Raw genomic sequence first — 63,843 nt, 5'->3', positions numbered from 1 at the left:
TGTTGCATATAGACCTGAGTTTAGGAACCACTGTCGTTAGTCATATGGCGACGCTGCTATTTTTAAATACCTTTTGTAAAAATATAGAAACTTAGTTTACCACATAAAGTTAGTTGAGTAAAACAGAAATTTAATTGCAGTTACTGTGTATAGTGGCAGATTTAACTCCAAAAACTACACGAAGAGATTATATCTAAAAACACAACATGTATAAAATAGTAAAATATATATACTGTATTTACAGGATTAAATATATTTGCTTTATTGTACATGTTTAGGACTAAATTCATCAGTTTAATTGTTTCATAAGTAAAGTAGGAATACTTTAAATCGACTTAGGACAATAATATGAAGGTCATTTTTGCTGGTTTTTGCAAAACTGGAACCAAGTCCATGGCAGCAGCCTTAAGAGAATTAGGTTACAGTGTGTACGACTGGCCTGAACAAAATGAATATCACGGTTCCGATTGGACAAGAATTTTGACAGATGGTGGTACCACTAAAGATTTTCGTCGAATGTACGAGAATGTTGAAGCGGTCACAGACATTCCTGCAAGTTATTTTTGGGATGAAATTCACAAGGCATTTCCTGACGCCAAGGTAGTGAAGGGCACTGTAAAAATGTTCAATCAATATTATTAAAATGACAATGGGATATACATATACTGCTTACAGTTATATTGTACACTTACCAAACTGTATAACTCCATTTTAATGAAATATATACATATAACTTGATCGCTACATTTTAAGATGATAATATATACAGAAATTCTTAATTGAGTCTATTGGATGAAGGTTGTAGTTCGATATGAATTAAATTTTAAAGCCCATACAGAAGTAGGTAGCATATTTTGAAAGTTTTGGATAATTCTTTATTCATTTCTATATAAATAAATAATTATTGAAACGTTTAAAACAGGGATGTCCAACATTTTATTATAGTGGGCCGCATTGACACTTGAAATAATTTAATGGGCCGCTGAACCTATTAAGTTTCAAGAAGTATTGCTCTTTAGAGACGGGCCTTTAGAGTTACATATATATATATTTTTTATCTATATTATACTATTAGTGCGCCCCTAAAAGCTGACTGGTACATTTTAATTAGGCCAATATTGAATGTTTAAAATACTACTTGGGAGTGAAAATGACAAGCAGGGCCGCACAAAAATTTCAGGCGGGCCGCAATGTGGCCCGCGGGCCGCAGGTTGGACATCCCTGGTTTAAAATATGCTATCTACCTCTGTGTGGGCTTGGAGATTTTCATATTATTTAGCTCCACATGTGTATGTTAAAAGTGGTTTGTGAGTATTTTGTTTTGCAAGCTTAAGTTAAAAAAAATAGCCCCAGTCAAGTGATTTGAAAAACAACCCAAGTCCAAGTCAAGTATAATGTTAAAATAACTAAAGTCGAAGTTATCAGTGAAAAAAATTAAGGGCAGCATAGGTGCTAAGTTCTTTGCTAAATGGTCAATATTCGAGGATTCGGGTCCTGTAGATAATTCACCTTCTTAAATAGTTTTTGCTCTTGCAAACAAACTAAAAAACTTATTGAATCTATATTATCGGCTAGCACAACTGGTATCACAACCCATTAAGATTATATTCTCCATGAGGAAAGACGAGGATACTTGGATGGAAAGCATGCGAAGACAATGGGATGCAGAGGATCAGTGGTACTTCCGATTGTTTCCTTACCTCTCGCCAACTAACTACCGGAGGGTTAAAACTTCCAATATTGTTAGTAAGTATTGGTATGGTTTATTTGTGACTTAATTCAGGGTTGAGATTCTGAACTCGTCTGTTCGCCAATGCGAGTGTGTTTTACTCCAGACGAGTTCTGTATGATGCCCACTTGATTTAAGTAAAAATTTTTGTTGTTTTTATTGGATCACTTGAACATAACATTATTAAAATGCGACAAGTCATGTTTAACGCCGAAAACTAAAGGTTAACTATTTCGTTATATCGAGTGCTGATTGAGATCCAACTGGCGAACTCGTGCAAATTTTAGTTTAATATTAACCCCCCAATGTGACTATCCCGCTTGTCCGAACTATTGCACTCAATAGAAAACCTGTAGTTTTTAATTTATTTTGACTAAAAAACTTTTTGGCTTTAAAATTCGTAAAATATTTCACCTTTTTCAATTTTTACATCCAGTAAGGGCAGTTTTGGGCTGCGAGGCAAAGCAAAACCTGTTCAAAATGCAGCCGTTTCCAGAGATTCTTGTGCGAATGACCTACAGAAGACACAACGCAAACGTAATGCAGGTATAAATATATAGCTTTAAACCTTTTTTTAAACTTCGTAGTGTTCAACTTGGAATAAAGTTGTCTGATAATATAATATCGGAACTGATCACCGATGGCAAGTGGCAGTATCAGTAGTTGTCCAATACTAGGGTTGGATCAGTGCACTGCTGGCCCGATACTAAATTAGTAAGTATTTCAGCCATAATTGACACAACTTACCCATTTTCACTTCAAGAGGTTGTTTTTTAGAAAACAGAATTTTCAAGTAACTGATATCCCTTCTCAAAAGCAGTGATTTGTCAGCAACCGGAAAAGCATCACATTTGCACGTTTAAATTCGACCAAGTTTGCGTACTTCACCATAGTAATAAGTTAATAACGTAGTGTGGTACCGAATCAGATCGGCGGTACTTTGCCTAAAATATCGGGTATCGTGAGTGGAATAAACCACTTAGTAATATTATTACGTCGAGTTTTCTCAGAACGCACCGAAAGACAAGCTGCTGATTCACTCGCCAAAGGACGGATGGGAAAGTCTGTGCAAGTTCTTAGGCAAAGAAGTTCCCGACAAACCGTATCCGCACAAAAACGTCGGCGGAAACATAATGGAAGAAACTTACAACACAGATCCAATCTTTCAGCGGATAAAACGCGAATCGCTTGCCACAATTAGCATTGTTACACTACTGCTGGCTTACGGCGGCTACAAACTCGCAACAGGATCGAACCCGATAGCATACGCAAAGCACTGTTTTATTACTTTGACAAGCCGTTATAGTGAGGTGCAGTGATCTGAGGGCAATACTTTGAAAATCAAAATAAAATTTATATCGAAACTAGGGAATGATGTTCATATTTTTGCCAGAAGTTCGCCTCGTTTTATTAAGTTGTAAAACTCGGGGATTTGGTTCATATAGCGCCAAACGGAAGACCCAGAAAATATCGCGATATAGTAAACCCCCAAACACCCTAAAATAAAAAGTCTAGCTTAACAAACTCACGTAATAAAAAAATAGTTAAACTTTCTGTGAGACCCTGAAATCCGAAAAAATCATCACACAAAAAAATTGTTTTCTAGTGTGTCGTCTCGAAAAGCAAGCCCAATTTGTGTAAAACTAATTGTTTTGTTAAATTTTACGCTGCGCTTTTGGTTTATTCGCACCTTTTTTTTAAATCAAAGTTTATCGTGCTATTTTATCTGACCGTTAAATGTATTGCACCTTGTGATGTGGTCAATTATTATCTCATATAATATGTCAAAGTACTGTTTTATGCGCCTATAAGTCTGGTGGCGAGCTTACAAAACTACGTACTAGTTTTATGTGTTCGCCAAATAAACCACTTAAATGGTTGATTCGTGTTACTATACTAGGGCAGCGGTTCTCAACCAGTGGGCCATGGAAACTTTTTATGTGGGCCACAGACCCATTTGCCAAGCTGGATTTGTTGAAGAATTTAGTTTAATTTGTGTCACTATCACTACACCTAATTTTAAAAGAATAATGGATGAGGGAGGATTTGAGAGGGAATGTAAATTAACGTAAATTTATTGGTCAAAAACAAGTACCTCACTAATGCACGGTTGAATAAATTACCTGGTTTGATATATGATCCGCTTTTTTTTGTTCTAAACCTTTTTTATAGTTTGTTCTTTCATAAAAAATTATTGGGCCACAGAATTTTCGCCAAAAATCGCCAAAGCGCTTATTTTTCAATTAAACATTATTCGATTTTATAAATTACACACTTTCTTTACAAATGTGTTTTTGTCCAATCAGATTTATATTTTCGTTGGTAAGAACGATTTAAAAATACGTTTGTTTAAAGTATTGCAAAGTTACTTTAATTAAGCTAATTTGAACGACTTAACAAGTTTAGTCTACATTCAATACGGAAAAACGTAACCAATTGTTAAATTTACTACGTTTTTCCATATTGTTTGAGGTAAATGGTAAAGTAAGGCGATAGTGTGTTGTTCCTAAAATACTTAGTCACGAGATTCGAAAAAAGGCAAAAGTTCGGCATCACCTATAAAATAAATCTATGCCCGTTAAATACAAGGGTAGGCCTAATCCTAAACTAATCGCTTTTGTTAAATTACTGTGTCGGTGTCGTAACAACTTATTTTCTGTTCCTATTACCATATATTGAGCCTGTGAATCGTTTTTGCTATGATGTATAACAGCGGTTCCCAAACTGGGGTCCGCGGGCCAGGGCTGCGGAGTCGGTTAAAAACAACGAGTCCGACTCCGGCCAAAAAATACACCCGAGTCCCTTATCCGACTCCGGCCAAATGTAAGATTTTGAGTCCCGAGTCCAGCTGTGACTCTACAGCCTGTATTTTACCCATTTACGCCACTAAATCAAGGTGAATTTTCTGCAATCCACTCATATTGGTGTCATAATTGATCCACCCGCATTACATAGTTTAAAAATATTTCACTATTTGCTATTACACTTTTTAAAATTTGATACTGCGCGTGCGCACGTCGGACTCTGGACTCGGGTAGTTTTACGCGGTCTTACTCGAGTCCCGAGTCCGACTCCGCAGCCCTGCCGCGGACCAACTAGGGTGGGGACTGGGGTACAGCACTTTCAGAGGGTCCGCAATGAGAATTAGTCTTTAGCGAATGTTTTTAAACATTAGACTTAGACTATGTTTTAAACATTCTGTCATCATTAATTAGTCTTTAGGTATGCTTTATTATTCCATAATATAGCGTGTTTTATGACGTGTCTTGTGACACCATAAATAATATATTAATTATGCTGTACTACCTGTTATCAGTGAATCGTTCGCATTGGTTAGAAATTTGTTACATTAGAAGCAATTATGACTGCAGTAGTGTACTACAAGAAACATTGGTCAACTGACCATTGAAAGTTGTTTTTGAGAGCAAGAGAGTGTATTGTGGTAAACATTATTTACCGGTGTGAGCGCGTAATATTTCGTGACTGTTCGTTCAAACTCTAATCCACCCTAAGCAATACACCAGGTAAAGAGCAACTTAGGTTGCATTGTTAGGAATAAATTTATTTAAGGCCAGTTTACAATTAAAATAAATCGACTGTAGGCTACTTTAGTTTGTGAACCTACCAATTATATCACCACGAGTACCATTTTTAATATTATAGTTATTTCACCATGGAATTGTTTTTTTTAAAATGAAGGCAGTGGGCATTGCCCTTATTTACAACACTCTAACAGCATCTCGAATTCTTGTTCGTTTCTGTGTTAATCTCTGGTTAAATGAAAAATAAAGCGAGTGCAATGGCAGCAATATAAAGTAAAAACAAGCTCTTCAGGCCAACAAGCAGTGCTCAGCCGAACAATATCACCACGCGAAAACGCTCGCTGGGTTCATTTAAGTCGATTCACACCTATACAACAGCTTTACAGGGCAACTTAAAATCTCAACTCAAAAAGACAAGGTTTATGAGGATACTGCTACTTCGCTTTTTTCTGGACAAAAGGCAAAAGCCGTAGGGAGGTGTCCTTGTCGAAGATGCATCGCTTCATTAGTTCCAGGTATGTGAGGTTCTCGTTAGTGTTGGGATCGAAGAAACCCTTAGTATCGTCCGACGGATCCTCCAAGATATCGTGCAGCCGCTTATCGAATAACCCGCGCTCGAAGGCGACGTCCACCGGTAACCGATGGTTCGCCTTGGGGTCGATGATGCCTCCAGTGGCTATCTGTGCCTCGAGCAGCCTTATGCCGTGACTCTCCACCACCAGATTGCGCTTCATGGCGTCGAACAGAGACAGCGGCTCAGGGCTGAGACGCGTATTGTACCCGAACACGGCGCGTTCGGCTCGCACCAGAACAGCCTCGAATTGCCGATCGATCAATCCTTCCCTCGTCGCCTCCTCCACTGTCATCTTGCTGCCGTTGTACGGGTTTATAATGCTACCGGTCGCAGCCTGCGCCTCCAGCAAACTGACGGCTGTACCGCGTCGGATGATTTTCTGCTTTGTGGCATCGTACAGTGACATCTTCTCACCGCTGTCCTCAAAAACGAGCCCGGCTATCGGCTCCTCTCCGCTCAAGTACTGCTGCAAGTCCTTGGCAACCTCACTCTCCTCAATCTCGCCGAACTCCAGCTTCTTCATGGTGTCCTCCGACACGAGGCGAGCTTTGGCGAGGTCCAGGAGCCTGACAGCTCGTCTCCAGCCCGAGACAAAGACAATGTCGTCGCGAGCTTTGTCCGGCTTCGCTTTCGGCGTCTCGATTTCGGGAGCCGTTTCCAGATCAGCGGAGGAGGACTGCACGAGAACAACTTCCTCCACAACGGGAGAGGGTACTTTTTCCTCCACTACCACATTGTCGCTTCCAGAAGAAGAGGAAGACGATCTCCTTTCATCGCCAACCTGTGCCAATTTGGCTTCTTCTATAACATCAAGCAGCTTCTCGCTTTCGAAAGATGACGACGAAGACGTGGATCCTGATCTCTTCCTGTCCTCCTCATCTCCACCAAAATGTGATTGTTCCGGTTGCTCTATTGTTTGATCCGCAACCTCCACCTGATGGTAGCTCCCACCGTCGCTGCTCTTGCCGTCTCCGTGGTCGGAGGACTTGGACGCTGTTTCCTCTTGGTTTACTTTCGGGACCTCCAGTTCGGTGACTTCATCCACGGACATCTCGGAAGAAGATGAAGAGGAATTGGACGACGAGTCGTCGTTGTTATGCGATTCTGGCTTCTCGTTCTGGGACTCGTCAGCCACAATAAGCGGCGTTTCCAAAGGCGTTTCCACCTGTTTTTCACCCTTTGGCTGCGCAATAAATATCTCTTACTATGTAAGAAATAAACAATACGTGCAAAAATAACACCGGGGCATAAAAACAAACCTTTACGATAGATGTAAACTCTAAAAAGTTAATATGGGAAAAATAATAAAGTCTTAGCTGGCTTTTATACTGTACACTTCAGTCCCATATTTTTCATTTAGGCAACAGCACTAAATTTGAATACCTTTCTAGTCGCCGTAATCGCAACTTTGTATGGCGCGGAATAGCTCAAAATGTTAAGGGCGTCCTCGTATTTTATGTCGTCAAAGAAAACCGTGACGCTATCGATGACGTCACCTATAAAACATCACGTAGCCGTGGCGGCGCCAACACAAACACAAACGCACTAAAAGGATGCTATACCTTCTTTCAATTTTTCATCAGCAGGCCCTGACCTTCTCACGGCCGAAACCGTGACGTCACCATCTTGGTCTGTCGTGACGTCAAAACCGTTGGTGGGGGGCGTTTTTTGGTTTAGCAGAACGGTGAAAATCTTTGGAACGATAAAAGGGGAGCTTAACAAGTCTCTTAGTAAAACGTAATTCGATGGAATGCGTGAAAAATGGCTAGGCGGCTATGTGATGTTTTAACGTGACATGAGGCCTACTGTGTGAATACGGGAGACGACATTGAACATTCCGCGACTGGCAGCCTATAAGCATTGTTACTTTGTGATTTGATTTACAAACCTCTCCGTCTTCTAACACAGATGCATCTTGCGTGGCTGTACGATCTTCAGGCGAGTGGCTTCCATTCTGCAAATTACAAGACAAAATGTTTCCAAACCGAAGTTCAATGACTGTGCCTTGACGTGTGTATTGCTTGCTGAATAGATAGGTTCTTCACGTGGGTTAAACACGTAGTACGACAAAATCCAGTATGAAGTATAGCCAGGGGTGAAAGCAGAGTAACTTTATTTCCGGAACAATAAAACATTTTCAACCGAGTCGCTTAAAAATTATCAGATAATGATGTTACAACGTAAAAAACATTTAAACGTTGAAATAAGAAGTTATAGCTCGATGTCCTATACAATATGCGACTAAAACCTTAGTTTTATTTAAGGAGAAGGTGGGATGGCCTGGCAAAGCATAACATTATTTTCCGGTGTGGCGTATCTGCAAAAATTATTTTACCGTAACGCCGTTAGAACATTTCGGCTTTCTTTCACCAGTAACTATAGATATGGGAGTCTGTGGCTATACATTAAGTTGTGCTGTTTAAGAATAAGTTTCTAAAAGGATCAGTTGCCTGAAACAAGGTTTAAAGTGACGAGAAAGTGAAAATAATTGAGTTTTGAGCTTAAAATATCTCTAATGGGTACTCTGTTAGACCCAGCAATTTACACCCACGAGCTAGACGTTACAATTTTAAGGTGAAATACACTGTAGCAAGCTTAACCAAGAGAAAACGACATGTAACCATACTGGTGAATTACACGGTCCAGCACATTTCTATAAAGGGCGTCAACCTATTATTTGTAGGGCTACTGTGAATCGAACGAGCTTTAGAAAAGATAACTCACAGTTGCTGCTTTCTGTGTGCTGCCATCCGGGACCACCACTTCTTTCAACTCTTCGGCAACGTCGTCTGAAAACGAAAGGTCAATCGCGCGTGAGTGCTCCGCAATACACTTTAATCTTTAAACAGCGACCACTCTGCGTAGCTTTATGATGACTGTGTAACGTGTATACTAGGCTTTTCAGCCCAATTGAAGCCACGCTGACCATGAGTGTTTAAAGAGAAAAGGCTCGGAGGGTTACGCTCGCCGCAAAAAGATCAATATACACACAAATTTTAGGTGGACTTCGGACAGTAGGCTAGAGATTTTCCACCTAGGGTTTGCGAAATCTCAATCTATCACGGGGAAATTTCATGACTGCTTGGATGACAGTTTAGTTTTCATATAAAGTCATTAAATTTTGTTTAAACCATTTAGAGATACAATAATATTTGTATTTAGTGACTAACTGCATTCATGATATAACCATTTTTTGGTGTCAGTTTACTGGGGGTGCGCGGAGATTTGTTGTTTGACTCACGGGGTGTTTTTTAGAAGTTGTTCAACGTTTTCGTTGAGTCGAAGTCGTAATCATTTCCATTAATGACCATTTGTTGTTTTTCCAAAGGCGGTCCGCGATAAAATTTTAGTTTTAAACCGTTCCGCAGTGCAAAAAAGGTTTATGACCGGTGATCTAGAGATACAATACTATTTATATTCAGTGGAGAACTGTTAGTCATGAGTGATATAATCACTTCGTAATTTTTCTTGTTTAACTTAAGGGTTGTTAACTGTAAAAACGTCAACAACCAGCTTCAGACTAACAAGTTAATATTTTGACCCTTTAATACATTCTAAACGCCCTTTACGCGTTATTACACTTACATGCTCTATGAATAGGGCGTTTTTGGCTTGCGCGGTGGAAAATCGGACTTTTGCGCCTTTGCTGCATTGTTTACAACTGTTTCCTGTTTGCACATTCCAGCCTGCCGTAGGCTACCACGGCGCGTATCTTCGCCAATCTGTTTCGTGCCGAAGCAAGGCTGACCAATGGCAAAGCGCCCGTGGGTGTGCCTGGATTGCTCGCTGCCGTTAACAAACGCCGCTAAGCATTACATGCTCGTCGGCACGAATCAATTCCAGCATCTAGTTTTCACGACAGCATTTCGCGTCGACGTTTACCGTTTTTACATACCACAAAAGTTTGGGCAAATATTTGCGCGTTGCGCTGTGCTGCGACGCCCAAACTAGCGAATGCGTCATAACTGTAGATTCCAGGCCCCGCCAACGAGTTATCTCTCTCCCTTTGGGTTTGTTTTTTTAAATCCGTCTCATCTCGGCAAACATCGACGTGCCGTGACAACACGTCGACACCCAACCGGGACCAACCGCAAGATTTTTAAAGGGGGGTAAAAACGTAAGAAACTCGCGGGTATAATTATACACAAAATAGAAAGAGTTTTTGTTAGTGGCAACGTCAAAACGGCGTAAATAAATTTAAATCGTTTTTTCTTCGTCTCCCAAACAGCGATTTCACTCATTCACAATAAGTAGGCCAAGCGTGAAATATAACTGGAAAAGTGGTATAATTAGCGTAAAGGAACTCGCGGATCGAATAATACCAAAGATAAAAAGTTTTTGTTAGGGGAAACGCAGAAACGGCGTAGAAAATAACTTTAAATCGATTTTTCTTCGTCTCCAAATAGCGTTTCACGTATTCACAATAAGTAAGCGTGATACATAACTGAAAAAGTGGTATAATTAGAACTGAAAAACCGCCCCTCTTATTTGACCTAATAAGGAACACTTAATAATTGCACAACTCGTTGACATTAGTTGCTATAAGTTCAACGAAAATTTCACACATTACTTACCCGTGCTGCCGTAAGCCATGGTCGACACGGGGTTGTCGAATCCTTTCAGCGGTTGCTTTGGTTCTTCTGAAAGGCAAAATATAAAGTTTTATGAGGCCACTGAACACATACGGGACTTGCGGTTGTAGAGTTAGACGAGTTTATAAAACTACAAAATGCCTGGAAGTTTCCTCTGAATGGCTACCTGAGACTGGAGAATATGTTATTTCCCCAGCAAACGACAAAACATTTAACATCAACCATTCCCGACAGGTTTGGATTCCGTTGTTCGCTGATTTAAAAAAAAACTGGTTTGGTGTTGCTATAAAAAAAGAGAGATCGGCAATCTGTATTTTGAACAATGAATATAGAAAGCCCAATTTCATATGTTTGTACCATGTATCTAATGTGGTATTACAATAGTAAGAAGCAATGCAGAAAACAAATCTCACCTCGGGTATAACGTATAGCTATAACGTATACCAAAATCCTAATACAGAACCATACCATTGGATTTGCGACGAGTGTATAGTTTAAAATAAACTTATACGGTTCAAGTTATAACGTGGGTAAGCTAACAAGCCTTACATACTTAACGTCAAAATATATGACGCCCCTTCTTAGAAAGCAAATTGCTGCCTTTATGTGTGCGTTATACTTGGGGAAAGGTCGCGATTTCCCAAAAGAGATAAACAGCCGTCAGCTGGTGTGAGGTGGGTGCATTACACAGGCCCGGATGCGAATTACATAATTGCAACCGTCTCATTACGACCAAACCAATGTACTGTGAGACGGGCTGGCATAATTACGGCTACGCAACGAATAACAATCCAAGGTGTATGTATTATTAATAGCCCTTGTTCAGCGTCGTTGAACTGCAGGTGAAGTCGCCTCACGCTCGAAAATCTAACGCTAACACCCTGTTTCATCCCACCGCAACACCATTTGGCAAGGCGAAACGAAAGTGGCGTGTTCGCAAGTTAACCAACAAGCATCCTGTTGCCAAGCGATCAAAAAGGTGATTTAAAGGGACGGTAATTTTGGAAATGACACCACACAAGCTTATTTGAGTGTAACGAAGATAGAGATTGCGGTTCACTGCGCTTAAATCGTATCCTACACTTAGATCGTAGGGAATGGGGCAGAGCTAAAAGCTTAGTCGGGGAATGGCACCGTCTGGGGAAAATCGTTATATTTACGTTTACCGTTTTTGTACTTTCACTACGATTTATCATAAATGAATACATAACAGCCATCAGTAATTGATTGGTACCTAACAAACAAATGTACAGCCTTCCGGAACTCTAAAAAACTTTTTTTCTCCCAACAATATATTTAAATTTTCAGTGAGAAAACCCAGTCATTTCAAAATACATAAGTACTAGTCATTTATAAAACGACTTAATGCCCAGTCAAGTGATTTAAAAAATTACTCAAGTCCAGGTCAAGTCATTTAAAAAAAATAGCAAGTTAAGTCAAGTCTTAAGTCATTACAACACTGTCAATTTTCCTCATTTTGACGGATCTTGACCATTGGATACGTTAATATTTTAAATCCTTTTTCACGGATTGATCAAGTTTAAATATCGAGCCGAATATATCGTGTTGAATATTTTTTCATTTAAAAAAGATAAAACTTCCAAGGGAAATGACTGATTTAGCTTGAATATATGGCAGCTGCTAGCTTATCTCGCACTACATGCGTCTGAAGTGTTGAAGTGATTGTAACACAGGCGAGTCCACTAAGTGCGGTCATCTATTTCGTTAGGGAAGCGAAACGCAGTTGTAGTAGCGGCGAAACACGTTAAAAGTTAGGCGGCGCAAAGTGTAAGGAACGCATGCACAAGCGAAAAACGAATGTTAGAACTGGGGTGGGTACAGAGGGAAAACACGAGAAACGATGAGCAAATGTATAAAAAAAGTACAGGAAAACGATTATTCTGGCGGGAAATAACATTGGAATAGAGCTACATATTTAACTCTCGATATTTTTTCCGGAAATAGCTGGTGATAGTATCAGCCAAAATTAACAAAATCTTTGGGTAATTATAATTTTTTTTGTTAGTTTTCCCTATGTCATTATTTCGATTTATAGTAGCGCCAAAAAGTCAGGAAATTAGAACTGAAACCAAAGAATGCTGGACTTTAAGCGATCAAAGACCGGTAAATGTGACCAAACGAAAGAAAAAAAGGAAACCAAGTAAAAAGAAGAATCAGGAAATCAAGTATAATAGAGAATCAGGAAATGGAATGCGCCCGACTTACTTTTGCGGCAGCAGAAGCGGTAGACAATGTAGGCGATAATTCCGATGGCCAAAATGCCGCCAATGGTCGCAAAAATGCTCGCCACCACCACGCTGGTAACCGACAGCTGCTGAGCGTTGGCGCCTCTGACCAAAAACAACAGCATAAGCAGCGCCAGGAAATTCAGCATCGCCATCTTTCAGTTAACCTACCCTAAGCACTAGAACAATGCCTTCCGGGCCGCAGCTTTTCCGCTGCTAAATTTTCAACACACGAGTTAACTCGAACGCTGAAATCTCTGCACAAGTACCGAATATTGAGTACCGAAACTAGCTGCCAAAATTCGAAAAATCTCTGCGAAGTTTTAGATTATGAAATATAAACTATTATGGAAATCTTTGCAAGATTTCAAGTACAAAATGTAAATCATTTTCGAAATCTTTGCAGAATTTTCGAGCTTACGAAATGTAAATTATTTCCGAAATCTCTGCACGAATACGGAGCTTACAAATTACAAAGTTTTTCGACAATCTCTGCAAACTAATCGACCTAACAAAATAACGAAATGTTAACTATTTAGGAAGCCTGGAAACAATCGCGCCTACAAATCTAAATGTTTTGGAAATCTTTGCTCTTGTGTAGCGATACAAAACATAAACTATTTCGTAAAAATAACTACCGAGCTTCCAGAATAATAATTATTTCACAAATCTCTACGCAGGTATCGCACTTACAAATCTAATTGTTTCGGAAATCTTTGCTACTTGTATCGCCATACAAGACAATAAGTATTTCGGTAATATCTTATAATCTCTGCACAAGGTATCGCGCTTACAAATCGCGAAATAATGCGAAAACTCGGCGCTGTAAACAGTCGCTAAAGGCACGTTTCTAAGCAAAGGCGCTCTCTTAATCTCCCAGCTGTCTCCAGGCCACTCCTAGAAGAAAACAAGCCCAAGGTGGGAGCGATCTTTGCGCGCGGCAGAAAACCATCAGCGAGCGAGTGCGCATTCCTTGCACGCGCGACGCCCTCCGTGACGTCACAATGCCGAGGCGTCGCGCCCGAGCGCGCGCGGGAGTGTCCTACGCGGCGAAGCGAAGCGGAAAATTGCTTCTGCTGCTTCAGATGGTCTTAAGGTCGAATTTTCAGCCGGGTTTGGGGTTTGCGCAGCGACTTTTCGAAGGCGACGAGGCGTGTATATGCGTGAAGGTGGCGAGGGGGGCGAACTAAAAGGTTGACGGCGTGGCGGGATGACAACAAATACAAGCGACGTAAATGCGACAAACGGTCGGAGTTTGGAGTTTCGAATTTCCAAATACCAAGACAAAATACCACAGTTCAAGGTTGTGTTTTGAATCGGTGTATAAAGCAAAAGCTCGAGAGTTAAAGAAAAGGCCCTAAAAGTAGGACAAAGCAAAAAGCCTTGAAAGTAGTAGGGCAAATGCTATGCTGTAAGGATGTGGCGCACGGATCAGACATTTGTTGGTCCCAATATGTTTAAGCCGACATCGTTATTTCCTTTTTGATGTGTTTTCTAGGTTGTCACATATATGATAAGTTGTAAGGTTAGCGCAAGCCAAATTTGGAGGAATGCCCTGCCATGTGCAAATTTTAACTTACTCAAGCATTGAGATTTCAATCAGGACAGAGCAAAAACTAAACGGGACAGAAATGCAGTTCCACTTGGGCGGGTCCTATGCGGTTTCCAAAAAGGCAACAAGTGCGACAGAGAAGCGTATTTACAATGCGAGCGAACAAGCGACTAAGGAACGGGCGCAAAAATCAACTATACAGAGCACCCGGGAACTGGGACTTACTAAGTGCGTGTAAACTGGGAAGGGCAAAACAAGAAAATAGCGGCGTATGTGGAATTGTACAGCGACGGGTGTTACTTGTAGGTTACACAAAACGCGAGAACAATGTGACTGTTTGTTAAGAACAACGTTAAGCCATTGCGAAAAAGCTGCGGTAATTTTCATGCAACGAGTTTCTACCGTTTAAAGATGTTACTGCCACTCGAATGTTGGACAATGACTATCAACTTTTTCCGAATATAAACTTTACAAAGCATCAAGAAACGCAAGGAAACAACAACAAAAAATAGCCCAAAAAATGTAAGTTTTCACAAGGAAACAGCAAAGATACAGAAGCTCAACTTTCTATAGTCATTGTTTGTTTCTAAATTCGCCCAAACGCTAGTTCCTCCTCCTCTTATTCTTCTTCCTCTTCTTCACTCATCCTCCACGAAGTCTCCTTCCTGCGCGAGGAGCTGATTGGCGGTCTCGCGGTCGATCAGCTTTCCCTTAAGCGCCTCCCGGACCGTGAGTTCTTCCCCAGTGTTGGGATCCACGATGACCACGCGACGACTTAGGATCGCCGGAGGACTGCTCGGGATCGAAGAGGTGGAGGACGATTCTGCAATCGGAGGAGTAGACATGGTCAAGAATAGGTTAACTCAGCGGTTCCCAAACTTTTCTAAAAATTTTGCCTGGTGGACCCGTTGCAATTATTTTAATATATTTTGCTGCCCGATAAAAAATTAAGGGTCAGTTAACCCATGTTTCTTGTAGTACACTAGTGCAGTCACGATTCTTTCTAATGTAACAACTTTCTAACTTATGCGAACGATTCGCTGATAGCAGGTAGTACAGCATAATAGATGCTTTATGATGTCACAAGAAACTTCATAAAACACTCTTTATTATCGAATAATAAAGCATAACTAAAGACAATAGTGATGACAGATAATATAATGTATAAAACATAGACTAACGTTTAAAAACATTCGCTAAAGCATACTGTTGAAAAACTTAAAGACTAATCCTCCTTGCGAAACCTTTGAAACTGCTGAACGGACCCCAGTTTTGGAACCGCTGAGTTAACTCTTTAAGCAAGCGTACACGGCGTAACAAATATTTATTGTATTATGCTAAACTTAACTAAATTTTTTCCAAAAATACGATGTTTTTATAAAAATCGACTTTTGTTCTTAGAAAAAAAGTGTAATTCAATACGCCGTGTTGCGTATTACTTTTGACACCGCGTATGCAATATGTGACCTCCGAGCAATGGAAGGAGGAGGATCTTAAGCTTAACGGAGGTTGTCAGGTCTGCCATGGTTGGAACAGACACGGTCAAGAATGTGTTAACTCTGCGCGCTTTTTTCTGATGTAGTGTTTCAGAAACTCCAAGGTAGGTCTGCCTTTCTCGTTGGGAAAACAATTCGACTTGAATCACAGAGGACGGTAGATTGGACGTGGAATCGTATTATAGTTAAGTTACATTTATGGTTAAACACTTCTGAGGCCGTGATTGGTAGTGTTTAGCAAACTCCCGAGAGATAAGCTTTTTTAAATGGCTAGTCTAAAATCTTTGGGATAAATGGCTCGGCTTAGGGAGGACAAAGTTATTCATTTTTGTAGTTTAATTGTTTTATTGAACTTTTAGTACACAATTTAGCTCGTTTAGGACACCTCAGTCCATAACAAAGTGCAGATTGTTTTTTTTTTAAGTTTAGTATAGGTTTAGTTGGAATTATTTGTGTTTTAATATGTTTCTATACCATTCAACAGATATAAGAAAAAATGTTTCCAAAGTTAAATATATTTGTTTCGTTGTGATAACAACAACAAAAGTTAGTCGTAATTCACTTCTGATATGTTCCAGCAAACAACGTGCCAAAGAGCTAAACTTAATTGAATGTTCATGAAAAGAAATAACTTAACTACTTTAAGTATTTTAAGTTATTTTAATTAAAAATCCGTCAAATTACTGCTTGTAAATGACTCTACCCGACGTAATCAGAAAAAAACGACCTGACTTCGATGTAGATTCATTTACGATTACCGATTTTGGAACAGCACTGAATATTATATGAAAAATATAGTAAAGTCTTACCAGACTCTCTCTCTTTCTTTACTTTTTTGCTCTTTCTCTTTCTTCGTTTCGTCTCAACGACCTGTATGTAAACAAAGCGTGTATCAACTGCCATAGCATCACAAACACAAAGCAACAGTAATCTCAACTATAAATCGACACAATGTTTAACAGTGAAAAGCTTTCACTTACCTCAGTCGTCAACTTAGCTGCCGCTTTTTCCCTGATCCGCTTTGACTCCGGCTCCGGTTCGAAGGGTCGGACGTTCTGCGTCACTGTTCCTCCCTCCACCATCAGGAAGAGGAGGTTGGTGTCTTTGTCCAGCACGCACCTAACGCCGCAAATATTTACTGTTGTTGATCCCGTTTTTGTTTATAAGTCGATACGTTTAAAGGACTTATTAAGATTTTCTTCCTATAACTTTTATGCTATACACCATGGAACTTTTTTCCTTCCATTTTTTAGGTTTATAAAACTTTATGGTCGTGCAATCAACGCAAATAGGTTTTAAACACTCTAACTTTTTATTTGCGATTTTCAGGTGTTTCGGTCCATTGTTAAGCATTTCGGTTCATTTTTTAAGCTATCAATCAAATGACTGGACTGAGTACCCTTCAGATTTCGGAACATAATTTGGGCACAACCAAAATTTATGCAGCGGTTTGTTTGTTTTTGGTTGTATTTTTTAACTTTCTAAAATACTTTTCCATATTCCAAGAAAAAATCACTTCAGGAAAAGTTTTTACCAACTTAGTTTGGTAAAATACTTCTAATTGGATTGTGTGGATGTGTCGAATATGGCTATGCTATTATTCAGGACAAGTTTGAACTATGCTGTGTAGCCGAAAAACATTTTTGCCTGTAACACATTTGTATAGCAAACTTGCAAGGAAAAGTGTTTTGCAAAGTTACGAATATAGTTGGGTTATTCTCTTACGAAAATACTAGGCACGGTAAGTAAATATTCTTCAATAAATGATTAGACGCGTCCGTTCTTTGACGAGTAGACGACCACACAGACCTGCCCATAAGCTCCGAGTAATTCAGGTTCTCGCCGGTCATCGGATCGAAGTAGCTTTTTGTTTCTCTCTTTTCGAGTTTGCGAGCCAAAGAAGATTCCAGCATTCCTCTCTTAAGCGCCACAGGCACACTGATGCGCACCGGGCTCTTGATGTCAACCATGCCACCCGTCGCGATCTGTGCCTCCAGCAAACTGTGTATAAACCGGATCTTTGATGTTTATTTAAGTTAACGTTTGGTTTATTAAAAATGTATTCTTCGTTAGCGGTGCCAGGATATGTTGGTTTTCATTTTAGCAATTCTCTTTGTACAGTTTGCTTTTTATTTATTTTGTTCGATATGGCAGTGTTAAATCTAAGTTTTTGTTAACTGCTTAATGTTTTAAATTTCGTAAATTAATTAAAAACCGAAATCGGGTTGGCGGTAATGTGTCTGCCGCATCTCACTAACTTTAATTAATATTATAGTAAACATTATACGATGGTAATTACAGCCTTTTTGTTACAGATTTGCGCTTTATTTATTTTAGGTATAGCTCCAAAATAGCTAACTGCTGTTATCTTATTTTTTAGATTACGACAATTGATATTCCTAGGCGGTCACAAAGATACAATAAACATGAGAGAACTCTTCCATTAAATTTACTTAGCCGTAGCAACATAGAATCGCACAAACTGTTTCCAAGCATGTTTTCGTCTACTCACCGTATCGCGTGTCGTTCCACCACCAGGTGTCGCGCCATGGCATCGCACAGGGAGAGCACGTCACGCTTGAACGGTTCCCGGTACCCGACCACAGCCCGGTGAGCTCGCGTCACCACATCTTCGAACTCGCTGAAGCGTTCAAAATATGCAAATTAGGTTAAGTATGTTGGAGGTGCAAAGTGCGTTCTACAGAGACTTAATGCTCGGAGTGTAGCAACCTGTAGGCTGCGAACAGTTAAAAAGATTTGTTGAATAACGACCAAACACCGATGCAACAAAGACGTGTTACTGGAGACACAAGAGCAGCCAATGTATTTCTTTGAGATTTTTATAGATGACTAAAATTCATAACAGATGTTGTTCTTTGATTAGAGTATATATACAACATTTCTCTTTGCAAACAACAACAATGAAAATTTCAATGCTATTTCTATGCTCTTGTTAAAAACATAACCATGAAATAAAACAGTTTATTATGAAGGTTTGTGATTCGGTTTCTACTGAAAAGAATGTAACTTTTTAACGCAAATTTAAAAAAAATTGAAATTGCTGCCAATCCCTATTTTACTCGGCTGAAATGGTACAATCATGCACGTTTGAAATTAAGTGCATTCCGTCAACAGAAAAACAAATGTGCTCATAAACATAGAATGTACCAAAACTAGTTTAATGAACCAAGCACGTTTATAAACCAATCGCTACTATATGCGTACTAAACTATTTTTTGCCCATCTTATAAAAAAATGTTTTGTGTTATTCATACACAATCTTGTTGTAGTCTGCTAAGTATTTACTAATAATATATATTAAAACATAGCGAACCTGTCAATGACGCCGGTGCTCAGTGCAGTCTCAATGGTTACACTCTTGCCGTTTTGACAGTCGATCAACTTGCCACAAGCCGCTTGCGCCTCCAGAAGCTCGAAGGCAGTTCCCTTGCGGATCAGGGCGCCACGGCTCGCCTCAACTATACTCATCTTCTCGCCTAAAACAAATAGTGGTTGAACTCTTTTGAATTTAACACCTAGCAATGCCATTTGACTAATAGTGGAAAAATTATTCGGATGCCTATGGCTTTCAAGTGATCGCAAAAATTTACACGCATTTATAACAACCCAGTGCTTACGATTTTTAGTGTAGCATTTGGGGAAAGGTTTGCACGCCAATTAGTTTTTTGGTACATTTATACTAACTAGGTAGCGCCTATTCTCTTTTAAGACAGGGTTCGCCAACATTTACCTCTATATTAAACACAAATTATGTTTAGAAATTATTATTTGCCAAAATATTGTCCCCTGATTAGGCATGTACTATAATATCGGATCACATCCAATATCCCAATGTTTCGAAACGCCACTGCCACAACCTAATAATAACATATCGGAAAAAACTCAGAAGGCAACAGTTAGCTTCGAAACGGACACGTTGCATCCATCGGGACTCTCTTAAATGTAGTGTTAGACTGAACAGATCATTCGCCGTTCGGTTCAAGGCAAAAGACGGCCACAACGACAAATAGACACAACCAAACATCCCGAAAACTGAATTTCTATAGATTTCACGAACCGGTTGTGGCGCTTATTATCCCAGCGATTGGCATAGTTCCGTCCACATAAACCTTCAGCTTCGCCACCATCGCGGTCACCTCTTCTGACGTCATAAGGCCTTCGTCGAACTTTTGGGCGGTCGTTTGGTCTAGCAGGTCGGCGGCAAGCAGATCCTCCAACATAACCTGCCGCTTGGTGGCAGACTCGAACACAACCTACGTCACAAAGGCGCGGTTTTAAAGAATGCATTTTTTTGTTTTTTATGTTTCGAATGTCGATTTGAGCTTTTTCTTCCTGTGTCGTGTTATTTTAAAGAATAAGTTTTAACTTAAATGCCGTTGTGACTTCCTAAATTCGCTTGAGATTTAATGCACAGCATTCCAATCAAGGGACAAAAAGTTAAGTAAAGCTAATTGTCTAGCCTGCTCTGTTAAGATTAAACTAAATAAAAACGTGTTGGCATAGTGCATATGCTAAACAATATCGATACAAATGGTTATTTCGGTCCTACATGACGTCCAACGAAACCAGACAAATGTTCAACAAAGCTAGATGCCAGATTGTTGAAGTCATAATATTCGGTAAAATCGACAGTCGCTGACTTATTGCTACAAGCTATCTCTTTCATCTTCACTTAATTTTTACCCTAAAAATGGCATGAGGTATTACCAGAACGTTGGTTACCAGCTAAGTGTTTATTTTATCGAATACTATCGCAAATTGCTAAACAGACGTTTATTGGCTCAAAAATCTGTTTCAATATTAATTGATATACAAGTTTTGTTTTTCTTATAAGAAACAATGCTGCATATATACCTTGGCGTGTTTGGATGGTGATCTCTTACGACCAACTCGTAGTGGTAGAAGTCGCAGGCCGGTGTCTTTGTCAATCACGCACCTGATGATGATAAGAAAAGAAAAAATTAAGATTTTAATAAAACGATTTAGTAGAGAACATTGATGTAGATTTTAAATAGTAGTGCACACGTTTAGACAGTCACTTCAATTTGAGGCTGAACGCTTTACCATAGCCTAACCTAAGAAATATTGGTTGCCAAAGCAAAGAAACGTTAAAGTTTTAGATTAACGAGCTAGTATAAACAATAATGTAGTTTGATTTAATTATTACTGGACAAGTTTAGATAGTCACATCAATTTGAGGCCGCCCCACCGTAACCTAACAAATATTGGTTGGGCCAACTAAGAAAAAAAGTTTTACTAAAACGAGCTAGTTTAGAAATATAATGTAGTTTTATTTGATTTTAGCGGTCAATTTTAGATGGCCTCTTAAATTTTGGGCCCAAAAAAACTTGTCTACACAAAAAATCTTATAGAGCGGCCGAAATCCCTATTAAAGCTGATAATAAATTACGTATACCTTTCCATAAGCTCCAGGTAAGTGAGGTTTTCTTCTGTGTTGGGATCGAAGAATCCCCTGGTGTCATCCGACGGGTCTTCCAGGATTTGATGAAGTCGCTCGTCAAATAAACCACGCTCGAAAGCGACCTCTACCGGTAGCCGATGGTTTGCTCTCGGATCGATTATTCCTGACCAAAAATAGAAAAGTTTAATCCAACTGCAGTTAATTGTTTGGTTTGAGGGTTCTTTAAGGCGTGGTAAGGGGTTGCGAAAGCCCGAAATATTGTTTTTCATCCATTTAATATCAAGTTTAAAAACACAGCTATATGTTTTAAACCACCTTTTTCCGTTACTGACACATACTATTTTATCTTTGTATATGGCCGTATTTGTCTAATTCTAATTAGAGGAATCAGGTGGCACTGTATAAAGACAAATTGTATTAGGTTCTCGACAAGCTTACGATTCTCGACAAGTATACTTTGACCTGATGAAGCACGGTTGTGCGAAAGCTTGTCGAGAATCTAATACAATTTGTCTTTATACAGTGCCACCTGATACTATTTTATGCCAATCACTTCATAATTCTTCTCAGTGATATGAAATTGTTTTTCCCTTTTTGTAGATTCAATTAAAGTAGCTTATATACTTACTATTGATAATACTTACTATTTTTATAGATACTTACTATTTATAGCGACTGTTAGTTTTTTGCAAACGTGTTAAGTTGTAAAACAGGACCCTTTCGGTAATTTCAAGCCAAAACATGCGCTAGTTGGTCGTGAAGTGGTATTAAATTACTACTTAGAACACTAACTATTGTTTTGTTCTTCCGTTTTTAGTGGACATTGAGGCCACAATAGCAACCTTTGATTACTATATGTGAAAATGCGTCGATGCATATTGCGTATGTATGAATAAGCAGATAATACTTCTAGAATATTATGATTTAGCGATTTTCCACACGATTACGCACACAGCTATCTTTACATTTAAATATAAACATTGATAAATTTGGAAAAATACCCCAAAAAGTTTTAGGAAATAATGTTCCAATAGTTCCAGGGTGCAAATGGATGAAGTTGGTATATGGAGGGAGCATTTTAAACCTAAGCTGAGAATTTCACAAAACGGGGGTAAGATGTGACTTTCCGTATATGTATTTCATTAGTTTACATAAATTAAACTTCCTATAAATCTACCTCCAGTGGCGATCTGTGCTTCCAGCAACCTCACTCCGTGATTCTCAACGACCAAGCCTCGCTTCATGGCAGCGAACAGCGAGATGGTTTCCTTGCTGAGTCGGGTCGTGTAGCCGTACACCGCACGTTCGGCCCTGTGAGGAATTATAAAACAACTGGTAAGCAGAGCAAAAGGTATACTTAAGGCCCGCATTTCCGGGGTTCAGTAAGTATTTAATACTTGCAATAAGGGAAAAAGCGAGGTTCTTCGTCAAAGACTAACCTATAGAAATGAATGTAACGACTTTAAAAGTCCGAATGCCATTCGTTTCTTTGTTTTGTTTCTCAACTAAGGGTGTAAGAACTAAGTGTACACATGAAGTTTGAAAACATTTTTTTGATGACAGCTGCGACAAACGCGAACTTATGCACATGACTTAACCTCAGAAATATAGACAATGTACAAGTGCTGTATACTTAGGATGGGGAAGAAGAATCTTCTCAGACCAAAATGTTAAATGGCGTATGTTTTCTTCTACCCCCTGTAAAAAGGTAAACTAGACTCCTTTAAAATATAGTGCGTCATTTCAGTACGGCCCAAGACCAACCGTGTTCCTCAAATCTCTATGGCGCATTTGGCATTCTAAGAAAACCAAAAAAGCAAATACAGCAAAAAGGCTGCCCACCTGGTGAGCACAGCTTCAAACTGCCTGTCAATTACACGCTTTTGTGAGGCCTCAGACACCGACATTCTCTCAGCAGTCTTGGGGTCAATGATGCGCCCTGTGGCCGCCTGGGCCTCGAGCAGGCTGATCGAGGTTCCACGTCTTATCAAGCCCTTCTTCCACGCGTCGTAAATCGAGATCTTGTCTCCGTTGTTCGACATTAGAAGGCCAGCGATGGGCTCGGCTCCGACGAGGTACTGCTCTAGGGATTGTGCCACCACAGACTCCTCAATTTTGCCTAGTGGAGAGTTTAAAGCGAATTTGTTTAGTGTTGAATCTTTCACCGACTTGGCATAAGTTTACTCGAGGTAGTGTTCTTAGATAGCTTTATTGAATAAAGTCTTTCAGGCCAAATATTGTAACTAGCTTACAAAAAGTATATTGGATCAACGAATCGGATAAGGTTATTTGGACAGGCACCTTTGAAATATTGAAGGCAATTTAAAAAAAAAGGTCACGTAAAAAGGTCATGATGTCTAATTGACAGACTTTAGGCATTTAAGTATGTCAGTTGGACTTATTGCTGCTAACGTGGAAAAATGGCTTGCCTAACAAAATGAATTGCCCTGAATGATTTCCAATAGGTTGCAAATGTAAAACGTATATACAAACACCATATAAACAACTAACCGGACGAACACTTTAAATATATCTACGTTGAGGCTTTACCTTCTTCCAGCTGCTCAATGGTCTCCTCTGCAAGGACACCGGCCTTGAAAAGGTCATCCAAGGTCACACGTCGCTTCCAGCCGGACAAGAAATGAATGTCGTGACGTGATTTCCTTAAAAATAAGGAAGGAAATATCGTTTATCAATCTGAATATTTGTACCCATTTAAGTTCTTCCATGAGCTAAGAAAAACGGAACTATAGCAGGGTAGGATAAGTTGGCCTAAGGAAACCACAAGATGCCAACAGATTTGATTTGGCGGTCTCACACTTTGGAAGGAGCGCCAAGCAAACTTTGCACTTGTTATTAGTATCGAAAAATAGGTCTGTTACATAAAAATGGCCTATACTCTATAGAAAATCTGACGTGGTCTAATTGATAATCCTCGGCAGACAAACGCCACAAAAATTTTAACCATATGGCTTGACGATGCGAGTTCAAAACATAAAAACCCAATGATCAGATTTCTAACTTGTTTTAAGAAGACACAACTTACTTTCGCTTTTGGCTTTGCTCGGTGGTGACGAGCTCTTCCGTGGTAACGATTGTTGTCGTTGAGGTCAGTCGTCCACTTCGTGATCGCTCCGACGTCTACATAAGGTTCATTCAAGTAAAGGAAAAATCAATATATTTTAATTTTCAAATAAAAATATTTAGTAGAAATAACAAGTGGAAACATCGAAAATGTTACCTCTAAAGTGACGACCTGTGTATCTTCACCGATCGAAGCCAAAGAGCCTTCATTGCGGTTTAATGTCTTTTCTGTAAAATAAGAAAGCACGTCATTGTATTTGGATAAATAAATCAAACCAAGTATAATATTTTAATGGTAATATGCTACGGCGTCTTGGACTGAACTCAGCAAGAATACAAGAAATCATCAATAAAATAATGACGATACCGTTCAACGGGAATATGAAAATTTCTAAAATAAACATATTTTTCTAGTTGATTTCACGCAAACGGATATTATTGTTTTTCTTTTCTATGGAACCTCTTCTTTGTAATGGGAACTTGGCTTTAGTAAAGCAGTTGTACTTTTATAATACTTTGCAATTATTTAATAACTTTATTACCTTTTATACAAGATGCACGTTTTTACTAAAATATTGCTCATATGGCTTTAAATAGTTCATTAGAAAGCCCCACTCCCTCACAGTTCGTGACGTCACTTGCGAGGCAATTAGTGTAATCAAATACACGCAACAATCTAAACAACCAAACTATAACCTGTTTAGGTTGTGTATCCAGGACGTTACCTAATAAAATACAGCGATAAGCTTGTGTCTTCCTTACCTGTTTGTACGACGACCGCTGTATCGGATGCCACTGATTCCTCCACTGGAACTTGGACCACGTCAGCTTCCTCCTGTTTCTTCTTCTTCAACGGAAGCAGGAGAAGACCAGTGTCCTTGTCTGTAACACACCTGGAAGGAGAAAGCATTTGTTGTTTGTACGTAAGAAAAAACAACACCAAGTGCCTCAGAAATACTCGATGTACACGGAAAAGACATAACAATATGAATAGTGGTTTACCATTATTGAGCATTTAAACTATTTAGAAAGACGCATATTTTAATCCTGCCACTATTTAATATCATTGATCTACATTACAAGGGCAAGGCTAGAATACTTTAGTAGGTAAAATTAAGTATGGTAAATGTTTAATTGGTTGTTTATCAAGATGTACTACATCTAACTACCTGAAAAATACCCATTTTTTTAATTTTACAGGCCATTGTTTCAAGCGGCCAAATGACACTTACGAACAGATTCAGCATCTTAAAAAAGTCTAGGTGGGCCTACAATGCACACAACGTTATATGAGTCAATCTACCTCTGCATAAGCTCCATGTAAGTGAGGTTTTCTTCAGTGTTGGGGTCGAAGAAGCCTCTGGTGTCATCCGATGGGTCTTCCAGGATTTCGTGAAGGTTTTCGTCGAAGAGTCCTCGATCGTAAGCGACCTCGACCGGGAGACGATGGTTTGCTTGTGGGTCGATGACGCCTTTGGGAAAGAAAAAAATATCGGTAAACCACTTTGCATTCAAAACAGCGTGATGTAATGCTACCTATTTAAAATGTTTGGCCCGTACAATCTAGATCTAGAAGCACGATAAGGCTGAGCCCAGGTAAGTTATGCTTTAAAGAGACACACACTTACATACACTTTGGCAAACGACCGTACAGGTTACACGTGTGCGAAATTTGGTGGGTTGTACCATGTTTAGTCTGAGCCAGGGGTTCTTAACCAGGGGTACGTGTATCGCTCGGTGGTACGAAGCACGAAAGCAGGGGGTATGGCATTCAGCTTGAAAGTATGCGCTGTTTAGGTAGATTTGTAAAGTATGCGTTTATACTAAAAGCAACAACAAAAAAGCCATTAGTAAAATGACTGATTGTTCGTGTTTTGTAAATATTGTTGAACTTACAAGACTGTTTTTAATGCATACATTTAACACTTACGGTATAAATACACTGAGTTTAATTCCTATTATTGCAATTTTATTTACTACCCTCGGCTATTGTAGACAGGGGTACGAGAAAATTTCATGTCAGCTCAAAGAGCGCTAAAAGGTTAAGAAACACTGCTCTGAGCGTTACTGTTAACCAGCAGTTCGAACGTGAGGCTGCGACTCAATAACAATATTTCCCATCATCAGTTAAGTTTTATAGAAACAAGAGTAAGCCAATTGCCCGTCGCTAATTCTGATCAAAAAAGCTTTCTTTATATCAAACTGATCATTCCACTGCTGGGGCATAACTGTTGTATTTTTTTTTATATATATTGTTGTTTTAAATCGCTCCAAACAAAAAAGTCAAAAACATACAAAAGCAGTATGGATTGGGTAAAAAGTTTAAAAACCAAACAGGCTGTCAGAAGAAAACTTTGGCAAGCGTGACCGACAAGTAGAAACCTGCTACCAATAGTCTGGGGTTTCATAAAAATACGCCCTTTTATATTATTTAAACAACTAAGATTGTTGTAACAAGTATCCTAAAATGATAAACATTCATAATACCATACAATTTTTATCGATAGCAATGGCAAACACACGTTTTTGAAAATGGTTTTACCTCCGGTTGCAATTTGAGCTTCAAGCAAACGGATCCCGTGGTTTTGAACGACGATTCCCTGGTTCATGGCCTCGAACAATGACAAGTTGTGGTCGCTGCCTCGCGACTTGTAACCGAACACAGCTTTTTCGGCCCTGGTAATGGCAGTTATATAGTCACACAAAGTGAAGGTCAGTAAAAGTGCATTACAGCTAAAAATGGGAGCCAACCTAATTCCTTGGTGATGGTTGCTAGGTTTGAGGCTTTTACTTGAGATGTTAGATGCTTTGTATTTTGTAAGTGATAGAACATTTTGTTAATTCCTGATCAGTAATAGCAGAATACTCTAGCAATGGTAATAATTGTTACTAGCTTTGCTAGAGTATTCTGATAAGGTGTTTAAATTGGAGCTGGCGCAAGGGTTAAAAAAGCTATAAAAAAATCTTCCTTGAATTATTCAACTTTTTTAGCTATTAGATTAGCTTACCCAGTAAAGTTAAATCTGGCAACGTCGATTAAAATCAGAGCAAAAATAGCGCTGCCAACAAATGTAGTCATAACGACCCTTGGGGTCAGGGGCGGACCCAGGGTCATCAGTCAGGTGAATACAAAAAGGTTCGTACTTCTCGCGAACTCCAATCAATTTTTAATACGTTATTGTGCGTACGAGTTCAATAGAGAACAACAAGTTTTTTAAGATTAATTATTTAATGACAGCACGTCATGACGTAATATTGCGACGTCATCCCTAAAAAAAGTTCTGACCCCCAAACAAAAATGCTACACCGGCCCTGCTCTAGGTTATTTATACAAAAGCTGACAAAAACATGCCAAAATCATCAATTGTTTTGTTCAGTTTTCTTTTAATTAAGAATTTTTTAAAGAATGATGTCTTTATTTATGCTTTTACAGAAATTTATAATAATAAAAATTGAATCTTCGCAGGAGAAAACGTAAACATTTGTAAGATTTCGCGAGATGAGCTAGATTGATTTTAAGTTTGCGAATTTCTTTCATTCAAGACCGGACGATGCGTTAAACTTGGCTCATGTAAATAAACGGAACCTCGCGAGCGATTAACAGGTCACATTGGGCGATGTTACTCACTAGCACCAGGTGACACTTCGAAAGTGAAATTCGGTAACGGAAATGGCCGGTTGGACATCGGAGGTCAAGTAAGCTCGACCTATCCTGCTTGACCTTGAAAATCACGGGCCAAGGTCAAGCGAGACAACTTCGCTGAAACTTTTATTCGTTTGTTTATCTTTGGTACGGTACGTCAGGCGAGCAATTCTGGTTTGTCACATTGAATGTGATGGGTTGGTTTAAAAATGTATTTCATACATTTATTATGGTGCAATCGTGTAACGGCTATTATTTAAATTTTGTAATCAATTCTAAATAGTGCCACTGTGGTGGCCACAATTGTTCATAAGATAACAACATTGCTCGTTTGTTATTTTTGTGTAAATCTATATTGTAATACATATGTTTTATTTAGTTTTCTGTTTTTTGTGTATTTATTATGTTTGGCAACTTTCCAATTTAGGATTAGGTCATTAAACATTATCTAAATTAATCTCCTTATATAACAATTGAGGATATTTTATTAAGACGATATTAACTATATTTTATTAAGACGAATTTTGATGTGCAAAAAGTTGTCCAACGATTGCTTATATGCACTGTACCTTGTCAGAACTGCTTCGAACTGCCGGTCGATTATTTTCTCCTGCTTTGCCTCTTTTACGGACATCTTGTTTGCGGTTGTCGGGTCAATGATGCGTCCCGTTGCCGCTTGGGCCTCAAGAAGACTGATAGAAGTGCCTTTGTTGTGAGCACAAAGAATATTAGTTGACACTACAGTCGTACAGTTCGTAGAATGAAATAACTTTGATTAGGGGTACCGATTAGCTATATTCTATGAAAATTGTCCACGATTAGATGTTTAATTGTCTCTGAATTTATAGGTTAGCTACTGCAGCCCGTTAGATGATTTTGAAAACAGTTTAGTTTTAGGTTTACCTTTACTTGCACTTCATATTCTCTATTAACACAATACAAATGAATTATTTTATGTAAAACACTAGATATAAGTTAAATGAAAGTATATTACGCTAAGGTTGGTAAAGGTGCTGATAGACAGAGTTCCCTTGTACAGAGTAAACCAAATAACTATCAATAAGAATTGTCAGGACATGACAACGTTAAATCACCTCTTCTGATTAATCCCTGTTTGAAAGCTTCGAATATTGACATCCTCTCTCCAGTTTCCTCAATCAGCAACCCGGCGATCGGGTCGTTTCCAACCAGATACCTCTGTAGCGTTTTCTCAACGTCTGCTTCCTCAATCGTTCCTACGTAAAAGTATAATTGATGTATGTCACAAACTGTATTTGTAAAAAAAAAAGAAATCTCCTCGCCCTGCAGGTAAGTGACGACAATGGGTACAAGTTGAAGTAAATGCTCTTTATACTTTCCTGTCTTAAACTTAGTCATTTATTTAAGTTCTTAAATATATTTTGCCACAAAATAAGGCATCATCAATCTCTTAATTCAAATGAATGACCGTGTTCAAGTTTTTCATTCATTAGAAATAAAAGATAGTGCCTTTTTTGTGGCGTAATATATTTCTCTTAAGAACTTATTAAAAAATGGCTTTGATTAGGACAGGTGAAGTATAAAGAATTTTTGATCTATTGATTTAGAATGTAGTCGTTTGCTATACCTAGTGAATCAACGTTTGTATTACGCGGAAAGCGGAAACAGCTATCAATGCAAAAACTGTTGGAAACTATATTTCCAAAACTCATATAGCTTATTTTGTGATTGCTTTGATGTCATGCCTAAATCGTGACGTCCTATATTGTTATTGCACCTATGACCCTTGACCTTAAATATAGTAGCCCACTAATGTACGTAAGTAATAAAAAGGTTTTGTTTGTGTCGACGAGACGAATCAGCAGGCGTTACGCAGAACACGAAAAAAACAAGAAAAAACTGCTGATGTTTTTAAGTTGCGATCCTCAGAAGATGTTTAGTCATACAGCATAACGTGAAGATTGCAAAAATAGCCGCCGGCGATCGCAGGGATTTCGCCGTGGCTTATTCACGAAAACAGATAGACGGGTATTGGCTTACCAAATTACCGTAGCCTATATATTCGCTATGGACGAAAATATTTTCTTCGTTCTTAGGAATTGTGCCTATTCGAATTATATATACACAGGTAACCTGACATCAACAAAAGGTGAGTAATTCAAAACTAATTCGAGAGAACGGCGAAATTTGTCAATTTTTCTTTTTGGCGGTTTATGTACTTTTTACAGTTATCTATTGCTGCGCACCCATCTTGTTTATTTTTTAAAGAAATAAAATAAAAAGTTAGTTTTAATCAATCAATCGATTTGTCAAATCGATTTAATGAACTGCATAATGTTAAACAAAAGTGAACATACCGAACGTTGTCAATTGACAAAGTGTAAGAGCTATAGTAAAAGAAAGGAGTTAAACCATATCATATGATTTTTAAATAGCACTTCTTACCATGTTCGAGTTTTTCAACCGTGGACTCGGTAACGACTCCCGCTTCGAGAAGGTCGTCCAAGGTCACCTGGCGCTGCCAGCCGGAAGTGAACTTGATATCCTTGCGCGATTTTCTGAATAGTAAAACAAAAAAGGCCGGCTTTAAGTATTACACGTTTAAATAAGGCTGAATGTCGGTGTTGAACAGAATAAGTAATAAGACAATAATCTATACTTTTAAATAAATCTTAGCTAAATGTTCATATAAAAGCTGTAACCCTGGCAGTGATTTAGGCCTTCAAGCAGTTATACTTTTAACTGAACTGAAACCAAACTAAACTTCGTCTTTTACGATAAAGTACTAAAAGAAATAGATTTTACTCGGAATTGAAATGAGTTTTGCGATTTCAAGTGGCGAAAATGTCTAGTTTTGGACATTCAACTCATACTCGCAAATATTACTGAAAATCGACTCTTTCCTGAGATCAATTATTTAAGCCAGTAAAGTTTCAGTCTTTAAATTTTTTTTCAAGTGTTAACTTACAAGATCGGTTCTTCGACGATTATCTCTTCCACGTGATCCCTGGTCAAGGTCGAGGTAGCGGTCGAAATTGCGCGTTCCGTTGACGAATCGTCATCCAAGTCAATATCCCTGTCCAAGTCTTTGTACATCGACGACACTGAAGTCTCCTGGAAGTCGGCAACCTTTGAACAAGTTATCAGAAATTAACGGAAATCGCAAAGGCTCCTAGCCTAGGTTTAAGTGATTCTAGCGACTTGCTAAAAAAGTTCAGGATAAAAAGGAAAATAATCCCAACGCAAACTATTTTTTTTTCTCTAAAGGCAGATTTCCTTTGAAACAAACGAACAGATTTCCTTTGAAACAAACGGGTCTACACGTTGTTCTAATCCACGGTATCTGATAAAATAGTTTACCGAATGAATTTATCTTTTAGGAGAAAAACTATCAATTAATAGTTTCAGAGAAAACTCTTCACATTTATTCGTACGTTTTTAAACCATCCACAAACCCAAGTACCTCTAATTTAAGGAGTTTAACTTGCTGTAGGGTCTAATTTCAGTTATATGAAGTAAGATATTGTTAAAACTATATAGGTACCGTGATAAATTAAATAAAGATGCATATCGGTTTCTGTATAAAAGCAGCAAAAATGGCAACGCCAGTATTTTGGATCAAATTATTTCGAGAGTCAGAGGAATTAAACCTAACAAACAATTGGCTACGTGTGGCGCCTGCCTAAAAACAAACGTCGCGTTTTACCGCTGCATCAACCACTTCTTCTCTTTCTTCGACAACCAACTCCTTCTCGTCATCCGAAGAAGGCGACAATGCTTCTGCCTTATCTGCAAGAATTAGGTAAACGCAATTAAAAACCGTGATTTCGCGCACGGTTGTTAGATTTATTTGTTAGATCTGAAGGATCTATCAAAAAAACTTTTTTTAGCCTGTTTTTTTAACAAGGCCTTCAGTTTTAGTAAGCCGACCCTAAGTATTGTACCATTACTTTGTTTGGCGTTATCCAGTGTTGTATTGACTCAAGTCAATGACTTAATCTAAGTGCACTTAATTAACTGTTTTAAAATGCCTCACTTCACTCAAGTCTTTTGGACAAACGACTTTGGTTCAAAAAGTTGGTTATTTATCCTCCTTTTTGCACATAAACAAGTTGCCTTCTATATATTACGTTTGTGTTATTTTGAGTTCAGTCGTTACTCATAACCTGGCCATTTTACCAATTTTAAACTTTTTATTTCATGACAAAGACTTGACTTGGAATTGACTTGCGACTTGACTTGGACAACTGATGGCTTGTGCTGGGATTTGACTTGGACTCAAGTTATTTTACAAAGGACTTGGCTGGGTCTTTCAAAATGACTTTTTACAACACCGTCGTATTCATTGGCCCTTAGTACAAACTTTGAAGCTATAGTGGCCACTCAAGTCTAACTACATAGAGTCAACGCATTAACTTCTGCTCATTTAAAAAAAGAAAACAGGTTACCTTCAGAAACTTCAAATTCAAATTGTTTCTCTTTAAACTTGGGCGACAAAACCACGTTCATCGTCGAAAATTTTGTTTCGTGCTCAGGGGCACTGTGCTCAAACTCGCTTGTTTCAATCGTTGGTTCTTTAAAGTATAAGACGTAATAATATATTAGCACATTCGCCAAGACTCGGGACTCGGGACTCGGGACTCGAGGAGTCGAGTAAGGTCACGTAAAACATGCGCATGCGCAGTACCAAGTTTTAAAACTGATATGGCCGCCAATTAAAAATTGTAAAAGTGAAATAGCAAAGGGTGTAATATTTTCCAACCATGTATTATACGTCACCCCTATAAGTGGATTGCCGAATATCCACTTATTTCAGTTACGTAAATTGGCGGAATACAGGCTGAAGAGTCAAGGCCGGACTCGGGACACGACAAAATCGCACATTTGACCGGAGTCGGACTCGGGATTAGGGAGTCGGACTCGGGTTTATTTTTTTTGCCGGAGTCGGACTCGGGTATTATTTTTAACCTACTCCGCAGCCCTGGTCTAAACGCTTCGTCGATGGGCATGTTTACAATGAAACTGCAGTAGCCTAACATGTTATTTTTTGCAAAATTTACTCGTGCATTTTATCACAAAAGTGTATAGCCTTCAACGGTACGTTGGTATGCACACTATTGCATATACTATCTTGATTTATTGTTTTGTTAAGCATCTAACCTTCTTCTAATTTGAGTTCAACTACTTCCTCCTTAGGCCTGGGTGACAAAACGACTTCCATGGACGAAAGTATGTGTTCTGGTTCTGGCGCGGAATGTTCCAACGTATTTATTTCCATCGTTGATACTAAAAGTAAGCAGTTTAACACACAGGGAGTAGAAAACATCTCATACAGGCTATTATGTGTTTCAGTTTTACCATTTACGGTAATTTTTAGCTAGTGTGAAAATGTGTATATATTTTATGGGGTATACGAATAAGGCTATACGTTATCGCTAATTGTTTTCTTAACGCTGTTTGCGCTTTTTCTTCCATTTTCCCCCTATGTGGTTTCTACATATTATACTACTAGCGTTCGGTGTCACTCACTGTGAAGAAGGCGATTTGAATAAGTTGCTGAAACGTTGGTTAACAATTACAATTACCAGATGAGCTGCTTTTTATTATTATTAAATGGGGGTGTATATTAATAAAATCTGAAACAAATGACTGTAGATTTCTGTAAATTGATCACTGCTACACTAACCTAAATTTGTTATGTTTATTTAACAAAACATTGGCCTATTTGTGTTAGGTTTTTTATAGGTTCTGATGTTCTACCGACAAAATATTCATTTTACTAAATATCTGAACCAGAAGTGTTTACTATAGTGTTAAGAACTTTGCGTTTTAGGCGGTAGCCTATGTATGCAAAACCCATATTGAGTACCGGCAAAAAGTGTGTAATGTTAAGTTTTAATGTGCATTATATCTTAATTCCACAAAACAAGCTACTTACCTTCGTGAACTTCGACTTCCGCCTCGACCACCGAGAGATCTTTAGTTTCTGGTAAGGAGTGTTCCAATGTTGAAACTGGATAAGATAAACATTAAGCACAAGTAGCACATTAGAGTTAATATAGACCTTTACTGCTGATATATTTTGTTGTTTGCTTTTAGTTTTCAGAGTAAACTGTTTTAAGAAGCGGTTCTATTAGTCGACAGTGCATCAAAAACATAAGAGGGGTTGTTGCAACAAAGACAAAGCTTTTAGAATTTGCCACGCATGTCAAATTTGCCAAGAAATTATAGATCAAAGACGTTTAGGAAACTTAAATCTTGTTAATTTATTAACCAAACAATGATGGAACGGTTGTTGTTAAACCAAAGAAGTTAATGCAAGCAGTTTAATCATAAATGCATCGGTAGCACGATAAAGCCTGTAAGCGATGTAATAGCAGAACTTTAAAGTTTCCATTCAACGATCTTTCACAAATCAGGAAATCAGTATATTTTATATAACTATTGTAACAAGCTAAATGCGTACTTTCATGTATTGGTTCAATCTCTTCGTCTTTGTAATTCGGCTGCAGAGTTACCTCCATCATGGACATATCGTTGTTGGGGGTGGGAATTTCCATTGTTGTTACTGGTGAAAATAAGTGTTAGATATAGCCTTGTTAGAACACGTTCAGCGATTTTCAACTAAGATACCGTATATATAAATCAAATTTCGAAAATACCTTGTTAAAATTAAATTTCGTGTTTGGCATCTTTAACAATTATGACTGAGGAAGAACAAGAGTTAGATAGCTGTGTTCGACAGCGTTCAGAAGGTATAAAGGTTTTGATCTTAAACTTAGTTAATAAATTGTTATCATAGAACGTTCCACAGGTTTTTGTTCACATTGTACTCTAAACACTTTTTATACATAGAAAGAATATTTTTTTTCAACACTAAAAGCAATATATAAAATATCGAACCCGAAGTGGTGGGACTTTCCCGAATCTCCCTGACCACGTGGTGATGTGTGACGTCACGCGTGGGCGACATGGTCCGCTCGATGAGGGTCTTGGTGACGTGGGTCTTCTGCTGCTTGCTGGTGACGTCATAGTAGTACTCGGTGGAGAAGGTCTTGTCTTCTTCCTGCTTCTGATGATGTGTGTGGGAAGCGAGAGTGACGTACCTCCTCCTTGTCTCCTCCGAGGCGCTGGAGGAGGACCTGGATGCTTGAGTCTCCTTGTCGGTTACGGATCTCGTTCTTGGGAAGACCTCGCTGTAGGAGGAACTGCTCGACATGATGCGACGGTCGGTCTTCTCGATGGAGAGCAGCTCTACTCTTCGGTCCTCCTCGTCAGAGCTGGATGTGAACGGCGACTTGGTTGCCTGGATCTGCTTATCGGAGGACTCCTTCTTCTTCTTCGCGATCTTTTCCTCTTCCGACGAACTGGAAGAGCTGCTCGGAGGACGCGAAGTCTGGTTCTGCTTGTCCCAGGTGGTCTTCGTCAACTCCCACACCTCCACGTCTTCCGGGGCTTGCATCTCGATGCGTCTCTCCGACCTCTCGACATCCTGAATCACAATCTCGGATTTCTTCTCGAAAGAGATGTCAGCTCTTTCTTCGTAGGACTTAGCCGGGGTCACTTGGATGTCGACATCTCGTACGCTCACGGGATCTCGCTTCACTATCGCGATCTTAGTCTCGTCATCAGAAGAACTGGACGATGAAGAAACCGTTGCTTGTACCTCCATATGCCTGACTGTTTTGATCTCGACGACCTTTTCGTCTTCAGACGAGCTGGAACTTGAAGACGAAAGCTTGGAGGTTTGTACCTCGATGTGCCTCAAAGATGTTTCTTTTCTTTCAATCTTTTCGACTATTTTTTCGTCTTCCGAAGAACTCGAGCTGGATGATGGGGCCTTTGTTTGTACTTCCATGCTCCTCATTGTAATTTTCTTGCTCTCTGTTTGTTCGACGGTTAGCTCTTTCTTGAAGGACCTCGAGCGCTGCGCAGGAACGCCCGATGTTGGATGCAGATCCATTTGGCGGTAGGTGGTTTCCAATATCGGCATCGGCTCGACTTTGATCTCGTCTTCTGTGGAACTGGAAATCGGCGTCGGACCTTTGGAGGTCTGCACCTCCATGTGTCGCAGATCCTTTTCGACCTTTTTATCTTTGAAGTCGTCTTCCGAGGAGCTGGATGGCGGAGACTTGGAGGTCTGCACTTCCATGTGACGCAAACTTTTCTGGCGTCTCTCCTTAAAAACTTTGGTTTCTTCCTCGGAAGAACTGCAACTTGTTGACGCAACAGTCGCTTGAATTCTCTTGTGCTTGGATTTCTTGATCTTTTTCACCTTTACGACTGCTTCATCCGTAGATGAAGTAGGCACCTGCATCGTTTGGACCTCCATGTGCCTCGAAGACTTTTTCTTTTTCGGGTTCTCTTCGACCTCAATTTCATCCTCAGAAGAAGAGGCTTCTGATGAGGAAGAAGAAGACTCCGACACCTGGATCTTCTTTCTCTTTACCTTCTTCTTTTTCTTCTTCTTTACTTTCAACTCCTCCTGTTCCTCTTCTGAGGACGAAGAGCTCGACGTCTCCTGGCGAGTGACGTTGGACACTTTCTTGTGCTTCTTGATCACGATGTTCTCCTCCTCGATGTACTCGATGATCTCTTTGTTCCGGATGACTCTCCTCCGAACCCTGCTCCTGTGCTTGTCGACCACCGTGTTGTCGTCCCCGGAGGTGAGAGCCACGGGCCCGTCCTCCAGGATTTCAACCTCCTCCATAGAGCTGTGATCTGACCTCTTCTTGATAACTGCAACTTCCGAAGATGTGGAAGAGGAAAGGCGGGTTTGCTTTGTGTGCGTTTCCTTGACTACAGAAGAGTGGAGGATTTCCTCTTCATTTGGAGCGCGAGAGTCGCTTATCGGAAGCTCCTCCACCGGGATAAGAGGCTTCTCGTGGTCGTCGTCCGAGTGCTCTGCAGAGGAAGAAGACGAAGAAGAAGTTGAGTCTTTACGCTCGTGCTGTTTATCTCCCGTAAGCCGAGGGGCGATTTGCGGAGGGGCGGTTTCGTTCAATACGTTGTCTACAAAATATAGCACACGCTCAGTGAGTGTTGAAGCAACTATGTGCGTTTCACTATAGCTAGTGATAATGATAAAATGATTCCACAAAGTCATTTAATATTAATTTAAGTGTTGAGTTTACGAGAAACTTCATCTGCTAGGTTTTATTTGTTTAATTTTTGTGTTGTTTTCAATAATGTGCAACTGTCATCGGTGCAAGTACCAAAACGAAAAACATACCTCAGGAAAAAAATAAACCTTAAAACATTATTTAACTTCTGTTATTCAACACGGTATGCCAGAACAATCGATAAAATCGACCAATGAAAACAGAAAACATACAAAAACATATGTCGATGTATCATACTATCTATAGCTTTCATTGTAAATGTGCAAAGATTTTTAATGAACAACAAGGTAAAACAGAAATGTTCTTTAGAAACAAATACTTGTTGGGGCACTAAATAGGTGACTTTCAAGTTTCCTTTCCACAGTTGAGCGACTTACCATGAACTATTTCCTCGTCAGGTTGATGAGCCACAATTTCCGGTCTTCTCTTTTCCTCCGTGAGGCTCTCAGGGGATGGAGAAGACGCTCGGCGGTAGAGAGGAGACGGGACACGCTCCTCGTCACCCTGGCGTTCGATCGGGATCACAACATCTTCATCTACAGCTTTACAAGGAACAGATTGGTTGCTGCAGGCATCGGAAGAGTCGATGTCCTTGGCGAGATGCTCCTCTATTTCTCGTGGTTGGCGCGGTCTGGGAGTCGGATGCTCCTCTTGCGAGCGAATGTTGGTGGGGACGATTTCCTCCTCAAATGCCGACCTGTCCATCTGCGAAAGGAGTATAAACGATAAAATATTGTTTCTATACAAAATATCGCAAATGAAAGATATTTGAATAATATCCCGTAAAAAAACTAACGAAAAACCAACGATACTAACGATATATAAGAACTGTAAAGCGGTACAATTTGACGTTTCAACAAGGACCACATTTCTATATATTTTCAGATTGTTATACCCAGGGGAACGTCTTTACTTAACCAAAGGCTTGCGACCGAGCTACATTTAAATGCGATAATATAACTTACGACAGCCGCAATAATACTACATGCTAGCAACCGACTGTGCACAGCAATATGAAAAACATATGGATAATAAAAGCGTTTACACCATATCTAATAACAAAAACATTCATGAATCCTGTTAAAAAATAGTTGGTTTTTACATCAAATAAAACGTTTCTTAATTTCTTGTAAATGTATATGCAACCTCTTCGTCACTGTGACAAGGACCCCTTTAATATCAGTCTTTTCCAAACTTAGAGAAATATGATTGTTGTAATAACTTTTATCCATTGGACTTAAATGCACTTGAGTCACTGTTTTTAAATGACTTGACTTGACTTAAGTCTTTTAGACAAATGTCCTGACTTGAACTTCAGTGTTTTTCATTAAAATTTATCTCAAGTTTTGTACGTTGAACAACTTTAACGCTGTATATTGCGCTTGTGTTCTTTTTTCGTTGAATTATTGCTCATAATCGGACAATTTAACCAACTTTTATAGTTTAACGCTTTACTTTTATGTCAATGACATGACTTGAAATTAGCTTGCTCTTATATTGAACTGACTGGGACTAGACTTGAGCAATCCATGACTTGAACTGGGACTTGACTTGGTACTTTTGCAAAATACTTGATTTGGACTCAAGTTACTTTCCAAATGACTTGACTGGGACTTGTGCCACAGAATGACTGGTTACAACACTGGTAAATATCCGATTGGACTTACAGGAACAATAGTATGAGGTGGTGAATAGGGAGGCACCTCTTCCTCCTCCTCTACAATGGGATGCGGGGGAGCGGATGGTTCGATCTCGATCTTTACGTCGCTGTCGCTATCCAGAAGCTTCTTTTTCGGATCTAAAATGATGGAACAATAGGTCACAGCTATGTAAGCGAACGCCTGTATTTGAAAGTAAACAAATAATTAGTGACGATGGTGTTATGTTGGAAAGCTTACATTAGGCAAATCCGTGCTAGAAGTAAGCCGGAACGGTCCGGAAAGGCGTTACGGTAAAATAAGTTTTGCAGGTACCCCTTTCCGGTAAAATGTTCTTTTTGTCTCTTTTTTACCGGTCATCCCGTTGTATGTATTTAAACTAAGATTTTAGTTTCATATTTGCGCACTACGTCGAACGATAACCGTGTTCAGTTATGACGTAACTTTGTGACGTCTCCGTCTGGATTTTTTTCGGCAATTTTTTTCTGCTTTTGGGTATTGTTATTTCATCGCCAAGTAAAACCGAGTAAAACTATAAAAACAAGTGAAATGCTATGGTGTTTATTTATGTTATAAAGACCTTTGTGACTTCCAACGCCCGGAAATTAGTTTTTTTTTAATCAGTAAATGCAATTCCCAAGCGCTTTAATAAGGCGTCGATAAAAATGACTGGTAATTATATTGGCAGCTTGGATAACAGCTAGGTAAAAAATGGAGTTTGTTTTTTAATGTGCGTTGACAGGCTATTAATAGGTGTGTCTGTTAAACTACTCGCTAAGGTGCAGTTTATTGGCTACTATTCAACACGTTACATTTAGCAATAGTTAAAGATGCTTTAACTACTAATTTAGAAATCCTAACGATAAAAACTCAAGGATATTTTCAACGACTTGCTTCACCTAGCATTACGAATGCATAATTTAGGTTTAGGAAATGACTTTTTTCAAGTTTTATTTTTCCTTTAACAGGTGATTTCCGTGAAAGCGTGGTATTGCGTTGTCAACACAGGGAAAGATTAATTGGTCATTCGATACAATTGGTGGAAATCAGCAAAAGGAGAGCTGTAGAAATTCTGACAAAAAGGCATGTCAGGTCGTGAGTTAATCTCTTGTATAGCGATATGCTTGATATTCGAAGCAGTGTATGCGTGGCTTCAGCCTTAGCGCGCGAAACCGCGCAGAGGCCCCGAGGCTTGTGCAAAAGCAAATCGCTCGGTCTAAGCAAAGGCCGCAAGACTTGCCTGTTCACGGCGTAAACATTCGCCTTCCTAAAACCTATAGTCTGGATTTGTTCACGGTGAACATTTTTAATGTTTAATAAAAATTAGGTTAATCGACATTAACTGACGTTCGTATCTTAACGTTTTAATCAAGATGATGTCGATCTACGTGACCTTTGTGGCTTTGCAATTCATCATTAAGCTACATTGCAGATCCGTACATAGTGTACCCAAATTCAATTAACTTATTATCATCGCATAAAAGCTTGTAAATTCCTTTTATGTCACTTTTTTATCGCATGCACGCATACAATAACAAATAATCTCTGCCAAAAACGAAATAAAGCTCACTTTCATTAATAAGCCCGGGACGGTTTTCAATTGAAAACGTACTATGCGTTTCCAGGTGCAGATTCAGGAATTTGTTTGAGGGCATACATTTTCTTTTAGAAATGACGGCACCAAGTTACGCCATAACGTGACATACAAATGTGACGTACAAATGTGATGGATTAAATAACTAACCTCAATGACACCACACAGTTTGTTGTGGGGACACCACAAAATACTTTTATTTTCGTTTATTTTGTTAATGGCTACGTGCCCCTCCCCCTGGATCTGCCCCTTGTTGGGCTTAACTTCAGTATCATTTTTGCGTAAATGCAAAGCACAAGTTTTGCGTTGACAAGCGTGGAGGAAATATGCTCTGCGATAGTCAGCGAAAGAGGATTTACGGAGACGAGATGAGTCTTAGGCAACAGTTTTAATCTTGCCCGAAACGCCGTAATCCCAGGCTGCGATTCGTGCGTGGGATTTTCGTTTGTTGTCATGCGTCTACTGTTTTTCAGATTACTACAATATTTCGTTTTTAGATTGGTTTGATTTAAGTGCGTGTGTAATTTAAACAAAAAAATAAATAATTTTGAATATTGCTACGAGGCATTGTTTTAATTGTAAAATTGTTCTTCTGGAAAAAGAACAATTTTACAATTGAAGAAATAAGTTTATTTAAATTTATTTTCCACATCGAGATCCCAGTATAGTTGAATAACAAACATGTTGTTCATGTGTTTAAAATTAGGCGTTACTGATGTAAACATAAACAAAAGGAATTTTCCTTAAAGCTGTTCTCCAATTGAACGAATTTAGAGATAGATGCATTTGCATTTGGCATGCTACGGATGAAATCGCAATTTGCGATCTACAATGTTGTGATTTTAGCCCTCGCTCGAACCTAAGAAGCTTTTTTTCACTTAAAACAACATAAGTTTTTTTATTTTACTTACAGCGATCCACTTTCGCAGTCATTAAAATTTGAGCACTATTGCTGTTAATGGAACTGGCATAAACCGAGGTTTTAGATAGGCGAAAAACTCGCTGGTCGGATCACACCACAGGCGCGCATGAAAGGTCAAGAGATGCCGACTTCGCCAAACAAAAATCGCGTAATAACCTTGTTCCGAAATTCCGCGAGCCAGTGCGTAAAACAGCTTCGAGCGACAATGACCCATCGAAATCAAATTGCTTAATGGCGAGTTAGGCGCGCGCGAGTCTATTAGCCGGTACGTCAACAAGTGCAGGGAAGTGTTCATTAGCGGACAGAGGGGGTAGCAATCAGACCACGTCATTAGAGAGGCTCTTGGCACCATTACGCGGCCCACCTATGCTACTCGGCTGCTCGCTTCAAAGGCGTGTATGATCTTTGCCCCCGCGTATATATGAATATTGTGTATTGGTGAGTTACAAAAACGCTTTGGTCTGTAGTCTGGCGTCAAGCATTTGGCAATTAATTCCTCGAAAGTCTATACGATGAGGTAAATGAGGAGAATTTGCTGTTTAAATTACAACATAATTTTATAAAAATATGAAAAAGCACAACAATGTTTTAGTATAACACAGTGATTTTGAATTTTTTTTTATCGCGAACCACTTAAAATTGTTTTTGGTTCGCGTAGACTAATGTCGTCATGAAAGTTAAAGAGATTACGTTTTAGGAAAATTAAACTATCTGTATCCGGTAAACTCATATGCAAATATGAAAATGATATCAAATCTAAAAGACCAAAGCGTAACTTTTCTACATTTTTAACTGTTCACCAAGTTTCAATTAGGATTTTATGGAACCCCTAAACTTGAAGTATCCTTAAGGGGTTCACGGATCCCAGCTTGGGTATAACACCCGGTATAACAGCACGTATTGTGGCAATTAGGGCTTCTGTAAAAAATCTAAGGGTAAGTGAATACCGAAAAATTTTAAATTAGATTTATTAAGTTTATTTTAAGTACAAGATTGCAATTCCGCCGGCAAGCTTTACCAACGAAATTATCTTAAAAGGGTAAAGCAATGCGTAAATGGAAGCACTTTTCCCAAACCTGAAATCTACGTAAATACATTTATCCGCCGTTGCTGAAATAAGGTGACAAGCAACGCTTTGTGCGCAAAAAAAAAGCGCTTCACAACAAGTAACGTTCAGCTGTCGAATCGATGAAGAATAATGCAAGGATTCCAACAGCTAGGTAACTATTACAGTTACCATGGTTACTCACCTGGCGACGAGGATGCGGAGGAATCGTTGGACGGAGAAACATTGTTGGGTCGCTTGTCCTGCGTAGACAACAATACACGGGTAAGAGCGTGGGAATTGGAGGTAGGGTGGGGCCTCATTTCGGTAATTCACGTTCGCGTTAAAATAATGCGTTGGACCAAAGGCGGTGCCATTCGCGCCAAAAAGCAACACACGAAATATAAGTTGAAAAATAACTTATATGTAATATTGCCGGAGCAGCGATGGGTCAGTAAGACATTTCCGCTGGCCCCAAAGAAAATTTAATTAAGGAAAGCTTTGCTGGCATCAAAATGTATATAAAGAAAAGTCGAACGCAAAGCAGGTAATTTTTGTCCTTATAAGGATTTTAAAAACACCAGGAATGCATTGACTTTAAAAAGGATTGAAAACTGGTGAACAGCACTTGTAAAACTTTTCTTTGGGATATTGAGGTTTACCCAACAACGGCATAAGGTTTAATTTACTCAGACTTATCTTTGTAGTTATAATATATGTTAATTAAAAAAAGAAAAACATGTAGTTAAAAATAAAAAAATAAAAATTTTACGTTTTCTAAAATTAGGAAAAAGCTTGGTCTACACAGAACGGCGAAAACTTGAACAATGCAAACGAAACACTAAATTTGGTGTTTGGCGTGTTTTACATTTTACTTGATAAACAATTAAGAAAAAGTGCGGCAAAAATAACATTGATACTCAAACAATTAAAATATATTGTTGGTCTTCGTAAAACATTATTAAACCTACATGTAAATAGATGTAAAACGCCTAGTAGTATTTTAGAAAAAAAGTCAAAAACGTTAAAAAAATCCATATTCTCTGTTTAAGGAAAAAAACACATATTTCTCTGTTTGAGGGGTTTCGTTGACATCGCACAAACCCGTGCGCTCACAGCGGCAGTTGATCTGCACTTACGTCAACGTTGATGAGGACGTGTCCGTTTGAGTCGTTCGGGTCGCCATAGGTCGTCGCCACTTTGCCGTCGGGCTTCAGCGATGACTTGGGCTTGGGCTTTGGCTCTGCGAACGGAAAAGAAAACGCAATAACAAACGCGGCACGTGTGACCTGAGCCTCGCTCTTCAAGGATATAGAAGGTGGTCGATGCCGAGCTTTTTAGGAAGGAGAGGATAAATCGCGCTCCTTTGTTTTGGTGTGCTCGACTTATCAGCTCGGATCTTTAAGATTTGGTGGACTTTTTTGGCTTGGTAAGCGTTTGGCGCGCCTCTGTTGTGATTTTATGTTCAATGCTATCTCGGTATATTCCATCAGAAAAATACTTTTGCGCAAAAAATGAAAAACAAACTAGTTTGCCTCTTAAGATTTATTAAATAATATTAAACTCACACCAAAAAATAAGTAAATCTTTCTTAGACTTTCTAAATAGTATTTACTCCAACTTGTACTTATTGTCGTCTATTTCCTGTGTTATTGTTCGACGAAATTAAAAATATTAACATTTAAATAAGTTGTTTTCGGGGTGTGAGTTATCTAGTAATCGTATCAGTAGAAAAGTTAAAACTACATGGCGATATCTTGCCTTTCTCAGTTTTAATGCATCAGATTTGCACAAGATATTGCGTGGGTGTTTTCGAGAGTCTTTTCTATCTAGGACGTATTCCGTTACTTGGTGACTACTTCGTCTTGTGACCTAGGAAAGTAGCCCCATGTATCTGGGAATGATGATTCACAATAGATTGAGACGATTATTTTGTGCGCCGTAAATCTATTAAATTGGTCGGGTTCGTGTTTTGGTCAAAGCAATCCAAACACGGTTTAAAATATTAGTTTTTTTAGAAATGATTTGCCATGCTTTGTGTTTTCGTGAAACAAGTAATATTGGTATAACTTGTGTTTGTAAGTAATTGGCACATTGACCAACGAAAATGTTCAAGGCCACGTAAAACTAAAAAGACCAATTAATTGAAATGGAATTGGAGTAATTTGAAAACATACACCCAACATTTTCACTATTGTAACCTGACGGCTCAGGCCCGCAAATAATGAGGTTTAATCTTGTATTAATAAAAGTGCTGGAAATCAGATTTTAGGTTACGCACAAGCATACGCACACACGTAGACGCGTCTACACACACACACTCACACAGAAACACATACATGACGACTGTTTTCCTATGGCACAATCCAACTCCGCGTCCGGAGGTGTATAGGCGATACGTTCGTTGGACGGCAATCTCGGGTATCGCCAATTTGCGCGAAATGTAAATCAGCTGACATTTATAGTTGGATAGCCCTGGGCGGGAGACTTGCAGTTGATATGATATCACGCGCAAGTTATGTGCGCCTGTAAATACGCCTAGATGACCTCTGTAATAGCGCAGGCTTGCAACGCGAGCGACTGTAATCATGGGGTATGAGGCGTTTTTGCAGCTACCGGTATCTGTAATCGACATATTGGACTCTGGTTTGATGGTTGGGCAACATTGGGTATCAATATTGTTTGTGATTACCTATTTATTTATTTTTAATATTAAATAAGCAATCCGTTAAAACCAAGTAATTTAGGCAGACGTTGAGGTCAAAGAAAATAAAAATAAAACATATCTCATCGTTAATAAACGTCCCATTGTGCTTTTTTGAAACAAAATCTTGCACTGACAAAAACACGATCACCCATTAATCTTAAAACTTAGAAATGGCGTTACAACGATTTTATCTTCAATATTTTTTACATATAGCACGCCCTTTAAATAGCAAACTCAATGCGCATGCTGATAAATCTGTTGTTTTTGTCGGGCACTATTTCAACATCACGAACGTTATGAATGCTATATCACTCAAAAGCCTACTCGGGCAAAGTACGGTGTTTATTTTTGCGATAAATGGGGTATTCTCCTCTATGCAATTACATTTTGTATTAAAACAACAAACCACCAAAGATTTTCGCCTATTTAACTATAACCTGTTATATTTAGTTTAGAAAATAAAATTTTGATAAAATAATGGCAATTATACACTTCCAACCAAAAACAAAAACGATTCTATAGAGATTGAATGTTTTAAAAAAATGCCGTGGACCTTTGTATTGATTCGTCCTGATTTTTAAATCAGAATATTGTAGTTTAAAGTGAAACAACGCAATGCTAATCAACACGCACTATCGATATAACCTATAATAATTGGATTTTCAGTCAGCCGAATTGGCAGCAGGATTCTAAATTTTCCTAACCCTAAATTAATTTACCCCTAAATTCATTATTCTAACTAAGCTTAGGCTACAACGAACGGCATTTAAAAAACTAAAACAAATTAAACATGAAAAAATACCACCTTTGGTCGACAACGACCGAGTTGTTTTTAATTTTACTTACAATATACAATAAAAACAAAAAATGTGGCTCAAACAACATTGACACTTTTGGCAATTGAAAATATATTGTTTGCCTTCGTAAAATTTTGTTGTGAGTGTATAGCTGTAATACGCCTATGGTAGTATTTTAAACATACTAAAAGCATAACTTACTAGGAGGTTGGCGACGGTAGAGCAGGTAGGTCACCAGTCCTCCGACCAGCGCGATTTCGATTCCTAAGAAGGCGAACAGGAAAATAAGTCCGCCGTCCATCTTGAAAGGCGGCTCTGGCCAGTAAAGTGGTCAGCAGTCAGCGGTCAGTCGGCCGGTGCTTCGGCCGGCGAGTATTCCGAATGGTTGCGTCCCCGATTTAACGTCGACGTTCATAAAGCAAGGGCTCGAGCCTCCGGGCTTTTAAGGCCTTCGAAGAGAGAACCTTCTCTCGCTTTCTCGACAGTCGTAAACGTATAGAGTTCTTGGGCGGAGATCCGAAGCGATAGGCCCACGCGCTTAGCCTTTCGGCGCTTGTAGGCCGAAGATTAAGAGTTTATCCTGTTTACTTCGATCTGCACACACACAGCTTTTTGAAAAAGGTGGGAGAGGTGGCTGTGTTGATCTTTTGGGGGCAATGCTCAGAAAAAATGATATAAAAAAACGTTACTATTTAAAACAATAAAAAAATCAAATGTTGATTATGGCATACAGTTAACCAATACATAAAGATAACACCTCGGAAAACAATGTTTTTTTCAATGGGTAATACTATTAATAACAAAAATTATAAGTAAAGGTTGAAAAACAATTAAATTAAACCTAATTAGAACCTTAATGGTCCATTTTTAATATTTGTCATTGAATATATATCAGAACACAAAAACTTTGAATATACACGGACACTGCTCTCCTGAATTATTAATATTTTTTTGAATAAAAACAGACACTTAGGCTTCTCGTGAAACACGTTTAAACAGCTTAGAGTTTTTCAAAAGAATTTACTAATGAGAAGACTATATGCAGCATCAATTCTTTTCCCAAAACTCCTGTCGCCAAAATTGTAAGGAAAACTTACAATGGGCGACGCACAGCACATTATTTTACTTCGGTGGATGTTTCTTGTTAAAATTCGCGCACGAAATGTCACAGTCGTTATTTTCGCAGTCAATTCGCACTGATGGTAGCGCTGTGACGTATACGCCTTATGTACTCGCCAGAAATACACGGAGCGTCTGCCGTTCTACCTCAAAAATGCCGTGCGCAGCCGTAGGACCAAATCACGAATTTGTCGAACTACGGGCCTCGGTAATTGGTGGCCAATAAGAGATGTACAGAGAAATATTTATGACTAAAACAACTCCGAAAGAAATTGAAACGTGGTTAGGGGTTCGATTATCACGTGAAAATTATATTTTCGTCATGCGTGCCCCTCGAGCAAATCAAACTAAAAAAAACAAAACAGGAAATATAAATTGCTCTAGGTTTTGCTCTAACTTTTAATCTGATTAATCAGGTGAAATTTAAAGTTTCCATTTGCTAGATTCGCCAATTCGTTCGTTTTGATTTGTAACTTTAATCTAGGGTTTAGTAGTTTTCAAAGCATTTAAAATACTATAAAAAATTCAAACTGAATGGTAGGTGGGGATATTGGGTATGTGTGAATGTTGGGACATCCACGAAAAAATCGACGCAGTAAATCGGTAAATTTCAAATGGCCGCATTAAATCGGTAAAAGACAGATCGAGTTTGACAAACGGTTTTTGTTTCATTAAAAAAATTTTTCTTGCGGGCTGTCAAAATTAACATCAGAACATTTCTACAAGGATTGTGGAATGTCGAAAAAAATGTAAACACTCCACAGCAATCTCAGCTTTTTAAGCCTTTCATAAACCGTTTTTTAATTCTTGTGCGCTTTGATACCAGGGGACTTTCTGTATCAATTTGAATATGTTCACAGTTTTGGATTTAATGAAAAACAGCAAGTTTTGACTGTGATGTTAGTTTAACTTAAAACTAATATGTAAGTAAGAAGTGTAGTGCTTTTGTTTGTGCTAAATGTAAGTAAGAAGTGTAGTGCTTTTGTTTGTGCTAAATCATTTTGTTTGTGCTAAATCTTTTTGTTTGTGCTAAATCAAGAGCAGGTAAAACGTGGAGAAAGAGAATTAAGCTTTGGGTGAAGTTTTTTCCGTCTATTTTTTTTTTATTTGCGGTGAGAGAAGATTGCAGCATCTTTGGAACTCGCCCACCAACCCTAGCAAAAAGTACAACAAAACGTGCGCCTTCTGTTGTTTCGTGCTTAGCTCACTTCTCGCGGGAGATTAGCGAGAAACGAACAGGCGCAGCTCTTTCGCCCGAGGGACGACTCTTTCGACGCTTTGTTTCTGAATTGAAATAGCGTTTTCGATCATGTATTGAACGACGGACCTTGCAAACATGTTTTGATTACAAAGTGTTAGACTGCGTTTTTGCATCAGTTTGTTTTCATCGTTTGGAAATAAAGGCTATATAATTACCAAATCCATTGCTTCTGACACCACAGCAAGACTTCATTCGGTTTGTTCTTCATTGCTGTTGTCGTAACTAAAACAATTTAATCCAAATGTATAATTGTGTTTAGATCTTCTTGAAACTGTACTGGCCGAGATACAGCACAACCTTCATAGAAACCGAGTATTTTACGGAAAATCTTAAAACAGCATCGTTCTTTTTAGCCTTGCCTTTCTTGCTAAAATTCCTAATAGGCGGACTGATTTCGATTAGCCACATTAAGGGTTTGTTGTGAATTTGTAGATTTACCCATAACCTTAACGCTTTTTGCTAACCATTACAGTACCAAATGTATTTCTTTGCGACAACTGCATAGCAAAGTAAAAGACCCTCATTTTCCAAAATAAAACAAATAAAAAAATAGAGACTAAAACTTAGAGACCATTTGGAGCGCCAATATATATTTTAAAACAAATCTGGAAACATTTCAAAAAGTACAAAGGTATAAAAACCTACGAAGCGTTAAAACTCCACCTAGCGGATACGTACAAACATCATTTTACTTCGATAAAACTGAAGATGTCAATTAAGGCTTTACCACAAGTTATACAGTAACGGTCATGCGACGAGATAGCTGCCAAAAAACTATGCAAGAAAATGGTGGAATTAAGTTATCAACACCAGGGTTTCCGTAAACTAAATCGTTACAGTTAAATGTGGATTGCGATATGTTGCAATTGGAGATTATAGTTGGCCCGACGAAAAGTACTCGCCTAAATCCACAAACGCACGCCCAAACGACCAAGATTTGAAGAGATTAGGGAAGCGTTCAATAAGAATTAGCGCTAATCCGGAGCGCGCCAGAGTGTCACGGATTGGGCCGAGAGAATTGCCCGCTCTCTTTCTCGCCAATCGAACGATAGCGGGGACAGGTGTCGTAATTTCATAATTGCGGCGATACGCCGTAACACATTGGGATAATCTAGAGCCCCATGGGAGCACGGTACGCTCGCTGTTTTCTTTGCAATTGTTTTCCAAGACGAAAAAGGTTGATTAACAAATAAGGTTTACCGATATAGGCAACCACGACATATATTACTTGCGCGTTATCGTGTACACAGATTTATTAGCAGTTGGAATAATACGAGTATGCTGTTCCTGTTGTAGAAATATAATATATAAATTAGCCAGAAAAACAATATTATAGGCGGTATTACGATATTGAAACGTATTACGATTGGTTACGTGAGCCAAACATGGCGGAATGGTGCTATCACAAAAGTTCAAAGGTCATAAAAAGTAAGCGCTAACGCTTTTATTTATTTCTTAGTATTTATTTATTTTTTTATGATCTTTATACGATTAATGTTTCGTTAAGTATTGTTTAGCTTACTTAAAAAGGTTTACTAATTATTTCGAAAATATACATTAAATGAGAAGGCCATACGCGTTTTTATCTTAAATGATAATTTTTGTTAGTTTTACTGGAGAGAAATAAAGAGGGTTCAGAAGGCTGAAGGCGGCAATACAAAGAAACAGGCCTAACATTATAACGCATTTAAATCCCCACACATGCTTACAACACTTGATGCCAACTAGCAGCTAGAATTTTACTATTACCTGCTAATGATGTGTGACGTTTGCTTATTTAACTAATCTCTTTTTTTTTAAACAAAATGTATGTAGTGTCTACCTTTTTATCTAAACCATTTTTATTTTGAACCAAACTTGAAACTTTCAACAATGTGTAACCTAACTATAGTCACGACCGAAGTGAGAACTTGAAGTATACTTATCGATCGGGACCGATGCCATTTTAATATAGGACGAGCTTCTAAACAATTCTAGTTTAAAATATCGGGATAAACGATACCATATTTCTACACACTGCAACCAATCCATCGTTTAACAGAAAGTTTGGTTTATTTGTGAAGTGGAACCGCTCTCAAATAATTGCATATGCGTGGGAGTGGGTTAACAAAACGAGAGCAAACATTTCAAGTGCTGTACAAATTCTACGAATTGTTGCGACATTTAGCTGTTATAATCGTCATATTTAAAAAAAAAAAATAAATTATTCACACAGTTGATAAAAAGTAGGATGCTAAATACATATTTTTTAATTTTGTAAGTACCCAGATTACTTAAAATTAGGGTTAGAAACATACTTAGACCGGGTGATAAGAATAGTGTTGCCTTGCAACGAACTTTTCTTTTGACGCCCTTTTAACCAAAAGACTATATGTGGTAATAAAAAAATGTGAGATCTATGAAACACACGTCAGCCAAAATGTGTACAATTGTTAACAGGTCGAAATAAAAATAAGATTTCGTCACATTCTGGACAATACCTTGAAATATATAAACCTATAGTAACACTTTCGAATTTCCAAAAACTGGAATTTTTTCCCGAAAACTTAACTCTACCAAAATGTAGTTGTTTTTTACTTTGAAAACAATTAATTAGCAGAAACTTAGTAATAAATATATTACAGTATTTTGTTCTATAAAAAATAATAAGAACTCTAGCAATGAGACTAAAATTGGAAAAACATAAGCAGTTTGGAGAACCCTATTATTTGCTGGAAACAGAATCCAAAACGGCTAAAACATGGAAAATCATATATTACTACCTGATCCAATTGTGTACAGGGACCAGCGAATAAATGGCGCAAACAATAAAAGCCGTCGAGGGTCACAAGTGGAAATGTATATATGTGCAATGATGTAGCCATGTGGCACTGAACGGGTCGTCGCCCTCCTCATAAGCGCTCATATAGATACAGAACAAACAAAATATGGACGAGTGTGACAAGCAACTTTGGATGACACTCGACACGCCCTATTACAACACACGTTCCTATAGGGAAGAGCGACAAAACGTTTTAAATTAGTTTGATAAGGGTTTGGAGCGGTATCTATCTGTCTGTGAGAATTTCATTCGGATTTTTAAATCGTTAAACGACAAATTTTCTTTGGACTCTATTCTTACTATATTTGTTTCAAATTAAAGCTTTTTTCCATAACCGTTTGTAAGGATCTTTGCGTTTCTTTATAAATTAAATTGGAAATTGAGAAAATAGAACATATAGTTAGTTTCCATTTTTCAATATTGGTCTTCAGAATGATAAAGCAACAAGATCAGCTCTTTGGTAAGTTGTCTAAATATGAAAAATAAATTTAAATAAAACATGATTTTGTTATAACGACTAATCTACGTGTCTATTGAAATTGTTAAGAAAAAATAAAGATGACGGTCTATCATTTTTGCATTGTCTATCATTTAATCCGCTCGATATTTGATAACAGAACAAATGTAGGTTTCTTCTATTATGACTAATTTACATTTCATTATATATAATTTATCAGCATTTAATAAATTGTTCTTCACATTTTTAGCGCTTTCTTTCGAATAGCCTACCATTTCGAGTATTTGTTTAAAAAAACATAAAAAAATCCAAACTGGCAACCCTGTTTTAAAAGCATGACCGTACAGCTCACAGTGACAGCGCAGCAAGCTGTAAAAACGTAACTCTTATTAGCAAATGCAATACTGTGACGTCACAATGGTCAATTCAACTCAAAGTGTACAATAACGTGAATGATAAAATGTTGTACACACCTTGCATTATTATAAGGTAAACAAGGTTCGCATGAAGTTATAAATCTGGTTGATAGACTGATGACAAAATGGTTTATCTTTATTGTGTTTTCGTGCTGTTCCAAATTAAAACTTGAAGATTTATATTATTTTTTGCAGCGAAGTCGTATTATATCTAATTTTAAATCCTTTTGCATAGAAATGAATTCAGTTTAACCTTTAGAGCAGTGGTTCTCATACTGGGGTCCGCGAGACAATTTTCTGGGACCGCGAAGCACCTAACAAAAAATCAAAACGACGCTCCTAAAGAAGAAAACCTCTTGTGCAAAAAAAATTCAGGAAACTTACTTTTCCAAAGCAAGCTGATTAGTTGCTCATTCACGTTATTGTACACTTTGAGTTGAATTGTCCATTGTGGCGTCACAGTATTGCATTGTGCTAATGAGCGTTTTTACAGCTTGCTGCGCTGGCACTGTGAGCTGTACGGTCATGGTTTTAAAATTTAAAACTGTTTGTGATTGCTTCACACAAAAAAGTGATTTGTTAGAGGTTAACATAGCCGAGCTGATAGCAAAGAAGCAAGTGCACCCATGCAAGTGCACCCAATTGATACCATTAAAAACAAATGTTATTTTGTGTATATTTTTAGGGGACCGTGAGCAATTTAAAAAAGTTGCTGAGAGACCGTTGCGCAATTTTTCTAAAAAAGTTTGTGAACCACTGCTTTAGAGAGTTTAAAAAACTTTTGCGAGACTGTTCTAACCTTTTTGTTCGAACTGTTTTAAAACATAAGTTTTACATATAATTAACTAGACGAAATAACTAAAATGGAATATTAACCAGTTTGTTTTTAACTGGTAAAGGCCTACCCGTGTTATACCGACAATGCAAATCAATTACAACTGTTAGAAGCGCGATAATATTATAAATCTATTTGAATTTTGCGTGGTTAAACAAAGTAAAACAATTATTATGCTGTGAAACTTTATTTGCTTTTGTGTATTACGTTGTAACGTGTCCTGTAAATTTGCTAGCCTGGTGTAAATTTGGCAGCCGATATTTCTAAACGCCGCCTAATTTTTTGCGTGGCTATGAACACACTGTCAGAAATTATTAGGCTTGGCTCAAATCGGTTGCAAATTATACTCAGGCAGGTTTGTTGTACGATATAAGTTTAAGTTTCCCAGTGCTTAGTCAAATTGTGTTAATATTACAAGAAGTGTGGCAGCAGTTATTGTTCGACTTGCTTGATATCCAAGTAAACGTGGTATCCCGGCACCAAACGACGTTCAACATAAAACAAATCCGTAACCAGTTTGAAAGTAAAAATTGCTTACTATTAAAACCGACGCAATAAACGCGATATTTTGATAATTCTGTCTATATTTTGCGTAAGTAAACACACCGAAAGAAACAATTACGTTTAAAAGTAAAAAATATGTTTGTAAAAGTACTTTTTTTCGTGAAATTTACCGGAATTTTGCATATAGTTTTTTTGGTTTTAAACTCACGGTTGGCATTATTTTTATAAGGGTTTACATGAGGAACAAAGAATGTTTTGTAAAACGCCGGGTCAAAAAGAAATCAGAAAAACACATAGTATAAAGGTTATTCTTCAAAAACAAACACGTATGAGTATTGAGACGACGCGTCCTTATTGCGCCGGACTTCTTTTATAGAAAGAACGCTGTTTTTTCTGTCTGGGAGCAAATGACTTTCTTTGTATTTAAGAGCGTCTCGCCGGAGTAAGACGGAGCAAAGTGCGCGACAGTGTTCCGTATCTCTCTTGCTTGAAACATATATGGGAGACTTACAGACAAACAAAGCCAAATTTATTCAGAGATTCAAGAGAGAAATATAAAACCAGAGATTCAGGAGAGAAAAACAAAACCAGAGATTCAGGAGAGAAAAACAAAACCAGAGATTCAGGAGAGAAAAACAAAACCAGAGATTCAGGAGAGAAAAACAAAACCAGAGATTCAGGAGAGAAAAACAAAACCAGAGATTCAGGAGAGAAAAACAAAACCAGAGATTCAGGAGAGAAAAACAAAACCAGAGATTCAGGAGAGAAAAACAAAACCAGAGATTCAGGAGAGAAAACAAATGGCGTTGATTTCGTCAATTATAACTATTTTTATCATACAAGGTTTATGAATCCTAACGATAAAATGTTGTACACACCTTGCATTATTATAAGGTAAACAAGGTTCGCATGGAGTTATAAATCTGGTTGATAGACTGATTACAAAATGGCTTATTTAGGAAAATCAACTTTCCTACCTTATTGGCGAATAAATTTTTATATGGTTTGGCCTGTGAACTTGCTTAAATATGTGACCGTTAACTACATAGTTTTGTAACGAACGGTAACCCGTGTCACTATCTTACCCTACCATGTCTGTTATACAGATAGATTGGTCAAACCCTTTTTGCCTTGATTCATCGAGCCACAAAATTCGTTCGTCGAGAGTTAAATGTTTGCAGACTGTTTGCGATTTTGTTTGTCTAAGGCGGATAGGCTTTGTCCAGTCAGCCTTGATTCTTATGCTATATGTATGTGAGTTGTGGCCGTCCTATCGCTTACCCGACCAAAATTGCTTTTTTAAGGCATTGGTTCAGGCATTAGGAGTTAACAGACTCTGGATGAATACAATGTATAAACTTATGCAAAAAAATGTTCAAAACCAATAAACTGGACGGAAAACACATTTTCACTGCGTATTCTTTTCGTCAAATAATAAAACTGCGTCTAAATTAAAAAGAACAAGCGGGTTTAAAAACAAGTTGTGAAGCTAAACTATTTTTGAATGACAAAAATTATCTACAATGGTCTGAATCTTCCTCTTTTTTGTCGAAAAGCTCTATAAGGTCCATACATTTTATTGAATATTTTTAAAACAAAAAATAGAAACGTTAATATAGTATAGTAACGGAAAATCTATGCTTGGCTTCGATTTGAAGACCGAATTTTCAAATACTATCTTTAAAGAGTAATGTGACCCTGGCCTATATAGTTGTTTGTAGAAAGTTTTCAATGTTAGGAATTAAGTTATACGAAATATCCGTATTTACAGAAATTTATATATTGTGAGACCACGACTTCACCATCCCATAGTAACAATACAAAGAAATGTCGATTTTTAAAACATCGGGAATAAACTGTTTGATTTTGATTGCTTTACTGACGACGTGACCAAAAGTTTCCACGAAACCGCTTCGTGCACACACAAATACACACCAGTTATCTTGCGCACACACACACACGCACACTCGCCCCATACCTTGCATACGTGGGCAGAGGAACGACCTTGTCCCAGTTATTTAGGACAAGAGTCTGATCCAAAGGTTAATCATTGATTTCATTTCGGCGCGGTTTAAATGCGAAATAGCGACGACTTGCGTGGGCAAACCAAGGGCTTAACGTGCGTCTTACTTGCGGTTAACTTACATAAAGTTTATATATACACATAGGTGTGCCGGAGCTCCTGTAAAAATGCACAGGTGAAACAGACAGTCTTTAAAACAGGTGTTTCATTTCATGCAAATAACCCCAATTTATTTTCACGACTTTTGGCACATAAAACTAAAGCAATGGTGATTTCAAAAAAAAAAATTAAATACAAACTCTATGGCAAATCACTGCGGAATCAATTTTAAATCAGAGAGGCGTCTCGAATGGGTTATATTCTGGCATGTAAATACACGGCGTTGCAAATGTACGTTTATTGTAAAACAGCGATGTAAAGACTATTAGGCAATTTGGGCTTGCTACATCACTGCTCAAACAATGACCAAGTTCATCAAGTGAAAATCCTTAACTCAACCTTATCAGCATTAAATACAACAGACTTTTTTGTTACCTTAAGCGAAAAAATCTCAGTTTTGCAAAATATCATTTGTCCCAAAGCCTTTTTCAGGTTTGGCCAAAAAATCTATTTCCAAAATGTCCGCGAGCGAAAATTTGCCAACGTTAATTCGGTCAGAAAAAAAATGTGAAATCACGATTTATATCTATAGTAGCGCAAAATTTTCAAATAAAAATAGCGTATAAAGAACTAAATTTTTGCATTCAAACAATTTGTATGCAGCGGAGATGCAATACATGTTTTAATAAAAATCAAAGTTTATACAAATAACTTTATTGCAATATAGATTTTTGTAACGGGAAAAGCCGCGGTATAAATCTGTTTTGGTATTGTGAATGTGGTTCGACTCATAGCAAAGAGAAATGACCGTTTAGTAAAAGATGACGCTTTTGGTGATGACATACTTAGGCCAGTTGTGTACCTTGTGACTTGCGTGTTTGCCAGTGACGCTAGAAGGAGAGAATATATCTGTTCATTTGAGCCAGGCTAGTCGTCGTGAAATATCAGTGAAGGTATGAATGAGACTAAAGAGAACTTTAAACAATACACAGGTGGAGGTGCTTTGGGGTGAATTAAATTAAAAGTGAATCTAGGGCAAATTTAAATATTTTGTTTGCGAGTTTTTTTTTAGAAGACCAAACTGTTAGAGATTTAGTTTTTAGTTAAGTTAAGACACATTTTAAAAGTTCCAGGAAACGAAAAGCCTTTTGTTGTTTTGGTTATTTCAAGTACATAGCTATATAAAAATAATGACGTCTGTACTGAGTGGAATAATTATGTGACTTGGAAAAAAAATTGATAATTCAATGGTGTGGAGGAAATTTGATTTAATTGCCTGACTTAGCTTTTACTGTTAAAAGTTCCGTGCGCCTGATTTTGTCATCAGTAAAATAAAATTTAAAATTTTCTCTTGTTTTAATATTTTTTTAATAAGTTCAATATCTCGAGAATTTAAAAGAGTAATTCCCCATATCATTGATGTTGTCAGTTTCCGAAAAATATTTAGAACGCAACACATAAGCGTTAAGATATTTATTTGCGTTAAGATGTTACTTTTCGATGTAAAGAAATTGATTTTTGAAGTTAAAAATATAAAGTGTAGAGGTTAAACCAATTGACGTTGTGCTTAAAATGTATAATGAACAATTAATTAGATCTATTAACGTTAAGTTGCCAGTGGACTACGCAGCTGGTATATCTACGATATATTCACCTTAGGATTCGGCTCTTAAAAGACACCACGCTGAAGATAGCAAAAGATTTAAAACGCAACCCGTGTTCGCTGTAACACTGAGCACACATATATTAAAACGCCCGCTCGTAAGAAACGCTATGTCTTATGTTAACCGACCCAAGACTCTAGTTTAGATACGGGTAAACAAAGTTCCGCCAACCAACAGCTATATGTGAAGATGTTAATAAATGACACGACACGATAGAAATAGAAACACCTATTTCTAATAGATATTATCGAAACAATTAAATTAAAAAACAAGTCTTTTATAGAGTTGTTATATAACCGTGCCAGCGTCTTCTTCAGAGTTTTGGGAATAGCTCGATGGCTGGCGTATACCTTAGATCGTATAGTGTTTGCTCAAGACTTTTTGGGCCAATATTTATTTATTCCTTGAGTAATGAGTAACTTTTTATTCGTACGCGCTTTGGGCAACGTCGTACGAGCTTCGGGACCGGCAAATGGTTGGATTTGGAGTTTGGCCTCACAAACCGGGAACAAAAGAAAACGCGTACCGCCCTAGGCTACTTGTTTAACCTTACGGAGAAGCTGTTTAAGCAGGAATCCGTTTACGAAAATGAAAGGCAGTATTTTGTTGAGTATAGTATTGTCTCGATGTGTAATTTGCGACCTGGAGAGATGACTGTAAGTTAGAACTTGAGGACGTATTGCTTGTGCCTTGTGGTAAGATATGTAAAGTAAATATACAAGCCAGATTGTTGCATTGTTGAGCGTTATGAAAAATGACAAGGAGGCGTAACGTACTTTTTAGCATTGAAACAAATAGACTTTTAAAAAATACATTTAGAGATATTTTTCAGCTGTAGAGGATGTAATAGATTTAAAAGTATTTTTACACCATTTAAATTAGCTTATTTTAGATTACAAAAATGTGTTTAAAGGCAGAAGTTTCCCTGTTAAATTAATTAGTGTTTTTTTATGTTGATGGTTTTAGTATCAAACAATGGATTATCGCTATAAGATAAGATGTATAATATGTAGGAAAAAAAACACATTCATATTTCGCTAATGACTTAAATCATTCCCTTGGTCGCCTCATTATCAAACAAAGTTTTATAATTATTCAGGTGTCACGTCTCTTGGATCCTCTGTTCAATAAAGTTCTCAATAGAAATGTTGCCTCGAGTGAAACATTAAATACAATCTTCTCTGTACAAAAGCGAAACCACAAGACCAAGACAAGCAACACACATACGACTCATACGCGATCTGATATCCTCAAAAGATGGGTTGGCACATCATCGAGAAGCTAGTGGAGCAAGGTGCGGAGCACTCCACTCTGGTGGGCAAGTTCTGGGTGACCTTCTTCTTCGTTCTAAGGTTCCTCATCGTGGTTTCAATCGCCGACAACGTGTTCGGAGACGAGCAGGACAACTTTGTGTGCAACACTGAGACGCCAGGTTGTGCCAACGTCTGCTTCAACGAATTCAGTCCGATCTCGCTCGTCCAGCTTTGGGCTCTGCAGGTGGGTTGGTGGTTTTAGTGTAAGCTTTAAGGACTCAAAAAAGGAAGCGTGATCAAAAAACTCACTTAAAGCTAAACGACGCAGAAAAGAGATATTGGAGCCGGGCCTTATTATAGGTTTAGCCAAGCAAGTTTCACGTTAAAGAGTGTCGCCGCTTTGCCAACTTTTGTGTTGATTTGTTTGTAGTGAACTCAGCGTTTAGGCAAGCACATGGCACTGCTTTCAGCCAACAGATGAAAATATTGATATAGAATATTAAAAAAAAAAAAATAGACTTTAATATAGTCTGTCAGCGTTTAATCATTTCTATGAGATACCTAAAGAGAAATATGCATCGAAACAATATCAAGGGTGAGAGTAATTTTTCAAAAATGAGTCATGTAAAGTCAAAATTTGTCATGTAACAATGGCCTGTATTTATATATCGCTCTTCTCTTTAAATTCGTTACCATAACTTGTATAAAAGCACCTTGAGTTTTTCGATTCAGAAAGCACAAAAAGGCGACTCTGGGTACTGATGTATTTTTGGTTACAAAGTTTAGTCTTGCATTAAACCTGTTATCCAAACCGTTCTATTGTTCTTTCTTGCTAATCGCGCCTATGCAAAAAATGTTCCACTATAAGCATGGATGGGCCACTACAAGTAATTTATTAAATGCAATTGGTATCATAATGGCTTTTAACAAGAGGAAAAAAGTGCTGCCCTAATACGATAATCAGACATTCAGCAAAGATACTCTCTGTACCGTTAATGAACGCATCAATTGAACAGCGTTCGAAGGCTGCAGTTATAGACTTCATCAAACGTTACGCCTATTTTAATAACTTCGCGAGGTCACGCCCTCTTAACCAAACCTAAACCACTCAGATCCTGTGCGCGTCGCTTCCTATGGTCGTGTTCATGGTGTACGTCGCTCACAAGCTGGAGAAGATCTCGCAAGCCAAGAAGATGCGTCAGGAGGAGCAGGAGAAAGAGAAGGAGCGGAGGGAGAAGGCAAAAAAAACGAGGGAGGAGAATCGAGTGCTGGCCATCCAGGACGGGACGAGGATATCAAGGCAGGGGAGCGGGCCGCCGGGTAAATAGTGGCGCTTCGGCCTCGGGCCTATTTGCCTTTTGGGTCGGGGCAAGTTGAACTTTGTCGAACTTTGCGCCCGAGCTAGTGATTGCGAAATTATTGCTCCGAGTGTCGCGATAGCGCTCTTCAATGTCAAACGGTCGCTGTCAGCGGGTGGTCTTGAGTGGTTCGAATAACAGTATACTTGGGTTTGTGCCTTAATATTCACGGAGTTCCAAAGCCCAAGGAAAATACTATCATTATCTGATTGATGTTCTATAACAAACCTGGGCAAACTACTAAATCCGGCCCGCGACTTACTTTTTGTAATACTTTTTTAACAGAATTATGCCTTTTTTGTACTTTTGGCATCTTTTATTGTATGAATTATACATGTAAGGTATGTTCACTTATTCCAATACTCTTACCAGCTTGTCTAAACTCAAATATTTAAAGCTAGCTTTGTAAAGGAATCACACTTTATACTATGTGTATTTCAAAGCCCGTTTAGATCCGGCCCGTCAGGACATTATGTGTCTCTTATGCGACTCTTTGTCAAAAATAATTGCCTACCCCTCTTTTATAAGATTGCAGATCCTCATAACACCGTCAAACTATTTCTAGGCATATACATGTCAGGCTAATATTGGTTTTATTGTGTTGCGTTAAAAAGTTCAACAAGCTTGGTGAATAGCCCCTCTATTTTTTTGTTTTTCTTATAAATCATCTGCGATTTGGCTCCAACAAGTATTTTGTCAAAAATTTATCTTGATTAGCAAAGGTAAATTTACGAAAAGTCGATGAAAACTAGGTTTACATTTTTTAAGCATCTCTGTCATTAACTCGCTTAAAACAAGAATAAAAATCATCTGTCCATCAAGTTTATAGTCTGTTTAATAACTTGTATCTAAGTAACAACGAATACTATTTATTTTTACAGAATACAACGCGCTGGATGACCCCCTTTCAGACAAAGGGGTAAGTTTGTTTCTTGTCTACCTAAAATACGAATACCATTACAAATTGTTTCGAATGTAACCAACGTAAGACCAGAGGTATGGTAAATCGAGTTTTACGACCACTGGGAGAAAAAAAAGTGACGGTTGCTTAAACAAATTTACACGTACGTCGCCTACACATTTACGACAACGTATACTACGTTGCGGGTTAAACGTATCGCGAGTTGCTCTGTGGACTTTTTAAATACTATTCAGTCTAATTTCGAATAACCATCAAAAAAACCTACCTGTGACGTTATATATGATTTTATCTTTTGCCCTACTGAAGTACATCGACATGGCTATATAGTGCGTAATGAATCATTTTTTTACTTTTGTTGCTTATTTAAGAACGACGATGAGAATAAAAAAGACAAGGGCGAAAAGGAAGAAAAGAAAGATGATGACGATGATGACAAAGTGGTGGCCACGCAACTCAACTCCGACACCCCATCCACCCTTTTGCTGGTATACGTCGCACAGGTAACAACACGTTAATACGTTCACAAGGTTTACTGTACCTAATAACATCTTAGTCGGTCTCCAAGACTGTGAACACACACAACACGCATACATTAACTGTTTGATCCTTATACGGGGACTCAAAAAATACAAGAAATTAATAAAATTTTACAAATCTTTCATTTTTTAAGCTTATTTCGTTATTATAGTAAGTTTTTGTCCTTCAATCGTTTCGTAAAAGAAGCAATGGACCGCCTAGCAGAGTGAATCCTTCTTTCCGAATACCTTAATTACATGCTATCTTAACTCAGATCTCAACTGCATATTAGATCGAAACTGCATACACGCAGCTCTTTATTACGTCCAAAGCCCTTTACAACCTATATATACATACATTTTCTTTACGATTGTAAGACAGGACCTAACAATCTTTTTCTAACAGGTTTTAATTAGATTGTTTATCGAAATCGGTTTCATGGTGGCCCAATTCAACATCTACGTGTACAAGTTCTGGGTTCCAGAGTTGTTTAAGTGTGCAAGGTTTCCCTGCCCGAACGTTGTGGATTGCTACGTTTCAAGACCAAAGGAAAAGACTGTCATTCTATGGATAATGTTCGGTAAAACGACAGATAATTTATTGTAACACGCGAATCTATTTCGAGCAATTATTTTGGCATATAGTTTCAGGCTAATATTAGTTTTGGGTATATATCTTAGGCTTACATGAATATTTTGTAAGTGAAGCTTGTGATAAGCGTGATGTTTGCTCTGATGTAATTTTAAATGCGTGACACAAATAGGAACGTTAGATATTTTACAGACTCAACAGAAACTAGAAAGCTATGGCGACCTTCTGACAAGTCTCTAGGACTAATGTAAAAACAGTTAAAATATACTGGGTTTGCCATTTTGTGTAGTCCCAGCATATTTTTTTTCGCGATTTTGCAGCCTATTGGCTTTTTGCACTTTAGGCTATTCACCAATCTACTGTAAACTTAAAGGCTTTAAACTATAAGGCGACATATAGTAAAGCTATTTGTGGAGAGCATCAGCTGGGATTCCACTCCTTAACAAAGTGAAGTGGGGTGTGAGTGCCAACAACACGATTCAAATCTACGTTTGTTTAGAATAACTTCTTCATTTATAAAGTCTGCAAGTTATATTCAAAATGGTCCACAATAATTTTTCGAAATGACCAACCTCTACTCCGTATAGCTATAGTTAACAGTGCTCTAGGTGAGTGCTTGTCAACCTTTTTTGGAACAGTACACACTTTTACGTTTACTAAAGAACTTGTACATCCCAGTCCACGCAATGCACTAAGCTTATAGAAACATACACCCTGTTGCACTGCAAACAGGTATAATGTCACAAATATAATATAATATAATATCTTACAAGCTACATAGGCTTAAATACATGTGGTGCCATGTATTGTACACATTATTCAGTCATGTAATACATCGGTTTATTTATTATGATACCTGATGTTAAGCTTATTTTATTGCGGTATATTGCACACCCCAGTAGACCCCATCAATGTGGTATATCCTTTAACAATTCTGGTACAACCTGGGGTGTACAATACACCCGGTTGAAAACCACTGCTCTAGGCCCCAACCCATCCTTTTTTGTGTTCAAATCCACTTGCAAGCGCATAACCAACATTGGCCAACACGCAGGTACCGGCCTCATGATGATAGTGGTAAACATCGTTGAGCTCGTTCACCTTGGCACCGACAAGATAGCAGAGGCCTGGAAGAACCGACATCACGACATCACCAAGCAGTACAAGATCAGCAACCACGTGCCACACTTCGGCAGCCACCACGGCGCAGACCGCTACGATGACGAGGAATTTTATGACGTCGGGTACAGCGTGGGAAAGTCTCGGCATCGTGGAAGAAGACGAAGAAGACCCGGTTACCCCAGGGGTTATCCACGAGCGGTTGGTATAAGGGTGGGTTACGCCAGGAGCAGCTTGTCCGGAGAGGACGGAAACGATTTTGACGGCGATCACTTCATGTGATTCTGTTTGACTGTATTTCTTGTCTTTGCTTTTTGTTCTAAGTTTCAAAGTAGAGGTATGATAGCACTCGTTACTTTGTCATTGGATTGCTACTGTTAGTTAGAGCCGGTTCCGTTTTTCGCAAGCGCCTTTGCCTGACTCATTTTTTGACATAACAGAATTTACACCTACCCTATACCGCTACTCTCGCCACGTTACCTTAATTTGCACATACTTTAATAATTTGTAAACAGTTATCCATCGAACTAAACATTTTCACAAGCAGCGATTTCGTGAAATTGTTGCCCTTGTCTATTGCTACGTTTTTTTGAACCTGTTCTTAAGTTACGAATATTTGCACCAAATTATTAAACTTAAAGACATCGTTTTGTGTATGCATCCACCGAAAATGTAAATCGTACCGAGAAATTGAATTGTAATCGTTATTTTTAAACAGATGTAGGTTTTTCTTTACATGGCGGAATGTTCCAAAGTTCCATTTTCCATTATAAATATGCGTTTGGTAACAGGAGCTGCCGGTCCTGTACGCTATTTGTGCAAAGTGTACGCAAATAGCTTGTCAGCAATCAGTCTAGTACAAACAGTAATATTGCAAACCGTACACTTACCAGTGCCAGATTTTAGCCTGTAGCATCAAGTAGCCGCCTCACTTTAGCATATTTTTGTGCACAAAAAACAATCAACATTGGTTTCTTGAAGCCTCAATATTATAATTTTAATTTGCTCAAATCCTGTCGCACAATTTAAAAAAAAAATGTTTTTTCCACATACACAGATTGAAAAGATCGATACCTCATTTAATTTAGAAAATTTAAATCATAAACACACATTTTGTTTGTTATCTCACTGTACAACTGAAAATCTGGGTGACGTCTCTT

General features: G+C 38.3%; 4 protein-coding genes across 4 annotated transcripts; 2 read left to right on the top strand and 2 right to left on the bottom strand.

Moving 5' to 3' along the window:
• Positions 1 to 344: 344 nt before the first annotated feature.
• Positions 345 to 3,262, top strand: LOC146167017 (uncharacterized). The gene is made up of 4 exons (XM_083392642.1): positions 345 to 600; positions 1,602 to 1,746; positions 2,166 to 2,275; positions 2,740 to 3,262. The coding sequence occupies exons 1-4, from the start codon at positions 349 to 351 to the stop codon at positions 3,046 to 3,048; spliced, it is 816 nt and encodes a 271-aa protein (XP_083248768.1). The 5' UTR covers positions 345 to 348; the 3' UTR covers positions 3,049 to 3,262.
• A 2,207-nt stretch (positions 3,263 to 5,469) lies between these two features.
• LOC146167016 (uncharacterized) lies at positions 5,470 to 14,855 on the bottom strand. Its single transcript, XM_083391094.1, has 5 exons — positions 12,664 to 14,855; positions 10,420 to 10,485; positions 8,570 to 8,634; positions 7,734 to 7,799; positions 5,470 to 7,028 (listed from the first exon to the last, which is right to left on the bottom strand). The coding sequence occupies exons 1-5, from the start codon at positions 12,836 to 12,838 to the stop codon at positions 5,706 to 5,708; spliced, it is 1,695 nt and encodes a 564-aa protein (XP_083247220.1). The 5' UTR covers positions 12,839 to 14,855; the 3' UTR covers positions 5,470 to 5,705.
• Positions 14,856 to 14,862: 7 nt separating this feature from the next.
• On the bottom strand, positions 14,863 to 46,305 carry LOC146167015 (uncharacterized). The gene is made up of 32 exons (XM_083391082.1): positions 45,927 to 46,305; positions 43,361 to 43,464; positions 42,427 to 42,484; positions 38,670 to 38,800; positions 37,380 to 37,707; positions 34,784 to 36,892; positions 34,347 to 34,448; positions 33,819 to 33,893; positions 33,041 to 33,166; positions 32,329 to 32,454; positions 31,587 to 31,669; positions 30,849 to 31,009; positions 30,326 to 30,438; positions 28,996 to 29,136; positions 28,471 to 28,606; positions 26,801 to 26,934; positions 25,562 to 25,730; positions 25,021 to 25,151; positions 24,416 to 24,486; positions 24,221 to 24,315; positions 23,725 to 23,837; positions 23,017 to 23,293; positions 22,352 to 22,485; positions 21,169 to 21,337; positions 20,607 to 20,688; positions 19,810 to 20,005; positions 19,066 to 19,228; positions 18,244 to 18,372; positions 17,541 to 17,732; positions 16,712 to 16,850; positions 16,541 to 16,601; positions 14,863 to 15,058 (listed from the first exon to the last, which is right to left on the bottom strand). The coding sequence occupies exons 1-32, from the start codon at positions 46,024 to 46,026 to the stop codon at positions 14,874 to 14,876; spliced, it is 6,333 nt and encodes a 2,110-aa protein (XP_083247208.1). The 5' UTR covers positions 46,027 to 46,305; the 3' UTR covers positions 14,863 to 14,873.
• Positions 46,306 to 58,181: 11,876 nt separating this feature from the next.
• On the top strand, positions 58,182 to 62,965 carry LOC146167014 (gap junction gamma-1 protein-like). The gene is made up of 7 exons (XM_083388769.1): positions 58,182 to 58,421; positions 59,290 to 59,497; positions 60,417 to 60,454; positions 60,838 to 60,957; positions 61,379 to 61,553; positions 62,619 to 62,770; positions 62,825 to 62,965. Exons 1-7 carry the CDS (start codon positions 58,182 to 58,184, stop codon positions 62,963 to 62,965), a joined length of 1,074 nt encoding a protein of 357 aa, XP_083244895.1.
• The last annotated feature ends 878 nt before the right edge of the window (positions 62,966 to 63,843 follow it).

Source organism: Ascidiella aspersa, chromosome 1, assembly GCF_963924565.1.
Source record: "Ascidiella aspersa chromosome 1, kaAscAspe10.2, whole genome shotgun sequence".
NCBI lineage: Eukaryota > Metazoa > Chordata > Ascidiacea > Phlebobranchia > Ascidiidae > Ascidiella > Ascidiella aspersa.
The sequence above is the reverse complement of the archived record's forward strand: the minus strand, read 5'-3'. Positions and strand labels throughout refer to the sequence as shown.

Excerpts from the sequence above, each read along its gene's own strand:
- LOC146167016 (XM_083391094.1), bottom strand. The coding sequence starts at position 12,838 with ATGGCGATGCTGAATTTCCTGGCGCTGCTTATGCTGTTGTTTTTGGTC. Across the intron at positions 10,486-12,663 it reads CCGCTTCTGCTGCCGCAAAA|AAGAACCAAAGCAACCGCTG; the intron begins GTAAGTCGGGCG and ends TTTGCCTTTCAG. Across the intron at positions 7,800-8,569 it reads GCACACAGAAAGCAGCAACT|AATGGAAGCCACTCGCCTGA; the intron begins GTGAGTTATCTT and ends TGTAATTTGCAG.
- LOC146167015 (XM_083391082.1), bottom strand. The coding sequence starts at position 46,026 with ATGGACGGCGGACTTATTTTCCTGTTCGCCTTCTTAGGAATCGAAATC. Across the intron at positions 24,316-24,415 it reads CACAGGTCGTCACTTTAGAG|ACGTCGGAGCGATCACGAAG; the intron begins GTAACATTTTCG and ends AACCTTATGTAG. Across the intron at positions 17,733-18,243 it reads GTGGAACGACACGCGATACG|TTTGCTGGAGGCACAGATCG; the intron begins GTGAGTAGACGA and ends GTTTATACACAG.
- LOC146167017 (XM_083392642.1), top strand. The coding sequence starts at position 349 with ATGAAGGTCATTTTTGCTGGTTTTTGCAAAACTGGAACCAAGTCCATG. Across the intron at positions 601-1,601 it reads AGGCATTTCCTGACGCCAAG|ATTATATTCTCCATGAGGAA; the intron begins GTAGTGAAGGGC and ends CAACCCATTAAG. Across the intron at positions 2,276-2,739 it reads ACAACGCAAACGTAATGCAG|AACGCACCGAAAGACAAGCT; the intron begins GTATAAATATAT and ends GAGTTTTCTCAG.
- LOC146167014 (XM_083388769.1), top strand. The coding sequence starts at position 58,182 with ATGGGTTGGCACATCATCGAGAAGCTAGTGGAGCAAGGTGCGGAGCAC. Across the intron at positions 58,422-59,289 it reads TCCAGCTTTGGGCTCTGCAG|ATCCTGTGCGCGTCGCTTCC; the intron begins GTGGGTTGGTGG and ends TAAACCACTCAG. Across the intron at positions 61,554-62,618 it reads CATTCTATGGATAATGTTCG|GTACCGGCCTCATGATGATA; the intron begins GTAAAACGACAG and ends GCCAACACGCAG.